Source organism: Populus alba, chromosome 19, assembly GCF_005239225.2.
Source record: "Populus alba chromosome 19, ASM523922v2, whole genome shotgun sequence".
Lineage (NCBI taxonomy): Eukaryota > Viridiplantae > Streptophyta > Magnoliopsida > Malpighiales > Salicaceae > Populus > Populus alba.
In genome coordinates, this window is record NC_133302.1 from 19,017,658 (window position 1) to 19,074,247 (window position 56,590).

Here is a 56,590-nt window from a genome sequence, read left to right on the forward strand (position 1 = left end):
TTAAACTTCTTTTATTTTTTATATTTTTTATGACCTTAAAAATGCCCTCTGGGATTTTGAGCTCTGGCACTTTTGGGATTGCCAAGGCGAATCCAAATTGTAAAGTGATGATGTGTGTGAAGTACAGCTCTTGTTCAAGAAAATACACACCAACAGCTGTATTGTTGAAAATGATGCAAAGGGAATCACCATTTCATTATTATACAACGAAGGTTCTCCAAATCTTGAGAAACTTTAAGTTCATTCTAGTTATGGGTTTGCTCTTCTTTAGTTCTTTAGCTCGGACATATGGGGCCGGGAAGCTTGTCTCGTGCTTGTCACTCAACCGAAAAAATAATTGGCAAACACTAGTTCATGGACCCTCCTATGGCTGGATGACAGCTTAAAAAGTAGATCAAGACAAAAGCAGAACACATTAGCAAAAATAGATCAGATACACAAAAAGATTCGGAGAAATTTTCCACTCGTAAAATGTGAAGGCGGTGCAGGCAGGATAGACTTGCTTTATGCCGGCCACTCCGAGAATCCCAAAACTGAGCCTTGACATAAATCTACTAGACTTCAAAAGCAAGAACTTACAAAAATTTACTTGATTTTCTTGATAAGAAAAGCTTCACATACAGAGATTATAACAGTAGTGGAAGATGATTCCTGGAACCTACAAAACCAATACTATGCTAAGGATGGATATTGAATGTCCTCAACTTCCCAGCAAAAAAAGCCTTTGTTTTTGCTCCAACTATTTCAGTTCTCGCTTAATCAAACTCAGCAAACTAATGTCATTGAATTAGCCATGTAAATGCAACGAGCAAATAACTGAGCCTTGACATAAATCTAGTAGACTTCAAAAGCAAGAACTTACAAAAATTTACTTGATTTTCTTGATAAGAAAAGCTTCACATACAGAGATTATAACAGTAGTGGAAGATGATTCCTGGAACCTACAAAACCAATACTATGCTAAGGATGGATATTGAATGTCCTCAACTTCCCAGCAAAAAAAGCCTTTGTTTTTGCTCCAACTATTTCAGTTCTCGCTTAATCAAACTCAGCAAACTAATGTCATTGAATTAGCCATGTAAATGCAACGAGCAAATAACTGAGCCTTGACATAAATCTAGTAGACTTCAAAAGCAAGAACTTCAATTTACTTGATTTTCTTGACAAGAAAAGCTTCACATACAGAGATAATAACAGTAGTGGAAGATGATTCCTGGAACCTACAAAACCAATACTATGCGAAGGATGGATATTAAATGCCCTCAACTTCCCAGCAAAAAAGGCCTTTGTTTTTGCTCCAACTATTTCAGTTCTCGCTTAATCAAACTCAGCAAACTAATGTCATTGAACTAGCCATGTAAACGCAACGAGCAAATAACTGGTGACCAAAGGCAGAAACCATGTGCCAACAACCCTATTGCTGCTGCTCAAATCTGCACTATCTGGTCTCATCTGTATTGTTCCTGTTGACGAAGAAACGCTTCCATTATTCACCGATAAGCTGCATTACAAAATCCACATGTATCAATGTCTGTTCTTATAAAAAAGATTTGAATAAGTAGCAAAATGTTAAGCAATATTGTGCATGTTATTTTCAGTCCAACAGTTTTGGCCAGAAATAATCCATTATGCTGCCAAGCAACACGGGTTGTTTAAAACTTTTCTCAGCATATAATCTTGTTTCCCAAGAGACATTACATATTCTGGATTTCTATTTGATCATCTCAGTAGCAAAATCCAGCTCCATAGAAACAAACAGAACCTAAACAAAAGCGAGTATCTTAGTCTTGTGTTTAAAAGGAGGTTTCCCAAGAAACATTACATTTTCTGTCATTCAATTTGATCATCTCAGTAGAAAAAATCAGTTCCATAGAATACTTTCCATATAAACAAACAGAACCTACACATAAAGCAAGTAACTTGGTCTTGTGTATAAAAGGAGAACTTGACTCCATTAATGCCATTTATAGATTCTATTTTCCCAAAAGCTAAAACAAAACTGTATTCACAAAACAAAATCAAACACCATGCTTCCAGTTTTAGTCCATTACCTGGAAGGAAATTTGCATTTATCAAAACCTGAAACCGAAAAATAAAACATATAATTAACTCATATCCAAATGATTAACATGATTAACATATTAAACAATAATCAACTAAATAGATTCAACATTTCCACGCTAAAACACATTGGTAAACCCATGTTTAATCAAGAATTAGCGATGGAATAACAAAAACGTAAAAACTGCAACAAAAAATTAATCAAGATTCAAAGTTACATATCCAAAACCGCAGAAATTAACCAGAGAAGAAACAAAAGCCAAAATTCTATTTAATAAAAAAGATAAAAAGTAACTAATTACTCGGATTCAAAGAAGTGAGAGCAGCAGTGTTGCTGAAGTAACAAGCATCATCAGTCAATCCATTCTTTAAGTAATAATCATTAAAAGCCCAAGAAGCTGTTCTCTGAATATCACTAGAATCATAGCACGGCCCTCCTTGTTGTATTGGTCCACAATTAGCCCCGCCTGGTCCGCATGCCCAATCAATAGATTCTTGCAGTGCCTGATCAGCCGCGTTGTTCTTGGCTACACACCATAGATCCCTTGGCGCTATACCCTTCTGGGCCCTCAAACACTCTGGCAGTGACAAAGCCACTAGAAGTGGCAATACACAGAGAAAAGAAGAATAGATTTTAGACATGTTTCTGGGCAGAGAAAATCAGAACTCTCAGTGGATAATTTAAAGGTGGTGATTTTGGAGCATATTTAAAGAGGGGAGTAGAGAGGAAATGAAAGGGAAATAGTAACTGTTTCGAAGAGGGAATTACTGAAAGAGGAAAATGAAAGGAGAGGATTAAAGTAACTGCTTTTAAGTGGGAATTCGAAGAGAAAAGAAATGAAAGGAAAGTAACCGTTTTGAGATGGGATTTGGAGGGTTTTTATTCAAGTGGAAGATGGAAATGTTACCGTTGGAGGGTCGAGGAGAGATCCAAGAACCAGACAGAGAGAGAGAGGAGGGAGGGAGGGAGGGATGGCGATAGCGAGTGTTGAAGGGTACTTCTTTAGTGATAAATGATGGATGTGTTCGTGTCTTGGAATCTTTAATATTATTACAAAAAGCCTCTGGTGACTGCTGTCTTTGGGGATAATCAACTATTAATATACTAATTTTATACCCTTTTCACAATTAAATATATAAGCTTTATTTTATTTTTTTAGAATATTGATTTTTTTTAAAAAAAATTCAATTGAAGTATCAATTTTTTTGTTTTTTTGATCACCTCATTCACCCTTGAATTAATGGTATTACTTTAACTTATATTTTGTAAAAATCGAGTACATGAATGTTAATATTTTTTATTATATTCCATCAAAGTTTTTTATTGTTTCATTCAAGGACTTTTATAATTAACTAGGTTCCTTTAATTAAGTAATTTCTTAATATGATATCTCTATCATGATCTCATCAACTTTTTATTTATATTGCAATCATATGTTAATCGTTTATCTTTTTTTTGTTCTTTTTTTTTAAATCGTTTTTCATGTTAGAATAATCTATTGCTATCATATGATATCCGCAAATGCTAGCAAGAATTTTGGGTACACTACGAAACTTTTTTTTCCCTACCCTAAGAAACTTGAAAAGGAGAAACAAATTAGCCTACTAAAGCCATATATATTAAAAAATAAAAATTCTACTTAAACGTTTAAGTTAATTAAAATAATTTTTTAATAAAATATAATAACTTTGATAATTAAACGACCATAAGTTTAATTATATCAGAACTAACATAGCTCATACAATTCAGACATTATTAACTTTTGTTTATAAAAATATTTTTATCTAAAAAATATTAAACTGATATTTTTAAAATATTTTTTATGATTTTAACTTGTTAATATAAAAAAAATATTTAAAAATATCATTTTTAATATATTTTTAATTAATAATTAGTTTTATATATATATATATATATATATTTTTTTTTTTTTTTTTTTTTTTTTTTTGGATCCCGACTAATCCAGTTCCTGCACCCTTAGGAGGTGACTCTTTTCCAGAATACCAATTTGGACCTATGGATTCTGTGCTCACAACAATTGCAGATGAATTCCTGTATGTCTTGAACAATTGCTTGACTAAATCAACCGCTACCACAACACTTGCACTGCACTCCATTCGAGAGAGATTGAATGCCTTGATGTCCTTCCTCATCTTGTAACGGTTTATTACTCGAGCTGTTAGAGAGGGAGCTGGGGAGAACAGAGAGACTGAAGCGACAATAATATCAATCTCTGATGGAGAAACTCCTGTCTTAGCAAGGAGCTCGTCAAGAGTATCAAAAATGGCATCATCCATGTCCAAAAGTGCATCCATAAGAGATGCAGATTCCTCTCTTCCTTCTATGACATTCCTCGGGCAATAAGTTTCTTCTCCAACGCCAGAACTAACCATAGTTTTAAAAGAAACCTGTATTCTTCTATTCCCAGACTATCGTTTCGTAAAACAATTTTAGCACAAGATCCAGTATCAAGCTTTCGGTCCCCAGCGGCTTTATGGCACTGATAGCTTAGCAGAGAACAACGTTGGTCTCTCTTTAGGTACGCCAACTTACAAAGCTTGGAGATAGCATGGTATAATAGTAGCTTGCCAAGAACAACTCCATAATAACAAAAAGGAAAAGGCTGTGGATTGCGTTTCAAGAGATACAAAGGTTTTCTTCAATTTTTCAAGATAATATCTACTTAGAAATTTCAAAATAGTTGAGACATTATACATAAACGTAAGTGTAGAACAGGTGACGATAGACCATGATCTACTTATACTGTTTCATAATACGATTCACATGATGAGCTCAGAGTTCATCAGAAAAGTTAGGGCATAATTAAGTGTTTTACACCCAAGAAATCCATTTTTAAGCATTTTGTTTTAAAAAAAAAAAAACAAGTTAGGCCCCAGTTTATAAACTAGGTTTATTCCTCTATTTTTTTTAAAAACTCAACTAAAGCCTGAAAAACTAAAATAACTTAAAAATCTAAAAAATCAACCTGAAATACCCAAAAACTTTTCAAAATCCAAATATGATATTTTCAAGCAATTTTAAAGATGAAATAATACACCTTATTGGTAAATTCATCTCATTTATTGGAACTCATGGATACTAACAATCGACTATTGTAGTGATTAAAAAAGTTGTCAATCGATATTTTCTCTTTCTATAACTATAAACTAATGATTTTCTTTCTCCTATCATAAGCCAAATGATCAAAAAAAAAAGAAATGAAATTTTAGATCAAAAGTGAAACTTTGAGATAATTAAAATGAATGGAAAATGGATATGTTGAAAACTTAAAAGGATCCAAGTAAATTTTTTTAGTCAATTTTAAAAAGATTACCAATTTCCTATGTGTTTTTTATATTGGTCCTCTATTTTTAATTTATCCCTCTTTAATAAAATAGAAGCACTTTGTCATCAATTTGGCATAGATAGATGCAATTGATGAGAAACAAAGTTTGAGATAAAAAAAAAAAAAAATCCAATGTGGCAGAGTCATTAATGTGAATTGTCAGGGAAGCTTATGAATGGCACGGGGAACAATAATTTCTCTTCAGGCCTTTTAATGTTTGTTTTAATAAGATGTGGATTTTCCAAACCAAAGTTATTAAAGTAGGTTAGGTTCATAACTCGGATCAATTTTTTTTATATATAACTAAAAATCAAACCAAATTTTCAAGTTTTTTTAAAAAAGTTAACACCATCTTTATATATATAAATCAAACATTTAATTTAATTTAAAATTCAACCTATCGGGCTAAGGTTAGGTCAACTTACGAGTCTAATTTGATGAGCCTATCAAGTTGGATCGGGACAAGTTTAATAAGTTCAATTACTTTCAAACAAAGGATTATACTAAAGTCATTTAGATATTTGTAGCCAAAGAAATCGTTATATAACTATCTTATCTATCCAATTATCTATAATTAAGGGAAAATTAGTTATAATTTAATTGATTTTACACTTTTTTAAAAAATTATAATTTATATCTTAGATCAATAAATTTTTAAATTAAATAAAAATACCTAACAATTCCTTTTTATAATATATTAAAAACTCAAACAGAAGACAGATAAAAAAATTTCTCTCTTCTCAAAATACAATTTCTCTTTCTTCAAGTATCATTTTTTTTTTTTTTCATAACAATCTAAACCGAAATTAAAATCTAGTGTTTTAATCGAATTTTTCTCTTCTTGCACTATTGGGAATCTCTCTTTTTTTTTGAAAAAAAGAAGAACAATTAGCTATGTTTTTTCAAAAGCCTTGAAAAAACCTCAAATTAAAGCTTAAGAAAAAACCTTAATTTTTTTAATCTTTTCGATTTGTTGGTTAAAGGAAATTGATTCCAAGCAAAACCATAAATACTCATTCTTTGAGAAAGTCCAAACATTTTTGTGGAAAATATTTCAATCATCTCTTTAATTCTTCGTAAATCCATCTCTTATTCATTACTTCAAGAGAAATTCAAACATCTAGTTATGGTGAGTTCATTTCTTGCTTGTAATTGTTGTTCGTTCATTATGTTTCAAAGGAGAAATGGGTTTTTAGCAAGCAATGGGTATAAATACTCATATTTTGAAGGTGCTAGTTTAGGGCTTCTTTATTCGCTGGACTTGGGTCGCTTGGTGGTGGGCGTGCACCTAGTTTATTTGGAGTTCAGTGACAATGGAGTTTAGTATCTTGTTTTGGTAGCGTGTGGTTATTTATTTTTTAAATAATTTTTCATGTTAAAATACATATTAGTGATATTTTTTTATTTTTTAAAAATTATTTTTGACATTAACACATTAAAATGATTTGAAAATACTAAAAACATATTAATTTGAAGTTAATAAAAAAAAATAAAAAAAAATTTTAAATTTTTTTTAAAAATTATTTTTGAAACGCAGAAATAAACAGGTAAGTCCGACTAGATTGTGGGTTTGTGAAGTTATGGGTTTATTAAAACGTTAAAAAAATATTTAAAAAAATAAATTAAATAATAAAAAAAATAATTTTTTTTTAAAGTATTATTTTGAAAAAAGAAGAACATGGACGAATTGGACGAACATAACATCAAATTAATGTATCCTGAATGTTAAGAAAAGCCACAATTTTCACATTCCAGCAGCGTGTGTCGTACAAGAATTACTCGCTCTATAATCTAAAGAGAGATCTCTCTATCTCTTTTCTGTAAGGACACTGGCCTTTCTGTCAACGATTCCTTCTTTAGAAGGGCAGTGGCGCACGGGGAGGAGGACCAAGCGTTGGTTCTTAAGGATGTGGAGCCTTCTTGTCTTTTTCTAGAGTGTTGCTGGGGTTGGTTGGTCTGTCAAGTGGAGGTCATAAGTGGCTTAGATGACTCTGGCCCGTTTAGAAGGTGTTCGGTCCCTTCGTGGTCTGAAAAAACGAATCTAGATTTTAGATTTTAAGTAGTGTTTTAAAAATATTTTAAAAAAAAAATTAAAATTTTTTATTTTTTATTTTAAATTAATAATTTTTTAATGTTTTTTAAATTATTTTGATATGTTAATGTTAAAAATAATTTTTTAAAAAAATATTATTTTAATATATTTTTAAATAAAAATTACTTTAAAAAATAATCATTTGATAAATTATTCACATGACTGTTTCAAAACATGTAAGAATGAGGGGATTTTGAATTTTTTAAACTTGGGGGAATATGGTGGTGCATGGAGGAAGATGGGTTACCTCTTACCTGCCCTCGTTCTCATGCCACTTTTGAGACCTCCTTGTTGTGCCGGTAGTAACAATGGTCGTTAAGGGGTTGCATGACAAGGGTCCGGCGAGGTCATAAGCTTCCCGTCCCGGGAGAGACCAAATTGGTTGTAGGTGACTGCTTTAGAAGGACAATGAACGAAGAGGGTTGATCGTCGTCAAGATCCAACCTGAGTATATTGCAAATATCCGATTGCCTATATCAGACTCTGCCAATATTGTCATGCGATCAATGACTCGAAATAGTCCACATGATCCAACCTTCTTGGCCACTTGATGAAAATGCGATGACAAAGTTGTTCATAAACAGTGGGTGTCATAAATACCAGCACAGGAGCAGTCTCTGGTATGGCTGTGAAGCAGATGATGTAATCTTGACATGACTGTACATCAATGCTCGTCAACTTGCATTGATAATTTCTATATAAAAATTAAAAAAAAAAAGTACTTGTTCCCTGTAGATGCCAAGAGGAGAAACGAGAAATCCCAGCAGCTGGTCTTTTGAAAGTTTTGCAACAGGAAGCACCCAACAGTACACATACAATGCAGCACAGGACAGTCCAGAAACCAGGAGATTCTGCAAAACAGGACAGTCCAGAAACCAGGAGATTCTGCAAAACAGGACAGTCCAGAAACCAGGAGATTCTGCAAAACAAAGAGACATCAAGAACTCAGAATCCAGTCATTCACATGCAAATCAGTGACCAAAATTCAATCTCATAATTCTTCTTGACAGCTCTGTGGCTGAGTTATTGAGAACCAAACCTAGAATTCAAAAAACAGAGAGAAAAGATTGGCATGGAGAATTCATTATATTCATTGTAACAGTATAATTATTATCTTTGACATTATAACAAGAAATCAATGAACTTGTTACTGAGAGCAATATGTTTGTTTTCTCGTAGACTATTAGTTGAAAATGATTTGAAACTGTTTTTTTTTTTTTTATCTTTTAAATGCTTAGATATTACTCTTTAAAGTAATTTTTTTAAAAAAGGTATAATTCGTATTTGAATCTCAAGAACACAACAGCCTTGAACAGTGAACTTAAGACCCAAAAGGAGTTCAAAACATTTCTTGGTCATCAAGAACTCTTTTGTTTGCCTTTTGCACACAGTCTTTCCGTTTCTTGTTCTGGGGTTCAAGCAATAGCAGTTTGGGCTGTGCCTAAATCTGCCCTACTTTTTCCAGACATGTTTGGGTTGAACAAACAGAGCTTAGGATTCATGTCCGCTATAAATCGCCCCCAGCCGCCACCACGATAAAGTTCTACCACGTCCCACCACTGCTGTAATAAACTACTATAAATCTCAATAGCTTAAGAAATTAAATAATTTAATCTTGTATGTTTTAAACGATGTAACTTTTTTTATTATTATTAATATAGGTGTTTGGGTCAACTTGCGCACACTTCAATTAATCATATAGATCTTAAAGTTAATGACTATATAAACCTTCAGTAATCATGAGAGTATCAAAGAACTATCTCAATCTAATAACTTAAGCTGTTAAATAAAATTTCAAGATATAATTTATATTATTCTTTAACACATCATTTCAGGTGAAAGCTCTTTGAGCTTGAAACTTACACAGACACACATTATATTGTGCTTAGTTTTTATCAAATAAATAGGAATTGTTAAATTATCTCGAACTTATGACCCTTTAGTTATTAAGGCTCTGATACTATGTCAAAGAACCATCTCACCCCAATAGTTTAAGCTATTAGATAAGGTCTCATAATATGATTTATATTATTTTCTAATAGATGAGACTCGAACTTGTTATTATTAGGGAGCCAACTTAAAATCTAACTAGTTGATACCCTTAAGGTTTTAAAGGATGTATCTTTAATCTTTATGTTGTTAGACTCATTTATAGCATAGTCCTTCCATTTCATTAATTTTTTATAATGTCTTGCTTTATATTTTTACTATTTGAAAAATACTAAAAATAAAAAGGGAGGAATATAATATAATAAGAAAATTACCTAGGAAAGAAGCGTTTTTTTGTTGGAAAAGAATTGATTGAGATGGTCAACTCTAGCTAAGAGTTTATTTAATTATTTATGTTTCTATAAGAATTAATTAATTAATTTCAATAAACTATAGGATTAAGTTATAATTTACTCACAATGCTGCATGTTTTTTTTCTTTTTTTTTTTTTTTAAGATTGGGCGAAAAAGCTCGAGGATTCCTCAACTGTCCACCACATCTAAAGAGGGTGACTGATGATAGAAAAGAAGTTTGTTCTTTTCCTTTTGAATTTTATAGCCACGCTTTAAGATATTATTCCTTTATGAAAAGGACATAATGATTACGTAAAAGTTGGTCTCAGTATAAAGATTCTCAAAATAAATAAATAAAATAAAAGGAAGAAGAAATGACAGGAAATAACAAATAAATGTTGTGTCTTTAGCAAGGTGTTGCATGAAAAATAATTTTTTATTTAAAATATATTAAAATAATATTTTTTAGTTTTTTTTTTATTTTTAATATTAGTACATTAAAATCATCTAAAAATATCAAAAAAATAATAATTTATTTTTTATATAAAAAACAATTTAAAAAATATGCTGCAACATAAAAAGATTTGACCTTGAAATAAAAAAATTTGATCAGTTGTATTTACTATAATTTTAGACTTAAATTCACCATGAAATACTTGTGTTGTGTGACATAAAAACTTTGTACAGATGATTGTTGTAATTGGATTTTTTATTATTATTATTTGAACAATAAAATTATGAAAATACTCTGAAAAAAATATAATGTGTTACATATAAGGGTATTTTTACTTTCTCAACTTTAAATACACAGTTAAATTAATGAAATGCCCTTGAAGTAAAAAAAAAACTGTTAGCTTTGGTCAGGCGTCATTTTCATCATTATAGCTTTGGGTTATTTTTTTTTTTTTTAGGTGGGATCACCGGTAAATTTATACTTTAATGTTAAAAAATATATAAAAAAAATGGTTGATGTTACACACATCAACGTATAGGCGTTGATTGGCGACCAAACAGCAGCTTCTAGGATGGCTTTCAATTCCTATCAGTGGCTTTTACGTGACTGGTTGACACATGTTCTAAATAAACCTTCGGCGTTGCACCCGTAACTTCTTTTTTCTTTTTCTTTTTTCTCAATTTTTATATCTATTCCTTCAATTTTTTAGAGTTACCCTCGATTTGTTTGATTCTTTTTTTTTTTTTTTTAATTTTTGGTTTTTTATAAAATTTTATTTTTTTTAATTTCATTATTTGATTTAAATTTTCTATATATTAGTTTTTTCTACTTGGCTCTTATTTTTTTATTTTTATTTTTTTTAATTTTTTTGTGCAATCATTATTGGTTTTCAATTTTCAATTTAAACTTATAGTATATATTATTTTTTTAGTTGAGACCTTTGATTTTTTTTCTCTTTATTAATTTTTTATTATTTTTGATTTCTCCATTCAATCAAAAAAAAAAATCACTAGCCTCTAATTTGATTTTTACGTTTATTCTTTTCATTGTTATTTTTTTTTATTTTTTTTGTATAACTGATTTTTTTTAAATTTTATCTTTTAAAGTTTGATTTGCTAAATATTGTGTTTTCATGATTTTTTTTATATACGGTGCTTTCAATCAAATGATCCAGGTTGCAGATTTGAAAAGATAATATAGATCGACTTTTTTGTTTTGGCTTATTTTATTTTTTTGATTTTATCATTCAACAATATTTTTTTTAAAAAAATAATTTTATAATTTTTTTTAATTTATGTTTTATTTGGTTATCTTGAACTCATGGCATGGGCCATGAGTTTTAAAATTTAGTTTAGGTTGGCCTACCTTGTATTCCCTCGGTTACATGCCTATCATAGTATCTTGGGTTGAATCGAGTTGGTTTTTTTTTTTTAGTTTTTTCTTATCCAATTTATATTTTCAAATATTGTTTTTTAAATTCTTGAAAAATCCTTAGACTTGACACCCTCGAATAACGCATAACAGGCCCACCCCATTGGCCTAGTTGAGTCTGGCATGCACCAGACTCAGGTTATGTCTTGACAACCTATTGGGTCTAACACGTGTCAAATCTAAACGTGTTTGGGCTTAACGTACTGTCAAGTACTAGGCTAGTAGCGTCTACTAGACTTAATAACTTTTGGGTTTGGAGTTGACTAAGGGTCCGTTTGGGTATGCGGCTGCGGCTGCGTTTTAAATAAAACGCAGCGCGCAGCCGTTTGGTTAAAAAAAAAAGCATTTTACTATTCATGGGCCCCACTTAAAATCTGCGTTTCTAACGCGAGGAATGAGAAGCAGCTAATTCATGTTTTTTTTCTACTGTTCATGTAATTACACTGTTCAATGAACAATGTAATTACATGAACAATATTTTTCGTATATAGTTGACATGAACAATGCTGGGAGTTGCACTGTTCACTCAAGAAATAGTGAACAGTGCAATTCTCTTGCACTGTTCACTGCCTGCGTTTTTTTTTTTTTTTTTTAGTTTTTTAATATATTTTTTTAAAAATTAGTTTAGAGTTAATTTTATACCTGATAATATTTTATTTAATTTTATTACATACTAAAAATATTATGAAAACTGTAGTTTTTGTTGGATGAATCTCGTATGTAATGGAATTATAAATGGTTTCATGGAATAATAAAAATTATATTTATATAAAGTATGATTTATTTCATGATATAATAGCAATAGTTAAATCCACAATATTTAAATTAAAAATCATAAGTACTAATATATAGTTTAAAAATTATTTTATAACCTCAATTTTAAAAATATTCTTAACCAAACACATTAAAAATTACTTTTTTTTCAACTTCAATTTCAACCACAGTTTTAACCAAACACCAATTTTCTCAAACCAAACTCAACTAAAAGCACTTTTTATAAAACAACTTTTTTTTAAACCACAACCACAACAGCTACCACAATACCAAACACACTCTAAATCTAGTGTGTTTTCATGATAATATGTTTGATGATGATATGTGTTAGCCAAACACATTTAAGAATATGATAAAAGTATATCCATATATGAATTTTATAAAGAATTTTTTAGAAGTACAGTAACTTTTGTTTTTAGAAGTTTTTTAAAAGTATATTTGTTTTGAAAAAATATTAAACTAATATTTTTTTAATATTTCTGATGTGTTAATGTAAGACAAAAACCATCTAAAAAATTATTTTAATATATATTTAAAAAAACTGATGTGAAATCAAAATAATTTTTGCTTTGAAAGGTAAAAAAAAAAAAGCATAAAAATATCTTGAATATTAAAATGAAAACATTATCGTAAAATCTATTTCTTGAATTAAACTTGAAATATTTGAGAGGCAACTTCAAAATTCAAATCAACCAATGTCGTAAAAGTAATAGCAGAGGTACTATTCTTTCAAAATGTGTTACACATAGTCACAATACCCCATACAGGATTCAACCTTAATATAATGTATTTAGTTTATGTCCTAAAACGAACAGTTCTGTCGCACAACACACTCCTCTTCCATGGCCTCGTCTCCTTCTCTCCCTCAAGATCCAAACCCACACTCAAACTCTCTCTCTCAAAACCCTAGCATCCCTAACCCAGATCAAATTCAAGAAATTTTACCTGATGATGATGCCCAATTTCCCAAAACCCTTAGCTTAGAAATCCCAAACCCTAACCCACAAGAAGATGACCCAACAAACCAAAACCACGACGACTTTGAAGACCTCTCGACTTTTTCTCCCGCCACCACCGCCGCCTCCCGTCGTGGTGTTGGTGGCCGGAAAGGCAGAAAGGCTAACAAAAAACGACGCGTGCAGGTTAAAAAGTCAGAAAAAAAGCTTGAAACTTTAAGCCAATCCCTAAAACCAATCCCCTTTGTGCCCAACAAAGCCCTTGACTTTGCTTCCCATGAAACCCTTTTGAAAAAATTGGGTTTGTGGGATTTTGTGCACTTGCAATTTGATACTCTTCTTCGTGCTGATTTGCTTGCTCAATTGATTGCTGGTTATAACCCTGCGATGCGGGGTAGTTATGTTAATGAGGTTAAAATTATGGTGAATCGGGCTGATTTAGGGCGTGCTTTGAAGTTGCCCGTGAAGAAAGATAAGGGGAATGTAGGAGATGGGGCATCTGAGGTGAAGGAGAGTGCGGAGTCAATTGGGTTTATAGAGGAGTTGGTTTCGAATTGGATTTTGTTACATGAGGATACTTGGATGATGCCGCCAGATATATTGAACTGGATTAAATTGATTAAAGAAGGGAACTTTGAGAAGTTGGATTGGGCTGGAATGGTTTGGTATATGGTGGAGAAAGAGTTGAATGCAGTGCCTAGTTTAGAGAATTGTTATTATGCCTCGCATTTGCAATGTTTGATAAAATGCCAGAGAGAGGAGTTGTTGAAGGAGGAGAGTGTTAAAATAGAGATTGATGCTAAGGAAGGCGAGGAGGAGGAGGGTTTGAAGATGGAGGAAGGTTTTAAGACGGAGGAGGTTGTGAAGATGGATGATGATGTGAAGATGGATGATGATGTGAAGATAGATGATGACTTTAGAGGTGAATCCTCTGTGTTAGAGGAACATAAAATTGAGTTAAGTCTTGGAGGGATGGATAATGCAGGGAAGGAAGAGGGTGAGAAAGAGGGAGAGGGGAAGGAGAATGTTGGTGATGAGGACGTGATGGGTTTTGAACAGAGGAAAGAGGAAGAAGATCAGGGTCAGTGGAGAAAGATCAGCATGGATGGACATTTTCTGCAGCCGTGTAGTCTTAGTCAAGTTGGGGGAATGGAATGTGAGGAAGAGAGGAAACAGCAGGTTGAGGTGGACGGAGAGGAAGAGGGAAAGGGAGGGGAGGAAGGAGAAGAAGAGGAGGCAGAGGAGGAGGCAGGGGAGGAGGTAGAGGAGGAGGAGTTGGAGGAGGAGGAGGAGGAAGAAGAGGATGATGATGATGTTGGCTTTCATATTTCATCCAAAAGTAGTATTTTGGAGGGTGTAAGCTCTGAGAATCTTCTAGAGGCAATGGGAGCAGCTCAAGTTCCTTTTAGTTCAGGGGTCCAAATTCATGATAATGTATCATCAGGGGGGTTTCTTGTTTCTAGGGTTAATACAGAGACAATTCCTGGTGGTTCTTCACTTTTTGGTAATGTTGGCGGGAGCAAGAGGGTGATTGACCATCTTGAGAGTGATATTCCTCATCACTCACTTGGTAGTGGTAGTAAAAGGATAAGAAGTGATGGGCATTGGGATACAAAGCCGTACTCGGACTTTGATATGTTTGAGGAGGAGATGCAGCATATGATGGGAAAAGCTAGGATGATGATGGAGCAGAAGGAACAGTCATGTCAGCATATGAGTATGAATCAACAGGTGTTGTTTGATGAGTTGCAGCAGCGTGATAACTTCATTCAGCAATTGCAGAAGGCCAAGATGGAAGAGCAGCGGAAAAGCCAGTTGGAGGTTTATAGGCTTGAACGTGAACTATATATGATGGGAAATCTCTTAGAGGGCTATAGAAAGGCTTTAAAGGAGACGCACAAGGCATTTGCTGAGTACAGAGTAAAATGCCGACTACCTGAAGAACCGATTTACAAGGATACTGGGTCTGGAGGTCTTGTGTTGAGTACCACAGAATTGGAGAAGCAACGCCTGAAGCAAGAGGAAGAAGAAAGGCTAAACTGTTTATTTATTGAGAAGATGGTTAAGGAATTTGAAGTAGAGTGCATTCCTAAGTTTGAAGGATATGAGGACACCGTTAAGTTACTGGGTGACAAGTTGCTGGTTGTTGAGAAGAAATTCAACCTCCTGAAGGAAATGTTTGGAGAGCGAAAGGCATTAGATATGTCGGAATGTGTTGCCACTGAGGACTGTATTCCAGCTAAAGAATCTGTTCCAGCTGACGAATCTGTTCCAGCTGACGAAGCTGACGAATCTGTTCCAGCTGACGAATCTGTTCCATCTGAAGAAACTGTTCCAGCTGAAGAATCTGTTCCAGCTGAAGAATCTGTTCCAGTTGTAGAAGGTGCTCCAATGGAAGAATGTGTTCCAACAGAAGGATGATGGCTTGCAGGTCTGTTTTGACCTTGTTATGTTGTAGGTAAAGAAGATGTCTTATATGTAAGATAGCTGATCCAGGTTTTGACATGTTACATATGGTAATCTAATATATGTGCTGATATATGTTATGAAAGATTTCTGTTAAGTACGTTCAGAATTGAGGCTTCATGTCACATAAGTAGCTGACCTTTTCCTTTTAACTTCAAAATGTTGTATGCGTTTGAGTAGTGCTGTGTGTTGATGCAAAAATCATCACTGATATGTTAATTTCATCCTCCGGTTAATGCTTATCGTTCGCGATAAACAATTTACAATTGGATTAATCTTTGTGACACAATAGTAGTCTGGTGTGGGAAAATGGTCTCTTTGGGATAATTCCCCCCTCCCTAAACGTAGCTCTTCTGGTTAATTCCTCCAAGCCTTTTCTTCAGTGTAGTTTTGTTATCCATATGGTCCTTGTGGTATTGTATCTGTAAGAGCATAGCTTTTGGGGTTAGAGCCTAGAAACATAGTAACAGATAGAATGCCCCTAAGTTGTGAAGCATTGAAGTTACAGACTGAGTAAAAGAGGGGGGAAATGGTTAATTCCTCCAAGCCTTCATCATCTGCTCTCACTGCGGGGCAGAAACAATCGGGCATTGCAAGTTTATGTCGAATTAATGGCTTTTCTTTGATTGATTTGCAAACTGATGGTAACACTGTTCATTGAGTTGTACATGCTAAGAATCCCTGATTTTGGTTCCTACTCTGCATGTAAACATGCCGTTGAAGATTCTTTGATGCTTTATCCATTATTTTTTGCACGGTGCCAAGACCTAAATCCCCTCTTTGCTAACTCATATTTATTTGTCTAGAAATCCTGTAGATTTCATTTAATGATCGATGAGACCAAGAATTGAGAAGTTGCTAGTAATGCATTTTGGAACTTGATTTGGATCAACATAAATTTCAAGGGAAGGAATGCTTGTACCTTTCACCTTGTTAGGTGGGGTGTGGGATTTAGAAAAAAGAAACTAATACCCAGAAGAAGATTTCATCCGTGGGGATTTTTTTCTCTCCTTGTTCATATCTATGCTTTCCTAAGACTGCTATTTCACTCCAAACTTTACAGGACTCAATCTGTAACTATTAGATAAAAAACTAAAATGCTTTGGCTGTCTACTGTGGAGCCGACATTGTTTACTCAATCTGATCTGGAATGATGTAAGGAGATAAAATATCTTGATTTATATTTATATTTTTAATTTTATTTTTAGTTATCATTGATGATTTATTTATTTATAAAAGCATATAGTTAATTTATTTAATTACATGTATGAGTTAATTTTTTGATTTACATTTAGAATTTTTTTAACTATAGAAATGCGTTAAAAAACTTATATATAATTTATTTTGAAAAAAAATAATATTTAACTTACAGTGCAACGTGGATATGCTATAAAACAAAAAGGTCAACACAAAATAAATTTTTTTTTCATATTCGAGCTCACTAAATGTGATAATATTACTTTTATTTATTCAACAAATATTTTTTTCTATTTCTCTCTCTTTTCTCATCTATCTTATTGAATAAACATCGTATTGTACGATAAGTACAAGTTAAAAATACCATAAAATTTCTCCTATTTCACTGGAATTTTGTTCAGTTATTAGTAAAAACGCTCGCAAAGAGAGAGAAAAAAATAATCTGTTATGAACAAATCCAATCTTCCAAGATCTAGAACGAGTAAAAGTCGGCATCTTTTATGAACCAAGCATGAGTAATGAGAAAAGAATATCAATTACATAAAAGAATTCTAAAAAAATAAAAATCAAAATAAAAGGAATAAAAATCAAAATTAAAATTAAAATATATATTTTTAATTAGTGGATGAAATTGAAAATAAAAATCAATTCAATAATGGGCCTAAAATAATTAAAAAATAATAACCAAAAAAAAAAAAAAAAAAAAAAATATATATATATATATATATATATATATAGAAAATTGGGTCATGTCTAGCTATCATTATATTGGCTTGTCGATCTTATCATGCTATTTTTATTAATAAAACATAATATTATTTTTATAAAATACACCCTTATTTTTAAAATATATTTTATTTAAAAATATATTAAAATAATATTTTTTTTTATTTTTAAAATCAACGCATTAAAATAATCTAACACTAAAACAAATATTAATTTAAAATAAAAAATATAATTATTAAAAAAAAAGAAATAGAAAAGTGAGAATTGCCGCCAAGCTCCAGATGGCAATCGTGAAAATCCAAGTCTGATGGATTGAAAAAATCAATTGTACTATTCTTATTATTTAAGTGTTCTTGCTGTGTGTATCAATGTTGATAAGTAAATCATGAGAAAATGATTCCATCTGGAAAACCGCGAGTCCTCTTGATTCTCTTTCTATCATCTTCTTTGTCGAATGGAATGTCTACAGTAGACAGTACTGTTGATCCTTTTGCCATGGGAAACAAACCTCGCAAATTCAGTTTAGGTGGTATTGTAGATCGCACAACTCGTGCCGGCCGGGGAAGAAGAGAGAGTGGCCATGGAGATCTCCATACATTCCTTCATTGGACCATTTCTGGTTACTATAGGAACATCCTCAATTGCTCTTTTTCTTTTTTACCTTCCTTCTATTTGCCAAATCTGGAGAGAGCACCGGCCCTTTAATAATGATGAACAAGAGCCTCAACAGGAACTAGAACTACAACGGTCATGGCGGCATGATCGCAGGTTTTATGAACAAATTCTATTTGCATCTGAAATGGAAAATCGAGGTGCCTGGCAATAACTGTACATTTGAATGATTTTATACTCTTTTTTTTGTATATTAAAATAGAAACTACAGGGCTTTTTTTACAAATTTATTTATTTCCCTGATGAAACTACTCTGGATTAGCATGTGTTCTAGATTTCAACCAGCTATTCTGCTTTAATTCTGAGTTGCTTGTCTGAACATTTTGTATCAATGCTTGAATTGTGCTATTGGTTTTCTGGGGCTTCTTTCTCATCACGAGTCAATTAAGAGGACTCTGAACAAGAGTTAATAAGATAAAGACTCCACATAACGGGAATCAATTCAACACTAGCATTAATTATAGTCAGAAAGCAGCTTAGTCTTAAATGAAAAGCTATCAGAAGAAACTTCAATAATACAATATGGACAACTGATATGCTAAATGCAAACAGTAACAGGTTCCTATTATTTGGTAAGCTATGAATCTAAAGCACATATAGTTGCCCGTGCTAAGGAAATTAGTGCTAGGAGTACAAGCTACAGAGTCTAAACTTGAAATTTCTTGGTAGAGTGGTCACTATTCACGACAACAGCAAAGGTTGGCTGCGATGGAGGCTCCTTTGTGGTAGCATATTTGAGAAATTTATTATCGACAACCACAATTTCTCTTTTGCTCCTTTTTATTTATTATCCTCTCAATGAAACAAGAGTAGCCCCGGAAGAAGCAGCGGCGGCGGAACTACCAGCAGCGACAACCGAACTACCAGCCAGGGAAACAGCATCTGCATCACATCTTCAACTGGAGCTGGAGAACCAGAACCAGAAGCATCAGCCACAGGTACAGCAGATTGATTCTGGACAACAATAAGAAAGGCAGCAAGATCTAGCTACATATGAACAAGGGTCCTATGGTTGGAAAATGGAAAATGAAGGCAGAAGACAGGGTTTTCTAGGCATGTTTTTCTATCATCAACGGAAAGAACACTAATACTTGCATGTATTTCCTAATGTAATAAAAGAAAAAGATATGCGAACAAGGTCTCCCTTAACATATAAAGTCTGGAAACCCCAATTGAGAAGATAATAGAAAACTTATTTAAAATATACAAGCCAATTAAAACTTGAAAAAGTATTTCCAAGAAGGATTCATCTCAAGTCATTTTGTGATACATTTAATCTGAATCATCTATCTTCTGTCCTGATCATTTTGTGATACAGCAACACCTAACTATTGCTTAATCTCAGCTGCAAACAGGGGAGGGGTAGCAAAAGTACCCAGATTCAAGATCTAGACTTCTGCTATTGATGGCTTGAGGGAAGATTGATGGAAAATCATTGCTAAGCATTTATAGTTCAAGAGCTCCTGCATGGAAGCCAACAATTACAAATGCTTCGTTGAGAATGGAAAATGCTTTTGCCTGCTCATTTTGTTGCAGGATTCTGATCGTTATTTTTCATGTTTGCTAAATTGATGTGAACTTAATGATCTTGTGGTCACACAACCCACAGCAAGATTAACAATGAATTTGGAGAAGCTGAAACAGATCTAACAGAAGTGTGATAAATAAAAACTTGTTTGACTTGTTTCAATACACTAACACAAGCTAACAAGTAGATGTAAACTTCGGAATAAATCCTTGATCAACCATCCATCGAAGAACATACAACACAACCCAAATTTTATAAATTTTACTATGTACAATTGAAATAAATATGCAAATCTGTTTTTTTTCTCCTGTTTTTCAGTAATAATTAGACAAAAAAAATTACAGAAAAAAACAGAAATTCTGACATCAAAGTATCAAAAACACCACTTCCCTGACAGTCACCCTTCCTTACATATCCTTAAACCATCATCTTCTGCCTTCCTGACATGACTTATAAAAAGAGTAGACAACATTAAATAAATCATTAAGGATGACCGTTAAGTATGCAAAAGAATTATCATCACCAGCCATAGCAGCCCTCCTCCTAATTTAAAGCAAGAAAATGTTATTTTTTTTTAATAAAATAATCAGCAGCTTCTTTTTCCTTTTTGTTTTGGGCTCTTTCATATCACAGATGCACATGATTTTCTCCGCTATCCATCCAATCATGTAATCCTGAGTGGGCCCTGTAAGACGTGAACATTGCACGTGAATGCACAGCTTAGCAGCAGCACAGAGAGAGCACCAAAATTTTAGCCACAGCTCTTCAACATCTTTGTGGCTTTATTTTTTCCAGTGAATTTTCCAAGCATGGTCAAGTGAGTAACGAGCTCTAGCTAGCTTTGCTCTCGAACACCAAAATATTCCAAACCCACTTAATTAAGCAACCGAGAATAACTTTTGGATCCTTCAAGATGTTCCAATATTTTCTTCATTATTTTGTAAGAACTAGTATGATAATGAAATCATATGTCACTTTGTACCACTTTCCTGCTGTCCAATGATAAAGAGAATTTACTTTTCACTGTACCATTTCTTGAGAAAATCACTGGATAGACCTAAACTTGAAATAGCTGCTGTTCTTTATCGGTTGAAGGAGTTGTGGGGCCATTGGAAGGGGTTGATGATGGTGATGGTGGTGAAGTATTTTCCATCTTGAGGTTCTGTTGATGATACACTTGCCTTAGCCTCTCTATTTCCCTCTTCAATGCTTCTTGATGAGCTGCATTTGTTCGAATCAGCTAGTTAGACAAATCCAATATTAACCAAGCACTGTGATCACTAAGCTTGATTCCAAATTTCACCATTCAATACATTTGAGCACAGCAAGCAAGAAAAACTATTGCAGATGAAGACCAAACCAATCATATCAGCTCCCACCTCAGTTCATGAATTTTGGTCCCCTCCCCCTCAGAGAAAATTGAGAAAAACTTAAAACCAGGATTGATCATATGTTAAAATCTGACTCCTTAATAGTATATAGAACAAAATGGGATCAATTCACGTGTTATGTATTAAATAATGGAGTTGAATAATATTTGTGGGCTAACAAAGAACATGCATTAACAGTCTTTGCTTTAATCATGAAGTGGATTATTATAGCTAAAGAAACCCTACCCCTATAACTTATCTAGGACTGAAGCTCGTGCTAAGTATTATATATATCGTGATTAAGATGAGATTACGGGTTTATGAACTCGCCATCTTTGAAAATCTTATCTTGAGCCAGTGCAGCGATTCTTTGCTTAAGAGCACTGTTGTCAACATTTAGAAGCAACCTTCGATGGTCTAGATATGCAACCCTTGGTGACAACCCTGAAACTTCTCCCTTCATTAAGCACAAAATTAGACAGAATTAAAAACTTATTATTACATTTCAAACCATGCAAGATTAGCATAATTATGATGCTTGTAAGAGAATTAGTTAAGGTTAATTGGAAATTACTTACTTGCAATGATGTTACACAGCGTTCAAGCTCAGATATGTACTGCAGCTTTCTCACCCGTGATCTTTGAGCAGATTGTCTGTTTGCCAAGATCCTAATAATGCAAAAACAAAAAATTAATAATGAAAACCATATGATCACTCAAATTAAGTTAGTAACTAGAATATGATTCTTTCTCGTTGCATTTGCAATTGTACGTGCGTATAGGTCCTAAATTAATCATATTTATTATCTATTATATAAATATAAGGGCTAAATTACCTAAAATCATACCGAACTCTGGTCAAACTGAATTTAGCTCTTGAGATATTTTTTTATTTATTTGAGTACCATGAACTATCTTTTAATAAAAAAAAAAAGAAAAAAAATTAGGCTCTACATATCCACGTTTTCGTCTCTCCATTAATTTTATATTTTTTTCAAATCACTTATTTTCACAATATATATTGTGTTTATAAATATCATTTGTAATTAGAATAAACAAAAATACCTATTTTTTTTTTATCAAAAATAAAATAAAATTTAAAGCACTCAGATTAAAAAAATAAAATAAAAATTAGAAACTAAGTTTAATTTAACTCGAAATTCAGTGTAATTTTTTATAATTTAGCATTCATATAAACTAATTTTTGCCTTTTCTAATCTAAGACCATGGAGTGGTTGAATCAATAAATTTTTTTCTCAAGCTAAGTATCCTTGAGTTAATTTCTCCTATCCCATCTTGACTTCTTCTTTTCATGTTAACGATACCTAAACTAACTGATATCCACATAAATTAATGAAACAACATTTATGGCTTCACATTCTTTCTATAGAACCTACAAAAATTAAAAGAAAAAAAAAGAAAAAAGGTTAAAATTGCAAATCAGAAGAAGGATCAGAACCAATCTCATTTGAATTTTACCTTTTGCTAATTTAATTAATTTATCCACAAAAAAGTTATGCTTCGAAGATGAAAAAATTTAAATGGTGTTATGTGGATGCTTACCTCTTAACTCTCTTGGGATCGATTTTCCGTTCATTAGAAGTAGCAGCAGGATCGGTGGCGGTTGAGACAGTAGCCGGTGTCTCCCATTCAGATGGACTTTGCCCTTCATCATTCTCATTCCTCACCTTCTGCTGCTGCTTATGCTTAGACGCCACTCCTATAGCTTCTTTCTCATCATTAATGCTGTTGTGATCAGACGGCGAAGAAGGTGTGGAGCTAGAATTAGGAGCTGCCACAGCATTGGAGATATCATCGTTAAACATGGACATAAGCTGCTCATAGTCAAACTTGTCAAAGTCACTGCTGCTGTTATGTCCCGACCCTAATCCCGGTGCACCCGTGGGACGACATTTCTCTAACATCATTGGTGCTTCTTCCCGGAATGCAATGGAGTCACTCACCGACCTCCTATGTGTCCCACGTCTCGTCGACGAGAAGTCGAGAAATTCGTCAACCCACGAAGGGTTTGTAACAATGGCGGTGATGATATTAGCATCACGGGGTGGCGATGTCTCCATAATGCCAATTATTGGTAATTTTTTATGAGAAAAATCGGGCCAACTCGGTGTCACGTTCGGTATTTTTGGAGGTAATTGTGCCATTACCAAATGCTATAATGTAACAGCAATAATGCAACAATCCCAAATGACACAAAAAAGAAGAAGAAGAAGGTATAATTCAAGGAAATCAAGAACAGAAATTTATAAAACAATCTCTTACAAAACCATTATATAACATATGTTAATGTAAATATCAGAAAATGGATTGATAATGTGATGTTGGAGAGAGTGCAAGAAGAGGGAGGGAAGAAAGACACAAGAACATCAAGAAGAAGAACATGAACACCATCATCATTAAAAGGGCAATCTTTCTTTCTTTTGATCTCATGGCTGCCACTGACAATATTATAAGGAAAATTCTTAACAATCTTGAAAATGTCCTTTCTCTCTCCCATCAATTGGAGAGGGGAGGGGAGGCATGCAGTGGGGTCACATGGGGAAATATTGGACAGCTATCAACAGCTGTGAGGAGGTCTTGTCTGAAAGGCAATCCTGCAAGGTCGCTAGTTGTTTAATAAATAGAGGAATCAGTGACCACGTGCCCTTAGTGACCGTCCTTTTAGGGGGTACCTTGCCTTATAATAGTCTCATTATCTCTATCATCTTCTAAATAGACATTCCTATGTACCCAGCAATACCATGCCCTTTCTCTGCATCACTGTTTATCATACTTTTCAGACCAGGTTCAAGTCCCCTAGATGGATGCATTCGTCCGAGTTTATCGTGAAATAATATTATTTTTGAGTTTTTTTTTAAATAAAATAATATGAATTTGGATAAAAATAAAAAAATATTTTTAATTGACTCTATCCATTTCATGGTGACGAATAATCCCTCGGTACAACTCTGTCCATCTCACACACATAATTGCATGAAGTAACCGTGTGTGATCAAAAATTGAAAAGGTTAGGGTTAATATAACGTCCAAAGTAAAGTAAAAGGTCTGATTTTACCAATTTTCAGAATTTGATGTAATTTATGATTTTCCAAACTCGACTCAAAGATTAACGGGAAAAGGATTTGAGTTACTGGTTATTAGGTAAATCACTTTTATTTAAATAATAATTTTGTTTTTTTTTAAAAAAATTATTTGGTGTTCCTCAACAAATTTAACAGTGTCAATTGGATTATAAAAATCCGGTAAAGTTAACTAGGTTTTACGAAAGCTATTTTATGATCGGGTTGAATTAAAAACATGGCCTATATGACCTAATTAGATTGAAGTTCCAACCTTTTTAAGTCAATTCATGAAACCAGACTAGGTTTAACTATCATTATAGGGTTAAATTCAATTTGAGGATTGATTTGAAAAATAATCGAGGTTATTAGATTATGAGATCATCCCACAGATTTCATTTGGTTTATCATTTTTTTGGGAATAATTTTCTCTGTTCTTTTTAAAAATCATATGTATTGTTGATGTAGGAACTTAATTATAACAAATTAAAGCAAGTGATTATTACGAGTAAAAGGTGATGCTAAAAGAACTTGGAATCATATTATAAGTTGAGTCATCCATTAATTAATTAATACGTTGCTTGGGTGCAACCTTCATTCGTGGAGTATAAGGATTTATTTATGAGTTATATTATTTTTTAAAGTATTTTTATTTAGAAATACATTAAAATACATCAAAATAATTTTAAAAAATTAAAAATTAAAATAATTTAAAGCTAAACAAAACCTAAATTCATGGGGGGTGGTCTGATCTGTCATTAACTATATCAAACAAAAAAGTAAATAAAGAAATCAGTAGCTATTAATAAAGAGTAGGGAAATGGTGGGGATCGTGGAAGAGTTATTAGCAAAGGGGATCGTGGAGACCATGTGATTTGTTTGCACGCTCAAAGCTTTCTTTGCTTTCTCCCCAAACCATACCCACATGTAGAGCACTGTGTCCCTAATTCTATTTCCATACATTAATAATAATTTGGCTAGCCACAGCTTCTAGGCACCTTCCATGTCAAACTAGAATTTATGTTGGTTTTTATTAATTCAAGTTTAATCATCATATCCACAAGTGATTGATCCGGTCTAACATCAGGGTCACAAATTTTAATTGAACCAATCCTAATTTTTTATATATATAAATTAAAATGATATTATTTTAATTAAAAAATAAATAGTCAACGAATTTTGATCGAGTCTTGATAGGTTAACCGTGTCAATTTACCGGGTCACCCGAGTTTTTGAATTCTTTTATTTTTTTTTAAACTCAGTTCGATTTCTGTCCTAAGTCAGTCGGGTTTTTGGTTGACTTGTCGTGCCGGATTTTAAAACTATAATTATTAGTTTATTTGGTATTATGATGATTTTTATGTTTGTAGTGTGGAAAAAAAGTTTCAAAAAAAAATAATAAATTTGGTTACTTGTGTTGTTGAATAAAAATTTATTTGAAAGATGCTAGAAAAAAGAAATAAAATTACAAGTATTGGAAAGATTATTTATATTTTAATGGTTCCAGCGAAGAAATGCAGAAAATAACCTAGCTAGTATATATTAAGTCTAAGTTGGCCTTACAAGTTGCAATGAAACCAAAAATTAATACCCTTTACGTCTCACAGATGCAGATGTCAGGATGCCACAAGTTCTGCATCAGATAGACAACAGATCTGGAAAGCAGAACGCTTTAAACAACTCCAACTTGCCCTTTCATCATGAACGTCATAACCTTGACGAGTTTGGCTCCTATGCTAAGTGAGTTTGCTCCTATGCTAGGTGAGTTTGGCTCCTCTGCTACGTGAGTTGGCTCCTATGCTAGGCGAGTTTGCTCCTATGCTAGGCGAGTTTGCTCCTGACAACCATACTGTGAGAAATAAACTTTCTAGTAAATGTGGACGAACTTGGCTGAAACTGCTCGATTCTTCAACTGTCAAAAAAAAAAAAAGGAAAAACGAAGATGGGAAAATTGTGCAAGAATATCGAACGATCAATGGAGTCCATGCGTAAGGAAGAGGGTGGAGGAAAGGCAGCAAAGTCTTTCCGGTCCTCAACCCCTCCTTTGTCACTTTCAATGCTCCATATTTCACTTCTTCACTTGGAAACTGTGGTGTTGTTCTCATCTCTCCGCTGTTTTTTCTATATTAGATTGATACCTCAAACAATTCCAGGATTCTTATCAGCAGAATTTTTTACTTGAACAGCATCTTGTTGTCAGAAGAATAAGATTGAATCTGAGAAGATCAAAATGGTTAACATCATCTGGTCATAGCAAGCAAGAGTAGCTAAACTTGACATCAACAATTAAATGATAAGGAATCATCCAGGAGGAGAATACATTATTAGTTCAAATCCTATTACTTGCATTTTTCAATCAACATGTAAATATACGATCGATTAAGAATCTTGAGTTAATGGGTTTTTTTTTTCTCTTCATAATTTAGCTCTTAAGATTAAGAATGATTGAGTGATCAACTAGAAAAAGAATACAATATTCCTAACTCGAATCTTATTATTTGCATTTCTCAACTCACATATAAGTATACGATTGATTGAGAATCTCAAGTTAACAATTTATTTTTTATAATTTAACTTTTAAAAATCATCCACCCATGAGTCGAACCTAGAAAAATGTTCAATATATAAAAGAATTCATTTCGTCATTTCAAGTAACTTAAGCACCCAAAATTATAACGGAAGAAGCATAAAAAGAAGAGGATAAAATATTAGGGCAAGATTTTTCTTTCTCCATGTTCTTTGGTAATTGATTCCATGTTTTTTCAACTACTTCCCTTTCATGGGCAATGCTATGTAATTTTCAAGAATATCTTTCGTACGATTATCATAATGCATAAGCAAGCAACATGCTACCAAAAAAGAAAAAAAAACAAGGCTGGATGCATAATTGATGCATACAGCTACCTAATTACAAAGCCAGGTTCTTACTTCTTATCAGGTGGCAGGCTCAATTGAGTAGTGATGTCCCAAAAAGAACATGGTAGGGGACACAGTGACACTGACTGCTCAATGCAACCATCAACCTACAGCAGTAAATATAAATGAGAGATAGCTGTAACTGGTTTCACCATCAAAGATGGGACTCAATCACAGAAATTGGCCAAACAAAACCTAGACATGTTCAGATGACATTCAACACCATTTGTGAAACTTCCTCATCTCGATTTTATCAGTTCATCCTTAGCATTTCTCCACAACAATAATGAGATCGAACTCCATATATCCATGGACACTGACGTAGAACAAAACCTACGAATTCTACAAACCATTTCTTAATGAAAAGAAAAACTTAGTGAATTTCCAACATATAGTGGGTGTAGCAATGAGTTATTTTTGGTTAAGATTTTTATTTATAACAATCATTTTAAATAAAATGGGTCTGGTAAATATACCAGATTCAAAGAACTTAAACTTGATAATTAATTAAGTCTAAGATAACATGGACTTGACGAATATACTAGATTCAAAGAACTTGGATTTAATAATCAGCTAAATCCAAGAAAACATGTGTCTAGTGAATATGTTGAATCTAAAAAACTTGGAAATGTTCAAGTTTTAAGGATATATGCCTGATCCTAAACAATTCTTTACAATATAAGTATTAAAGATATGATAAACCACCATATCTCTCCATCAAGAATAATTCTTTATATTAAGGTAATAATTTCGCTATACTTATAGGTGTATGTGTACAAGGTTTCTTATATCTCTTGAATCATCTAAGTAAATGGTTCATAACTTTTCATCTCTTGAGATAGAGATATATAAATTTCAAAGCATTAATCAACTTAAAACTCAAGAAGAAATATCTTTATTCCTTGAATTTAAAGCTCTTTTAAATCATTTATTATATTTCCCATAAATATATTGATTTTATTATCGGATAGTCTTTAAGTCTCCTGATTGAGATTGTTTTTTGAAAGTATTCAAGTTTTTACTATAAGTTTGGAGTACTTTAGATTAAGAAGAAAAAATCAAAACACTTGAATATATTGATTAACCACCATCTTAAACACTAAACAACATTTTAATTACATATCTTGAATTTTGAAATATCATCAGGTAAATTTGAGTTGTAACTCTTTTAAGTAAAACTTTGAATAAAACATTATTATTCATATTTGAATTTGAATCATGAGAATAACTATAAAAAAAACATTCACTCACTTTGATCATTCTAAAAGAACATCAATTAAATTTATAGATAATTATCATATTTTTATGCATAAAAATATACGGGCATGAAAAAAAAATATAAAAACTAAATTTCTTAATTGTTGTTGACACAATATTAGTAAAAATCTCATAATGGGTAAAGTGTGATATGTCCTGGGTTGGTATCATGCTCTACTCATCAAAAGAAGGGGTAAATAACATTACCACAATCTAATCTAATAATTAAGGACTAAATTGCTTAATTGTTAACTTTAAGCACTTAAATGAAACCATGTGTAGTTTGAGAATTGATTTATAGTTTCCCTATAATTAAAATCCCTCATGGGACAAAGCCCATGGAAAACTAGCTACAAATCAAAAGAAAGCCCAACCCAGTATCTCATATTAGATTCTACAGCCTCCCTCCCCAGCAGAGCTGCCAAAGACAACAGCAGAGCAGCCATGGCCACGGAGCTTGAAGAACTGGTGTCTTTCCTCTCCTTCCCCACCTGTAAGTTTCACTCTGCTCTTTTCTTTTCTTTCTTTCATGGGTTGTTTTTTCTTTTCCTTTTCTTTTTCTCTTAATGTAAATTAATTAGTGGAATAATGATGTTTTTAGGTGAAGAAGGCAGCTGTTGAAATAGTTCGAGACTTAACTGGATCCGAGGATGGGTCACTGTCTCTTTCCAAGCATGCCAGTACTGTGCTTCCTTCATTATCTCAGCTTCTTAAGGATAAAAAGGTTGTTAATATCAATTATCATTTGTAAATCACAAAAGTTATATAATTTGTTAATTTTCCTGTATGTCAACTTTCCTGTTAATAATTTAGTGTTTTTTGGTTAAGGACTTACTTGAGTTGTGTGGTTTAGGTGCATGTTTTGCAACTTTCCGCTTAGGTACATTCTTTTACATGTTGGAAGATGCTACGTGCAGTCGCAAAAGGGAAACTGCATTCATCCCCACGCTACAATGCATGGCTGGCCTTGCATGTGGGAATTGTGCGGATGATTGCGCGACTGCAGTCTTGCAAAGTTTTGCATTAGTAGGGTTATCATAGGTTTGGGTTTGTTTATTGGCCTTAGAAATGAAGAAGCTTTGGATTAATGGAATTTGATCTAATATTTTTCAGGACGTTTCTGAACCTGCAGCAGAAGCTCTTATTAATCTTTCACTCAACTCGAATTTAGCTTCCAAGATGGTTGAAATGGGGATGATTAAAACAGCCATGGATGTATTGTATAAACCAGATAGTAGCGTTACTCGGTTGCTGGTAATGCTACTAGTAATTAACCTTACTCAATTGGATACTGGTATTGTGTCCTTGCTTCAGGTACATTTTAGGCGATTTATTTTAGATTATATTCCTTGATATTGAAAATTAATGGTTGTTGATATGTTTCTACATTACACTTTCTTGAGGAGTGAGTGTAATGGTTTTGTTTCCCATGATTCACCATATCAAAAATAGTAACAAGAAATGGTTGTATTGTCACTTGCTTGTTAGATTGAGGATGAGAAGATGCAAGGCCTATTTGTTATGAAGCTGGTGAGATCATTTTGTAGATCCTCTGACGAAACTAGAGATTTGTTTTGCTTCATATCTACTTAAATTTATTATACGGTTCAGAATATGTACCCAAATTTAAAATCATATATTCATATGTTTCCGACTTATCAAATTAAGTTCTAGTAGTACATCTAATTGATGCATATCAGACTTAAAAATGGAGAGTATCAGAAGCTCACCTGTTTGCTTCATGAAAATTACTTGAAGGCAGCTTGAGAGTGCTAAAAAGGAAAGAAAAAAAAAAACTAACAAGAGCTATTTTGTAATGCTCCCTTTGTGAGAGAGTTAAAGCCAACTCATGTTAAAAGTTATTCCACCCTGAATTTCAAACATTTGCTTCGCTTTTGGGAGCCTTGAAATTTGTCTTTTCTTTAGCTTATCCATCTACTATGTGGCTTTATGTCTTGTATATTATGCATATTTTTGTATGCTACCTTTTTTTTGGGCACTTAATGCCATGCGTATGGCACATGATCCGTTTAATCATGTTGGTTCCATTCTTGTGAACATTTCGAAGAAAGAAGCTGGAAGGAAGATGTTACTAAACTCTGAGAGAGGGTTGCTGAAGCAGATTCTCCGACAATTTGATTCAACAGGTCCATTACGGAAGGAAGGGGTATACATAAATTATTAACTCTTAAGTACAAAGATTTATTCTAGAGTACTCTTCAACAATTAGGTTTTGTTTGGTTTTGTTCTTTCATAACTAGTGGCTGTTTATACAAGAGAAATCCAGGGAATGAATTTTGCAAGCAATATATGAGATGTGGATGTTTTTTGGTCCCATTCCTCCATTGCTTTGTGCCTCTATTGGTGATGAATTGCCCAAACTTTAATTTTTTTCGGACCACAATTTTCTAGGAATTTGTTGAATTGACATGATATTATATGTCTGCGAATTCATGTGCTCTGTAGGACCCATGTTTAGGAGAAACGCCACCACTTAGACCCTCATTTTCTTTAGATATATATCAACCTTTTCTTCTTTTTGCATTTATAAATATTTTCTTTTGTTCAAGAACTTCCACATCTAGATGTGTTAACCAATCATTTCCTTTAAGACATAAGATTGCTAGAAAATTGTTCCATACTTGCAGTCATCCTTTTTTATTGTGGTTCTCTGTTGCTGTTCCTATTACTGTGTTTAGGACGTAAGAAAAATTCTAAATGGCTCAGGATAGGTTTGAGATTGTTAATACTTAAAGCCCTTAAATTCAAGTTCCAATAGATTTGGTACCCTACCTGTTACCTTCCTAGTTCAGGCTGACCTTAAACAGCCAAACGCCACCAAGATAAATAGAGTTAAACTGCATTATATTTGCTTACAGGTTTTTGGAACACTCCGCAACTGTTGTTTTGAAGCTGAGAATCAACTTCAGAATTTGCTTTTGATATCTGAGTTTCTTTGGCCAGCTCTACTTCTTCCTGTTGCTGGTAAAAAGGTACCAATGTTACCTCTCTCTTGAACTCGTATACCGTTTATCCCTCATTTTAAGGAGTCATATACTTCAATTAAACACTAATGTGTGTTGTGAGATGTATGCTTTTTCATAAGTAATTAAGTTTTATTTCATGTTTCAACTATAGGATAGAATGGGAGAAATTGAAAAAAGAAGGTAATGAATTTTACTTTTTTTCATGTTTCAACCGTTGTGTAGGGAGAGTGTGCAAGGAGACCCAGAACATAGTTGCTAGTTGAAGCACGCAACCTGCAAGATTCTTCACTCTCTTATCATAACCTGGGATATAAGGCATCCGGAGCAGCAACTTCATGTGATCCACACCAGCTCTGAATTAAAATTTTTATTTACCTAGGAACAAACATGGCTGGATGACGTAAAACTACCCTAAACTTTGTGTCAAAGTAAACTTAGCCCCTAAACTTTTTTTTTGTTTTGTTTATTAGAGTACTACCTTGACTACTTTTTGGTAAAAAAAGGCCCCTCCGTCCAGGTTTCTGGCCCTCTGTTATTATTATTATTATTATTTCAAATCATGTGTTTTCACGACACGTCTTGTTTCTAGACCATTACCTGTGGTCAAAATTAATGAAACGGTCTATTTTTTACAAAAAAATAGGTCGAGTTACTCAAATAAATAAAAAAGTTCGTTACTGTTTTGGGTCATTTAGCCAACAAACATTTGACAGCAACTAATCAGAAACTTCCCCTTTCAACCATGGGCCATCCTTCCAAGCCTCCATTTTGAGCTCTGAAACAATTTCATTACTGTTTTAAGCTATTGCCCATTCAGTTTGAAATTATGTTTAAGCACACGCCCATAATTAAATAGCTATAAGTTGCATTACAACAGTTTATTTATATTCTCTGCATCATATGCACACATGCAAACCTAGTTGACAGTTTTGAATCCCTGTTGATATTGATTTTTCTATTAGCTATCCATCTTAAATCATCTCTTCTTTTGGATGCTAATATGCCAAATATTTTTTTCCCAGAGATAGTTAGTTTCCTGGCAACACAAGTAGACAAGTCTTTTATGACTTGATTTTCTGTTTGCTTTTAAGTTGATATCTTTGTCGGGTAAATTACCAAGACTTGTCGCTGAGGTTTAGTAACTTTTAGGCACCACCATCCAAGTAATGTAACACCCCCCCCCCCCTCCCGAGTGTCCTGTTAAAATTACAACATGAGTGTACTAAAATGTGTATCCTTTTTTATTTCTTTTGAATCAGAGATTTTGGTTTTTGCAGGAGGCAGGTCTAAGAGCCTTTTGGTCTGTGAATGGACCACGTATATTACAAGTTGGGTACGAAGACGAGGAAGATCCTAAAGTAATGGAAGCATATGAGCGAGTTGGCTCGTTGGTATGTCAATTCTCGTTAGTGTTCTTTTCACTGCAATGTTTTCCTCTATTTGTTTGTTTCGCACTGTATCTGACTCACTTCATTTGACAGCTGGTTCATGGCAGTGAGACAGGGGAACCCTCCAGTGAGACATCAAAATGATGGTCCATTTATGTATGATCCAAATCAAATTGGAATCAAACTGATTGTCGCTGTCAGCTGCTAGAGGAAAGAATATTGTACCTGTAAAGTTCATTGAACTCGAACCATTTTTGGTGATGTAGCCTGTTAGGGAACAGTTCCTAGGGTTTGCGAATATATAGGATAAACCAGAGAGGAAAAAAACAGCATTACTCAGTTTTGAATTTTACACAGGTGTCCTGTCTATATTAGTGTTCTATATTTGGAACTGCGGTACTCGAGGCCCGCTTTTAGTGTAATGTAAACATTTTTTAAAACAAATATGCCAACATTGTTTTGAGTCATATAATATTATACCAGATTTATTTTGTTCGCAGACTCCTGATGTATGAAGGCGAGGATGATATCTTTGGCTCACTATTATTAGCTCACAGGGACCATCCTGTACAGATTTTTTTTGTTTGTTTTCTTCTGTGGGTTTCGTTCTTGCTGAGCAAACTACACCAGCCATCCAGCGGACCACGATTCCATGCCTCATCTAGGGTTCAGAAACTATTGAAATTGTAGCATAGCAGCGAAATAGTATCTTCAGAAATCAGTGGTAATTCATTGCCGATAAAAGTGAAAAATGGGAAAGTCGGGGCAACCAAATCCGGCATGCCTCTGCATTGATGCTCAAGTCCATTCATTAACCGATGAAACGTTCAGGGAGTAACAACAGAGGCATGAGAAAGCATAGTAACCAGAACTAGAAATATGCGCTGCTAAAAGAAATATCTTGTATAGGTAAGAACACAACTCTGAAGCAATTATTTTCCAGGTGTAATATTCTCTCAATCACAGTAAGCTGTATCGTGTTGCTATGTGTTGGCTGACCTATTAACTTGTCCATTTTAAAGTACATAAAACTCAATAGATTGCTTGACACACCCAGTTACTTCTTCAGTACCATAGGCTCTTGTACACTTTAGTATAATTTACACATCAACCTCCATATCATGTTCAAATCTTCTCAAGCTCGACTGATGACTGTACTCGTATAAAGAAAAAAATGCCCATGGGCAAAGGCTGGCCTTGCAATAACGACTTGAACAAATCTATGGAACCTGCAATTGGTGATATGGAAACAAAAACAAATGCATAAAACATGATATGGAAATTCAGAATTTTGAGTTACCAAGCAGAACAGAACAAAAAGTGCATGATAGGGAACTTTACCGGAGATAGTTTGTGAGGCATGGTGGTGGTTTTCTTCAACGGTAGCGTCTTCTTTTGAACTTGATCCGATGATAATATATTCTGTAAATCACTACACAGGCTAGGATAACCACCTGTAGGATGATTATCACCTTCAATCCTGGTAAGAACAAGTACAAGCTCATTTGTTACATTATTCTCACTACACCTTGGTATGATTTTAAGTGTCTCATTGCTGAAAATACCTCTAGCCTTCTGGAATAATTCCTCCAAAATAAGTCCCCTTTTCGATTCTTTCATATCAATATGTGAGATATAATTTCCAGCTTTGTACTCCAAATCTCCACCCATGACGCAGGTGTTGGGGCAATTGATGCCGCTACCATATTCATCACTTCCATCACAGCAATCTACAGATTATTAATTTGATATTCTTAGACATGAGAACAAATCTAAGTTCCATTTAAATAGATGGAAAGGTAACCTTCATGTGGCATATATTAATGGGTAGAGATGAACTTAGCAGTGCTACTCTTATCTTGATAACTTGAATGCAAGCCAGGCCATTTGAGCCAAAACCAATTGTTAGCAAGAGGAGAACAAAAAAGAAAAGGAATCTGAGAACAGTTCCTCCACCATGAGAGTCACGCCATCACTATTCCATAACTCTAGTTAATCCTTTAATAGACCATGAAAATATGATGCGATTCTAGCTAACAAGTCATACAATTGCAGAAACTGGCAATCATAATCATGCCTAGTGTATTGACAAGGCAAGTAGACCATCAAAAGAAGTGATTCGCTAGAATGCCTCACAAAGTGGTAACTAGACAATCACAAATCAATGCAAGATGCTTAAATCTTTAGCGTGTGGTGAAAAAATCTAGCCCAGAAGCCTTAACTAAATACTTAGACTGGGAACGGAAACCAAAGAAAGCAGTTCCACTACTTTTCTTACCACAAATTTGATCATTTACACGGGATGAAAAAATAAACTTGGGTGTACTTCCTGCATTCCTGCAATAAAATTTTCCGCTTGGACAGGCTGAAGTTCCTGCGGTACAAATCAAAGTCACAACCGAAACATCTCAGTGAGAAGTAAATGGCATGGAATACCAACCCCTAATCATTAAACAAAACTTGGTGGCTCGTGAATGATAAAGATGGAAGAATCACTCATTCAACTGGGAAAATCTATATAATCATCTATAAAGTTGAAATAACAAAGATATTGCCCTGAGCAAAGTCCCAAACTTCACTGCCCAACATGAAAGAGCACACATTATTAAAATAACCACAAGAAATGACGAAATGCGAACAAAAACATGACTGAATGCTCCTTGCTTATAAAGGAACTTCTAAGGAAAGACTTCAGTCCAGTGGTTGCAAACACAAAAGTTACAATTCATATGCAAGGTAAACCATCATGAATCTACTTAAAGAATGACTTGATGCCCCTCTGGTTTTGAACGATAGGAATTCAGAGTTATCAATTGGGAAATCACATATTCCCAAATCACTAGCTCAATCTATTGTCGAAAATGTTTATCAAGGACACATCTTTCCCACATCACTGCAGCTTCAACTTCATTATGTCATAGTTTCCATCAACAATGACGCATTCAGTGCCAGAAACGAATTTAGTGGAGTTGTGTCAAGTTTTTAAGAATCGCTTCTTGAATTCCCAAAGTAAAATATGCAATATCAAGGTCTCGACCCATCTGCTGAAGGATCAAACTTTATCATTCTACAGTCATATGTCACACTACCATACTGACAAAATCAAATCATATTTTCAAATTCTCACATATCAATTATGAGTCAGTAAGTCAAGCCCCATGCCAAATCAAGTCTTCTTAACAAAATTGGACAAATGGAATATAGAGTAGTAATCTATTACCAGGCTCATCAGTCCCATCAAGACAATCACAGAAATTATCATTAAGACGGTCTCTACTGAATGACTTTGAACCATCCTTGCACTTTATCACCTGTGAACCAAAGTACTTCTCATCTGCACAAGCCACAAACATCAAACTTAGTCTAAACAACAATAAAAATCAAGACTTTACATGAAATTAACAACAACAAGAAAATTGAAGATTGGGTTTTGATGAGAAACGCGAAAGGATAGGCATATATACACAGAAAGAGAGGGGGAGCCGGGGGAGGAACCTAAAGGGTGGATGCCCAGTAGAGGTGAAAGTGACTGAACAGAGGATCCAAGGAAATGCAGGGAGATGATAAAAGGAATCAAATTGTTGAAATTAGTACATTGGGGAGTTATCTCCATGATTCTTGGGAGAATTTGAAGTTCAATTCGGGTTGCATTACACTACACAACCCACCATGTTTCATAGAAAATTGTTAGTTGTCCTTTCTCTGGTTGTAGTCTTGTAGACTTGGGCTTTGAACTTGTGGCTTTCTTTTAAGTCAAGCTTCCATGTTTTCTTTGTCATTTTATTTATTTTTTGTTCAAGACCTAATTAGTATTTATTTATTTAAAGATTTATTGAGATTTCAATAGTAAAAATAAAAATAGTTTCCTTTTCCATCTCTAAATTTGTTTAAATTTATCAAAAATAAAATAAAAAGCTATTTTCTGTTTATTTTTGTATGAACATGTTTTTACCTTGCCATTTGTTTAGTTTAACAGATCATATTCATGTAAAAATTTCTAAAACAATTATAGATTATTTTTTTCTTTTTCGCAAATTCAAAAGCCACTAGGTTCCAATCCGAAATCAATAACTATGATATTCTTGAACTTTTGGTCAATGCAAGGAGCTCAAAATGAAATGAGATCATCCTCCTTGTATTAGGAAAGTAAAAAATAAAAATAAAAAATCTTATATATAAATATCAATTAACAATAATTGAGGAGGGAAACTATTCATTAAGCAATAATTTTTTTTTCTATAATTTTATAATTTTTTTAATTTTATCATTTAATATTATATTTATTAGGGATTAAATTTTATAGTTTATTTCGATTTGCTTTTTATACAATTATCAATCTTATAACCCGAGTCATAAATTTTAGGAGTTAACCCAGTTAACTCGAAGTTTTTTTTTCTGTTTTTTTTTTTTTTTAATTGGATTTTTTTTTGTAATTTCATTTTTTCATCATTTGAGTTGATTGAGAATTGATTTTTATAATTTTTTTTTATGAGGTTATCACGGTCTCATAACTCGAGTCAAAGGTTTGATGACTAAAATCGAATTGGCTAGTCCTTTTTTTTTTTTTTTTTAATTTTATTATTCAATATTGGATTGATTGAGAATTAAGCTTTATAATTTATTTTAATTTATTTTTTTGTTAGGTTATCTCAGTCTCATGATCCAGGTTTGACAAGTTAACTCGAGTTGACTTCATGATTTAAATTTTTTTTTTTAATTTTTTTTTTTAATATTGAGTTATCTTAGTCTCATTATCCAGGTTTAACATATTAACTCGAGTTGACTCATGTTTTTTTTTTAATTATTTTTTTTTAATTTTATTTTTTCTACATTAAGTTGATTAAAGATTGACCTTCAATATGTTTTTGTTATTTGTTTTCTATGGGTTTATCATGATCTTATAACTCGGGTTATGAATTTTACATGTTAGCCTGGGTTGACCTAGATTAATCCAATATATTTTTGTCAAATTATGGTTTTTTTTTTTTTTTTTATATAGTTTTTCAGGTTGTCTTTTGTTAGTGAAAAAATGTTAGCAATACTTGAAAAAAACAAATTAACTTAAAAAATTAATCAAATTTACAACATAGCGTAAATAAATTATCTAGTTATGTTTAATCATGAAGAGATTAGTCTTAAAACCGTGGCTCGAGAGGTAGCATAAAATTGGTTTTTACATTTTCGTTTCATTGAATAATCTAAAGTTGGAATACCTTTGTTGGTTGCTAATATGTGTTTATCTCGCATGTTGACCAGTTAACCCAACTCCTAGCTCATATTGGGTTTCAAAGAAATTCATGCTAAGGAAGAGTTGAGTTGATATAATTAATGAAAGAGGCCAATTTGTAGCTTGGTTGATGAGAATAAAAGAATATATTTTTAATTATTTTTTTTTTAAAAGTAAAAGGATATTATTTTAACTCATTCAAGTCAACCTATATTATTATTTTTTAATTTATGACATGAGTTTTGAACCAAGTTATAACTAGGATTGGATTTAATGACTTTATTTTTATTAATATTTATGATTTGTAGCTTGGTTGATCAGATTAAAGTAATATATTTTTTTAATTATTTTTTTAAAAAATTAAAAAAAAATTATTTTTACTTAATCTGAGTTAAACTAGAATTAAATTTTTTAATTTATAACCCGGGTTTTGAACGAAATTATAACTATGATTAGGTTTAATTACTTTACTTTATTAATGTTTATGAGGTAACTTATCATCTGTGTTAACACACACTCACACACACAACAGAGACATATATATATTTTTTTGCTGATTACTTTAACAATAATATTATTTTAAAATACTAATAAAATGGAATATAGTTCAAACCCATCTCTTCATTCCTTCCAAAGAAAACACTTTCTACACAGTACCGCTGGTATTTGAATTATAAAGAAACCATGAAAACAAATCCATGTTCTTAAACATTAATTAAAATATTCAAACAACAGCACTGTTCCGAATTCCTAATTTATACATTCACACATGTATATTCACTCTTCTCTTCAAATAAAAATAAATATAAGATTGAGATACAGATCAGAACAATCAGGAAACCTGCCTAATTATGTCACGATGGAGAATGAAGGAGCTAAACTGTGATGCCTTGGATCCATTTTGTTCTGCCCTAGATTAGCTCCAAGGAACTATGGTCCATTTTCTTCTCCCATGAAGAGTGTGCTTTCCATTGAACCAAATTCGCCTAACAGCAAACACAGGTGATATAATATCCCATTAGGAATTAATAATGTAGACCAACAATTTATTGCAAGGAAAAAAAAAAATCATAATGCAATCATACAAGCAATAGGCCCAAAACTTGAGCATAATAGAGACTCAACAAATGCTTTTGAATTCCTTCGTAAGGTGATCATTTGCATCTAGCGTCTACTTGTTTTTGTGTTTTAAAAAATGTTTTTTTAAAAAATAATAATTGTTTTTTTATTTTTTTTTCTTTACTTTAAATTAATATTTTTTTGGTGTTTTCAGATTGTTTTGATATACTGATGTCAAAAATAAATTTTAAAAATGTATTATTTTAATATATTTTTATTTTTAAACGAAAAATATTTTAAAAAATAATAACTATCACAATACCAAACTAAGGCTACTAATCTCACAAGTGCTAGAAATGAGATTAATTTATATGTGTGTGTACGCATGTGGGAGTGCATATTAACGCGTGTTATGCACTGATGCACGTGTCTATGTAATTTGCATATAGGGAAATTAATTACCTGGAAGATAGTATTGTTGTTGATTAAATCCATTGATGGAATAGTGATGTGGCAACGGCGGTGGTGATGGAAGAAGAAGAGAATTAACGTCTCTTTCTTGCTTTGATTTATCTAGACTTTGCACATAATCCCAATGAAAATTATGCTGGATTGAGTCAGCAATCAAATTCTCATTATTATCATGGCCATAACTTACCATGTTATTGTTAGCTAATCCTCCTCCTCCTCCAATACCGTTCGCCCTATTATTTATCCCGTAAACCATCACCGGAGACTGTTTGTTATACGCTACGCCCCCTTGCTGCTGTCCATTTTGGTTTTGGTTTAGCGACGGATGTTGAGTTTTGTACAAGTCAAGTTCTTCCTTTAATCTCTTGAACTTCCCATAACAGCCTAAAACCGGATCATTTTGCCTACAAAGAGCCTCCCAAACCAATGATTCCGCCGTCTCTTTTCGCCTCTCTTCACTTACATCTTTCACTAGTTTAACAACATTGCTAACACCAAAAACTTTATGAACAACTTGAAATTCTTTGGTTTTCTCTGCTGGAAAATACGGTGCCAATGCACAATCCTTCGTGCATCTCTTTCGTTGATGCTTGCACGATGCGCATGCCGGATGAACCAGCATGCGATTGTTATTGTTGTTGTTGTTCTCACTTTGCATCCTTGTAAACCTAGCATTATATCAAGAAATAACATAAATACAATAGCAATTACAGTCATTAACTACTACCAAAACAAGTATAATTTTTGTTCATGAAATATAACATCAAAGAATCAACAAACTAGGTCAATCAACACATACCCTATTCACAAAAAAAAAAAAAAAAAAAAACCATTACGTGCCGCACGTAGCTAGTGCACTAATTAATAAAAATAAGGAAGGAAATCAAGTAAAACAACAAACCGTACATATGACGACGATGTGTCTTCTGGTGTGAAGTGAAAAGGAGGTGTTTGTATAAATAATATATACTACATGTTACACACAAGAAGATGAAGAACAAATGGTAGTCTTTGTCTAGTGCACATGTAAAGATGGCTGGCCACCGTAAAAGACACAAAGGGAGTCGTTTAGAGTGGTTGATTAGGGTTTAGGTAGCCCATATGAAGAATAAGAACTACAAGTATATACTAAACCTTTCGTAGAGGTATAGTTTTATAATAGGAAATAAATCTAAGCTATATTTGTTGGTTGTTTAAGATATTTGGATATTCAAGGTAAGTGCATTAATATGTCAAAACAACATATTAAAGTTATCATATCCAGCCCAAATCACCAGTAAAACAGATTAACATGCATCAATCAAGATGATATTTTTATTTTTATTACAATAGTTAAAACAACATAGTTTTAAAGAAAGAATCTAAAAAAATAAAATTGTGATTTAACCAAATCAAATTAAGTTGATTTTTATTTTTATTTTAAATTCAGTCTAATCTGGGTTGAGTTTTATAATGATGAAAAAAAATAAATAAAAGCAGACTACTAATTAGCTATGTTGGATCGTCTAATTAAGGGAGTAATTAATTCTATGAAAATAATCTCTTCCAGGATTGGGAATGTATTGAAGTGTGAGAAGTTGGTGTGGCGCAAGGTTAGTTTCTCTATTTTCTTAGTATTAATTTCTTATATATATAATACCACCTATGCCAATAAAAGTAAGATGTAATTAATGGGAAATTTTATATCACCAAAAATAGTTTATGTTTTTCTATTTATACTAACTGTGTTCAGTGTCATTTTTTTAGAAGAGAATCCCTTCAATGGAAAAAAAGAAAAAAGAAAAAAGAAAAAAGAAAAAGAAGCAAAAACTCTTCAGTTGTTCAGCTTAAATCCCAGTTCCTCCAGGATATATATAACATTGGGCAATATTTGAGGTACGTTGATTGTTATTCTTGCAATTTTTTTTTTGTTTATCAAGTGCTAAAAATATATAATTAATTATGCTATAATTTATTTTATATCACCAATATTTGAGGTATTGCATTTTTTGGTAAATTTATTGTTTACCTGTTTGAATCAAAATAAATATAAAATGCATAATTTATATAACAAGTTCAGTATCTAAATTAAATTAATTAAAAAAATTTTAAAGGTACAATATCATATTATAAATATAATTTTACACTGAATTGTTTTACAATTTAAAAATACTATAAAAATTGACTTATGTATATTTCATTTCAAGAATGGTATACAACAAGATAAAATATTCATTATGATTTATAAAAACAATTGCTAAAAAGTATGAACACATTTATGATAAAAAAAAATTAAATATATTCATTATTATTTAAAAGAGATTTTTATTCTAAAATGAAAAAAACAAAACAATTAAAAAAATTTGAAGGGTCATTAAAAAAAGCCAGACACGCACGTTTGGCCTAAAAAGAAAAAGATTAGGCATATTTGGTATTTAAAAAAGATATAGAATGAACATGTCGTCCGTATAGGCAAATAACTTGTCATTTATCGAAATATTTTTCAATGATCAAAAAATTAATATCTTAAGTTTTTGGACCACCAAAATCAAAATCTCAACTTATTTTATCCCAAAAAAACACCTTAAAAAAAATAGGAACCTCACCAACCTCATTTTCAATCCTAAAATACTATTTAATTAGTCTAAAAACTAAAAATAAAATTAAATAAAATTTTTTTCAATGATTCTTAATATATTTTTTTTCAACATAGTTAAAGAACAAAAACCGTCTATACATATTAAACTTCTCTTTTCAAAGCAAACTCATTCACACAGTAACTCCGTTTGTTTGCATGAAAATGAATTCTTTTTGGAAAGTGAATTCCGGAGAAAGTGAATTCCTGGAAAGTGAATTCCAGAAAAGTATTTTCCGATGTTTGGTAGTGTTATGGAAAATGAATTGGAAAACACTTTCCAGTGTTTGGTTGTATTATGGAAAATAAACTGGAAAATAATTTATCAATGAATTAATTTTTTTTTCAAATTTACCTAATATATATATAAAATATTTAATCACTTACAATAAAAAAAAATGAAATCTAAAATGTATAATGATGAATTTTTTTTTTATTATATTCTATATTCATACATAGCTTATTTTATAAAATATAACTATATATATCATATCATATTATAGAGAAATAAGCTTATGAAATTGTTTTTACTATTCCATGAAACTATTTATAATTCCATTACGTACGAAATACATCCGACAAAAACTATAGTTTTAATAATATTTTTAGCATGTAATAAAATTGGATAAAATATTAAGGTATAAAATTCACTTTAAACTATTTTTTTTTTAAATATTAAAAAAATAGCACACTTTAAAAAAAAAATCCCACAGGCAAGTGAACAGTGCAAGAGAACTGCACTGTTCACTATTTTTTAGTGAACAGTATACGCAATACACTGTTCATGTTAATTGCACTATTCATTGAACAGTGCAATTAACAGTTAATAAAAGGCATGAAAAAATGGCTGCTTTTCACCTCTGGCCATTGTCGGAAAGTGTTTTCCTTTATTTAAGAAAGGAAAACACTTTCCTTTGTTAACACTAATTCATTTTCCATTGACTGAATTTACTTTCCTTTGACTTTTTTCTTATTGTTTGCCAAACATTGGAAAAGCAGGAAAGTGAATTCCAGGAATTCACTTTCCTGCAATCAAACACAGCCATCTTTTTTTTTTTTTTCTGTTTGTTTGCAGGAAAGTAGTTTCCTTTTGGAAAGTGAATTCCGGGGAAAGTAAATTCCTGGAAAGTGAATTCCAGAAAAGTATTTTCCGATGTTTGGTAGTGTTATGGAAAATGAACTGAAAAATACTTTCCAGTGTTTGGTTGTGTTATGGAAAATGAACTGGAAAATAATTTATTAATGAATTAAATTTTTTTTCAAGTTTATCTAATATATATAAAAATATTTAATATAAAATATTTAATCACTTACAATTGTCATAACCCAATTTTTGATCTTTTTATTTTTATTATTTAAAAAAAAAGATGATGAAAAATAAAAATAAAATAAATGAAGGATTAATTAAAATTTGGGTTAAGGGCAACATGATTGGAAGTTTAAAGATTTAATTAAACTCTTGACTAGTTTAATTAATTAAATCAAGGGTTTAATTGGAGAATTGATTTAATTAAAATTTAGATTATTTTAATTAATGAAATCAAGAGTTTAATTGAAGAATTAATGAGTTTGAGGAATTAATTAAACTTTGATTTAATCAAAAACCCACCGCTTTGCATTTTAATTAACTGCTACAGTGTAAGCAAATTATAATTCACTTGCTACAGTGGCAAACGAATTATAATTCACTTGACACAGTGGCAAGTGAATTATATCACTTGCTATAGTGCAAGCGAATTATAATTCACTTGCTACAGTAGCAAGTAAATTATATCACTGGCTACTGTGGCAAGTGAATTATATCGCTTGTCACTGTAGCAAGTGAAGGCGTGCGCTACGCACGCCGAAAGGAAAGTGTTTTCCTTTTCTAATAGAAGGAAAACACTTTCCTTCGAGCACGTTATTAATTTTAGGTGGATGGAATTCAGTTTCCTTTCATTATTTTCTTTTATCGTCGCCAAACATAGGAAAAGCAGGAAAGTGAATTCCAGGAATTCACTTTCCTGCAATCAAACACGGCCTTAATTACTGGAATATGGTTAGCCAAAACCTGTCTCTCTCCTCATTATTTTTTTTTGATGATTTTATATTTATTCTTTCAATATCTAGGGGCTAAAGTTGTGATAAAATAAAAGTTTCAGGACTGAAAAAAATACCAAAATTTACAGGGATTAAATGTGCAAAAATAAAAAGTTCAACAACCAAATTGTACCTTGCTGTGGATTGGTTGGTGACTATATAGAAAAAAAATATAGCTAGGATCAAAACCAATTTGTTCTTTGCCGTGCTGCATATTGCCCTATGCTACATAAAAAAAATCTTAGTTTATAGTTTAATAATTGAATTGTCACATGCTATTAAACAACATTAAACATTATCTTACCCCAACTAAAGATATACCCATACCCATATTGAACTGCGTTGAGCTAGAAGCTTTTCACAATTTGTTTTGTTCACTGCACCAAGCCAATGTTATGAGTTTATCAAAACGTAAGCTTTGGTACAATGACAGTGACAAGCCCGTTGTCACGTTGCCTTGTTAATTTATCCACTAATCATGGTGACACCAGCGTAAAGTAGGCTTTCTCTTTTGGTTTCTGCCATTTTGACCCTCCTATGCATCGTTTTCTCCATGCAATTGAGCAGGAGTTCTTACACGTGAAATTCTTGTACCAATCATTCAATCAGGAGATGAATTGTCGAAGGATTGACTTGGATAGCATGGAGGTCTTCATGTCTCCATAAGTCAATGTAATCACTTGATTTTTCACTCGGGGTTTTATATCTTACTCTAATTCTTACATTCATGATACTAATTTGTCTAACTAAGCAACACGTATTTTTTTTAATATTTTTTTTCATTGTATTGATCATGATTCAATGGAACTCCCTTGTCCAGCACTTAACCAACTAACACTAGTACCAAACACTTCTGTTGTTGTATAGTGTCTTCGGCCTCTGTGCTTCCACTTGAAGAAACAGAAAGCCATTTGTGCAATCATGGTGAAGGCAAAGAAGGTCCAGCTGAGGTTGGGTACTGCTTAGTTGCTCAACCTTATTAAATGCCTGCCTTACACTCCCCTCTATCCCTATTCAAATTCTAAACACAGCGCACCCCTCTTATTCTCTCAAGTCTTTATGGATATTTGTGAAAGGAAGGTGAAAGAGACATAGTCCTTGTAGGCTTTTACGATCTTTACCTTCCTGTATCGATGGAATAATTAGAGGGTGAAGAAAACAAGGAGATCAGGTAGTTCAAGAAAATGAGCACAGCTAGGTTCATCAAGTGTGTCACTGTTGGGGATGGAGCTGTTGGCAAGACATGCATGCTCATCTCTTACACAAGCAACACTTTCCCTACTGTATGGATTAGACACTGTTATTGTGTCTCAAGGCTCAACCTTTATTTCTTTTTTTCATGAAAGGAACTAGCACTTGTAATTACAAGGTTTTTCTTTCCATGTTTCCTGTTGTAATACCCTTTTTTGTGTTGTTAATCTTTATAGGATTATGTACCTACAGTGTTTGACAACTTCAGTGCTAATGTGGTGGTCCATGGCAGCACAGTGAATCTTGGATTATGGGATACTGCAGGTTAGCATTCTTGCTTTCTTGGGTTTCTGATAGCAGATATTAATCCCTTTCAAACAGAGACTATTAAACTATTCTGAAGAACCCTAAGAACAGGTAGTACTAATTGTGTAGTCTGTGCATTCAGGACAGGAGGATTATAACAGGTTGAGGCCTCTGAGTTATAGAGGTGCAGATGTGTTCTTGCTGGCCTTTTCTCTAATCAGCAAAGCTAGCTATGAGAACATTGCCAAGAAGGTATGATTTACTATTTTCAATTCTATTTTACACGTTTGGATGATTGATTTTGATTCATCTGAGACTTTTTATAATCATCAAAGCTTGTCTGATTTTGCTTTCTTTTTGTATCAATATTTTGGCTCCAGTGGATTTCTGAACTGAGGCACTATGCCCCAGCTGTGCCGATTGTGCTTGTGGGAACCAAACTTGGTAAGATCACTTTTGGTACCTTCTATTTTTTTCATTTCAGGTTTTACTAATATCAGTAGGATGCAACGGGCTGCAGATTTACGGAACGATAGGCAATATCTGATAGATCATCCCGGTGCCGCACCAATCACGACTGCTCAGGCAAGTAGCTGATTTTCTTTCGTTCACACCAATTTGAACAAAATGAGCTTTTCCATTTCATTTATGAACCCAGCAACTTTCACATTGAGCAGGGGGAAGAACTAAAGAAGATGATCGGTGCTGCTGTTTACTTAGAGTGCAGCTCCAAGACTCAGCAGGTTTGGCCAATTATTATATTTTCTTGGTAAAAGGAAAACACTTTTTTTAACAAAAAATAGTATTTTTACAGATAACTTCATTGCAGAATGAGTTCCAAATGCTGTTAGAATCCTCCTGTTAGCCCTTTTTCTGGATAAAGTACAAACAGCAGACATTTCTCCAGCTAACATCATATATGAATTATGAATAGAGCCAACTCTTACTACACAATAATTGGTGAAAAAGCAGAGGAGCCGTCTATTATCCAAGAACTTAAGATTTTCCCAAATCACTTGTCCTCTTTCCTCTCAGCCATCAATTTGGTCTTAAAATCCAGTTAGAAGTCATTTTCTTTACTCTCACAGTCCCGACAGGCTCAATGAGTAATAGTTAAAGCCAATCGTTTGCTTTTCAGTCTAGGAGCAACACCCTTGCATAGATTCTTTTGCCAATATTTCCTAATTCTAGCAAGTAGCCTGTTGTAGTGCTTCTCATTGTTAAACCTGGTCGGCCGGCTAGTCAACCTGATGACTCGCTAACTTAAAAGGTTTAAAATTAAATCAAATAAAAATTGATATGTTCTAGTTAACTTGATGGATTAACCCGCGATCCAATCGACCGGATAATAACCTGTTTTGATTTGTTTATTTTTATAAATAATATTTTTTAACTTAAAAAAAAAATTGATAGCTTTTAACTAGTCTTCACTTCTGTATTGTAGCTTAACTTAATGCTGTAAATGTCTTATCCCCAGAATGTGAAAGGTGTCTTTGATGCTGCAATCAAGGTTGTTTTGCAGCCTCCGAAGCCAAAGAAAAGGAGACAGAAGCGTAGGGCTCCCTGTGTGTTTCTCTAAATCAATATTCAGCCATCAGTTTCTTCCATGAGAAATCTTGATGACCAGCCAAGTCAAGATCCTGTATGGCTCAGTAGAGTCATGATAGCATTTCTGTTTTCCAATCTCTCAGGGCCTCTAATTTTGTTTTTTTAATGTAATGTAATATGTTCATATGCTTCAGGAGGATTGTGGGGCAACTATGTGGTAAACTTGAATCTGTTATCATGTAATGATAGTAAAATTTGTGTATCAAAACCCTAATATTATGATCTCTGCCATGTGATTATCACACCAAACAAATACTGTGCCCTAGTGAATGTGAAGTAATCCTATCAAACTCAGCAAAACATGAGAGTTTTTTTTTTTTTTTTGTGTGTGTGTGTGTGTTGTTAAAAGGCACATATAGCAGGCATAAAGCTAGAATATTAATTTAGAAGGCATTTATTTTTGTATTGAAATAAGCTTCTTTGGGGATTTTACCAATTTTATTAATTTTTTGTTATTTATCTCAGCAGCTCCCTAAACATCTATATGAAGTTTACAACATGAGAAACATTTTTGTTTTTGTTTTGACAAAAGAATTAACGACGAATACATATAAATACAATCCATTAATTAATAAATTAATATGAAGAGGGAGAAAATGATAAAAAACAGTTTTACTACAACATTTGGAGATACAATCCACTAAGGAATATTATCTCATGTACCTCTAACAATTGAGATTAGATGCATTCATGTATCTTCTTCAATCTAACTGAGTATTTTTTTTCCCATTATCTACTAAGGATAGGATTTGGTAGTTTTCAAATTATGGAGTGATGTCCAAAAGAGAATCCAAGAGGTTATCCCCTCCCCTTTCCTGCCCTCAAACCTTTTCCCTCTCTTAAAATGTTAGTAGAAGAAACTCCATAATGTTACTAATGGCAGGGCAACTGTATCATTGTTATGTTGATTCCATATTGTTTTGCTTGGTATCAATTTAGGGCAAACATGATATTTATGTTTCAATGTTAGCCACTTGGAAATAATTGTGTACTTCCGATATGTTTTTAGCTGACCGGAGGGAAAATTGGTGATCGGTTATAGCTGAAGCTGAAACTAATCTTGCCAGAAATGCGCTTCCTGGCGTGGCAGAGACATATGAGGCGCAGGGGAGGGGAGGACTTCAACTTGGTTTGCTCTTCTTGACACTACACGTTGTCGAGCTCTTCTATTTCATGTTAAGCTTAAAAAACTCACAGTACTAAGGTTTACAGTGACATTAGTTTATTTCCCTGTATCTTAAATTTCTGATATGCTTCTGAACTTGAGACATGGATGACTTGAGCTGTCTGTCTCACCTCCTAGAGTCATGTGAGTTTGATTGCTGACTGGGTGGTGTCCATTTTCTTATTTTTTCTGGACAGCTATTTTGTTGAATCAGGTATAAAACTGAGAATAAGGAGAAGCTTGAACCGATTGAAGAAGTGACCATTGAGGCAAGAATTCAAGATTACAGAACTGATTTCTTTTCACAAGATTCGATTTTCACATATGATTTCGTTTCAGGTAAATGAAGAGCATGCGGGGTTTAAGTAATGGAAGCTTTATCTCACAGACGATCTGAGGTTCTCGATATGGGTCCTGTTCCTGGGCATGTTGGCAGGACTAGATTGTCTTTCACAGGTCAGTTATGAGTAAAAGGTCGAAGGAATCAAATCTATTTTTAACACAATTTTGTGATATATACCCTGTTATGAGGAGCACCAGAGCAGTAACCTGCTGTACTCATTCTCCCGTCTGCGTCACAATATTGTTAACGTTAGAAAAATACAAAAGAAAATATTCTGACAAACAAGACAGGGATCTAATATCAGTAGTGCACGTCGTCCTCACCTGCAACTGTTAAGTCATTTTGCTTTATTTCCTGTTATTACAGACTCTCTAGATTGTTATGCTGTAAGAGATGCTGGGTTTTGTAGCTTGTAATGACAATTTTTGTTGGTCGCACAGCTAAATTTCTCTCGAACTCCTCCATGATATTGTTCTGTCCTGTCTCGTCTTGTCCCATCACGCCAACCCCATCTGTTCATAGAACCCACAAAGAGCAGGGGAAATGCAGTAGCCATCAGCTGCTTTAGATGTTTCCATGCTTTGTTCATCAGATCTTAGTTTCCTACCAAATTCAACTATACAAAGACCAATCTTTGAAATCATTGCAAGGTTGCAAAGAAGAAAGGAAAAGAAAAAAAAAAAAAATTGAACGTTGCCTGTTCTTGTCTTTTTCCTTGAAGGAAAGGTGGGGTGATAATTTTTTATTTGGTTCTAGTTTTTATTAAAAAAAATTATCAAATCAGTTTTTTTTTTAATTAAAATTCGATTTAATTATTTTATATTAAAAACAAAAATTTATATTTTTTTGGGTTGTTTTTGTAATTTCTAATGGGTTTGATTTTAATTTGACTTGATTTTTTTTAATTTGGCTTTGTTTTTTTTGTTTGACTTGATTTTTTTTATTTGGATTTTGGTTGGTTTGTTTTTTTTTATTTTAGGCTTATAAAACTGATTAATTATTTATTTTCTATTTTTATATATTTAATTAATTTTTCATTTTTTTTATTATCCATTTAAAAAAAGTTTCTAAATAGTGGTGACAATGACAAACCAAAATGTTGTCAACATCCATCCCCCTTTGATGTTAACATTAAATTCTCATCTGGAAGTGTAAACACAAAGAAAATTTGAAAGTTGAATTGAACATGATTAAAAAAATTAGAAACCCTAGTGGAGATAACGATTGGAATTCAAGTAAATTATGAAGATCTTCTATTAATGGAAAAGTATCAACCTTTCTATGTACACATTTTTTTTTGAATGTTTTTGTGATTAAATAATTCATGTCCACATTGTGATTAATTCTGCCAATCCGCGTTATACCTTTTCAAATATCTAGAAGGCTATAAGCCAATATATATAATTTAGGGCAACTGTAAATTTGCTCAAGAACTTTAAAATAACTTTTAGAAAATCTAAATTAATTAATTAATTAATAACTAAAATGAATGAATGAATGAATGCAGAGAAAACAAAAACAATGTTCAAGACACAATTTTGTTTTAAAGTAATAAATATGATGAAAACAAATTAACACGTCATTCTTACCCCCCCCCTCCTTTTTTTTATTATTATTATTCTTATTATTATTATCGGTAATTTAATTGTTTTTTGTTTTATGAGTATCATAATGATTTTGAAAGAATCTCTTATCATTTAATTAATTATTTTAAAATTCACAAGTGAATTTTTTTTACTATCATAAAAAATTTGAATCTAAAAAATCAAATGGTTAAAGTACAATTATCAAGCCTACTCTCAAACAAAAATCAAAGAATGTTCAACACTTTAAAATTCAAAACCTCTACACAGATCCACATATAACCCCCCAAGTCCACAACACAGAAAGGCCAAACCTTTATCTCTCAACTTCATTTCCCATATAACAAAAACAAGAGAATTAGCAAAGCAAATGGGTGCTTACAGGGCAGATGATGACTATGATTATCTATTTAAGTTAGTGTTGATAGGTGATTCTGGTGTTGGAAAATCCAATCTTTTATCAAGATTTACAAGGAATGAATTCAGTTTGGAATCCAAATCCACTATTGGAGTTGAATTTGCCACGCGTAGTATCCATGTTGATGATAAAGTTGTCAAAGCTCAGATTTGGGACACTGCTGGCCAAGAAAGGTCAAATCTTCTTGATCTCTGTATCTTTCTAGTTTTCTAAGATGGGTTTCTTCTTGTTTTGTGACATTTGCATTGGGTTCTATCAGATCTATATGCCTTAAGTGATTGATGCTACAAAGTTTTGTTTTTTCCTTATTTTTTTATTTGGGTTTTTGATACTATAAGTTTTTTTTGCATATTTATGGTGGAAAAGGGGCTTAGTAGATTGCCATTATGGTAGTTGATGGACTTCTTCTTCTGTATTTGTTGACATGGATGGAAACCATACTACATGAAAATGGGCTTAGTAGATCTAGTCTCTCATGCCGAAAATGTTAGGTACAGAAATGCCTAAATGTTTTATTTGGAGATATAAAATTTGCTTGAGAAAGGATCAAAGTTTGCAGCTTTCTTTACAAAGTGGTTGATGTTTTGATAACAAATGGCTGTTTTTGAGTTGCTGCTAAACTCTGATTTGGATTTGTAAAAGACTGGAGAACAAGAAATATGATAGTCCAGTGTTTCCAATTGATCTCTGTTTTTGATTTTCTATCCTCATTTTGCATCCAGTCTTGGAAATAAAAACATCATTTTGAGAGAGATAGAGTATGACCCCATCTATTCCTCCTGTATGAATTGTTGTTGGCACTTGTAGAAAGAAGGAGAGTAGAAGAAAAATGGTTGCATTTTGCTTTGATTATTGTTTCACGTAATTGTGCAGAATGTAATAGCTTTGTGTGATCATAAGACCTTTTCTCTCTCTAGTGTCTAGAATATAACCACGTTTTCTGTGGTTACCAATTCTTTTTCTTGCTTTTCTTATTGAACAAACATACTTTCAAGCATGATATCTTTTGTTGAAACTGAATTATTTCGAATCCTTGTATCATAAGGGTGCCTATTTTCATCAGTGTTTCTATTCATTGATACAGATACCGTGCAATTACTAGTGCATATTATCGAGGAGCTGTTGGTGCCTTGCTTGTCTATGATGTCACTCGACATGTCACTTTTGAGAATGTGGAGAGATGGCTAAAGGAACTTCGTGATCACACTGATTCAAACATTGTGATTATGCTTGTGGGAAACAAAGCAGATTTGCGTCACTTGCGTGCAGTTACTACTGAGGATGCCACTGCATTTGCTGAGAGAGAAAATACTTTTTTCATGGAGACCTCTGCGCTAGAGTCCTTGAATGTTGAAAATGCTTTCACTGAAGTGCTCACTCAGATTCATCGTGTAGTCAGCCGGAAGGCTCTTGATGTTGGGGATGATCCTGCAGCCTTGCCCAAGGGACAGACTATTACTGTCGGCAAAGATGATGTATCAGCTGTGAAAAAGGTTGGATGCTGCTCCGCATAGATAGAATAGATGAAAGAAGTATTGGTGGTAATAGTTTCTCCTATTTCATAATTTGCCTTTTTGTTATTTGAAGACGCCTTTCAGACACATGAATGTTAAGATGGATAGTTGTAGTCCAATTGCTTGCCTAGAAACTACCAAACTTCTTGAAGTTGAGAGAAAGCTTAACTGCTTAAGGTTATGGATCCAAGAGGCATATGCATTTGATTGCCATTCCTTTTTCCTTCTTTCTTTTGATTGTTCTTTTGTAAGTTTGTTCCTTGGAGTGTTGTAATTTTTAGACAGTTTCAACCCTCTAGTTTAGATTCAATTTTATTGCTTGAATTTGGGAAATATTAAGGTAATCGCCCAACTTGATTGATTGCTCAATTCTTTTTTCACAATTTATTGTTTTCATCGTTGACGTCCACACCGACAAAGGTGTCATCAAGCTTGTCATTAACATCTAAGAAATTGATTTTATTTGTTGATGCTTAATGTGTGGGCAGAGAAGTTGCTCTTTTTGCCTTGCTATGCAGCGGCTATTGTCCAAATGAAAGATCGATGTTCTTTCATGACTTTGCTGGGTTGCTGCAAATACTTTCCTGAATATTAATGCTTGCTTGTTGGCAAACAACCCATGATTTCTCAATGTCATAACTCGTAAGTTAGCAAGCCAAAGCATGTCCTCTGTCGTGGCTTATTGGTCCTAAGCAATCACAGTTCTTCATACTTTGGACGTAGCTCTTCTCCAAACATGATATATGGTAGTGAACACCCAGCTGTCATAAATTTATCAAATCATCAACAAGAAGGATATCAATTTATCTGGGTGATAACACCAGTTTGAGTCGCATTTTATTTTGTAAAGGCATCAAATTCCCAAACAGAAGTGGAAGACCTTCATCGTTTCAATATTTGGTTACGAGAAATGAAGAAATTTGTTTGTTACATCAGCCAAAGACAACCTAGTTTAGTTCCTCCTCCAAGTAAGTGGAATGTTCACCTATGAAAGGTGGCTCGTAGGCTGTTTAAGTTGAAAGATCAGACGAGGTAATGCTAATTACGCTGCAACTTCATTTCAGCAAATACTTTTGGCATGAATACCAGTCCAATAATGTAACAATTTGGAAAAGTACAGTAACCTATCTCCTCTTGTACACGGTCCTCGTGGATTGAATATAAAGCATAGCCTAATTGGAGGTGGTTTTCTCATTCTGCTTAGCATAATAATGTCCTAAGTAATTAGCAGACGGTTAATGATTAAAAGCATGGATGACGATACTGAATTGAAGCTTAAATAATATTTGACTGCACCTGGTGTTGTCATTTTAAATCATATTTGCAAGAACACTCTTCCTCTCCATTTTCGAACTTGTGTTTCTCATCGAGCAATTCAACAACAAATACACCATAAAATTTAAGCTCATCATTCTCGAAAGCATACTAACTGTCTTACCTTGAACAATCTTGCTGTTACTCATCTTGTAAATATTGCACACTACTCGGCTGAAATACCATATCCCTCCACTGCTTCCATGGTCTTGAGCTTGTCAACCTGAAATGTTTCCATGTAAACGTCTGATAAATAAGCACGGTTCATCGCGAGTGTTTCCCCATCACAAACGAAATTTACATCATACCATGCATCATCGCCTGGATGCCGACATCCCATGCAAACACCTTTGTATACCGCTAAAAAAAATTGATCTTCAATTACTATTTTAAGGAAGAAACAATAAGGGTTCTTGTAATAACACAGAACGTGAAAAATTAATTAATGAAGAGACAAAAGAAAATGTAGAGATGGAAAACTCTCTATAGATCACGGTATATATGCTTGTTGTGACAAGAACATTGTTGGGAGGGATATGGCTAAGGAAGATTCTTACCTTATTGTTCTACAAGGAAGAAACCAATTTAAAATTGTCTTGAGTTGGGTTTGCCAAAACTGAATTCTTGAATTTCGGAGATTATCAAGGAAGATTTGATGTAGGAGGAGAATTGTTCAAAATAAATGATGGACAATAGAGAGTGAGAGAGTGAAAGAGTATAGAGCTGGCACTATTTAGGTTCCGTTCTCTGTAGTTAAAATTAAGAAGGAGATCGTAATAACGCGTTTTTTTTTTTATAAGAAAGCAAGTGAAAGGAAAAAAACACAATCTTGCTGCAGGGATTATGAGTAAGGAGGGAAGGTCGTGGACGGAGTTGAATGAGATTGAGGGTGTTCTTGTTCTGTATTTTAAAGACTTTTTTGCGGCTTCAGAGATTGATTCTGAACGCAAGGTCCCTGATTCTGTTGATTCTATGGTCACACCAGCTATGAGTTGAGAGTTCTTATGTCAGTGGTTCACTGTAGCGGAGATCCAACATGCTTTTGATTTTTTAAATGGTGAAAGAACTCAAGAGGGTGACGGATTATAGACTGATCTAGAAACCTTCGGCCAATCGGTTGAGGACTCCTTCGGAGGAAATTATTTTGCTTAATCCGAGAGCTCTCACACCGAGTAGGCTGATCTCGGATAATATTTTATTTGCTTTCAAGACTACACATTTTATCAAGAATGCTTCGACGGCTAGCATGGGGAAGATGACTGATCTTAAGAACTAACCCACTTTACTATCAAACTAACCCACAAAAACTACATCTTATGGAAAACACAGTTTGAGCCTTTGCTCAACTGTTACAATCTTCGAAGTTAAAAGAACTAAGAGAACCAGAGATTTGAGAGTTTTAAACTTCTTCTCTGTATATGTTTTACGTGTATAATGCTCTAGTAGAACTGATTTACATAAGAGACGAAGTGTTTGAATTTGAACAAGATATGAATCCCAGGAATCATGGCAGTAGAAGAGTTTGCTGAGTAGAGAATTCAGGTGCTTCAATTGCTGGCATGTCAGATTCATAGAAGGTACGTGTCTAGTCCCTCCCCTGTAAATTCCTAACAAGAAAAAGTCTCCGGTGGATATACCTAGTGGTTTCAGAAGGATCAAATACCATCATTGCTTCTGTCATCAATCTTTGAGGAGGTTTAATGCAGTGAATAGGATAAAGACATTAGGCACTCCTACATGTAAGTTGGTGGAAAATTAATTTTGAAACTGTTTCCATTAAATTTAGTGTACTTGATTTAATTATTTCAATTTAACTATACTTTAAAACCAAACCAATCAATTTAATTGAATGAACAGTTCAATTAAATTTTATTTTTATTTTTTTACTCAAAATCTTTCAAATATAATTGAGATTGCCATTTTGAGTCGATCAAGCTCATCTTGAGCTATAATGGACTTTATTTCTCTCATCTAAAATTGAAAAAATCAGAAAAATAAATTGAAATTCGAGAAGAATAATAAAGTCATATTAATTGTGGTGTCACATGAGGGGTCCCTCTCCCACATAAATATTCCAACAATCAACTCTATGTTATATTATTATAACACCATCTAAATGGTGTAGGAAATCATGTTCCCCACACACAAAGCACCGTGGATTACAACAGTAATCCACGATGCTTTCCTCTTTTTTTTTTTTTGTAACTTTTCCTTCTTTTTTTTTCCATTTCTTTTCTTCTTTTTTTTTTTCAATTTTTTTTTTCAACTTTCCTCTTTTTTTTTTTTTTCATTTTTTATTAATTTTTTTCAAAATTATTTTTGTTGATTTTACTTTTTAAATATTGACTTGGTTAAAATTTTTACTTTCTAATTTTTTTCTTTAAAAATACTGTGGAGTGCTACTATGTTTTTCCACATATTTTTTCTATTTTATTTATTTTTTATTTTTTAAAATTATATTTGTTGATTTTTTTTTAATATTGAGTTGATTGAAAGTTTAGTTTTGTAATTTTTTTTTTAAAACATTGTTGATTTCTACAATGTTTCTCCGCATGGTTTTTTTTTTTTCTCCGAAATTATCTTTTTTATTTTATTTTTTAATATGGAGCTGGTTAAAAGTTACAGTTATAATATGTGAGGAAAGCATTGTAAATTTCCTCAAAAATTACTGTTGATTGCTACAGTTTTTTTTCCTCACACGGTTTTTTCCTATT

At 32.9% G+C, this 56,590-nt stretch overlaps 7 protein-coding genes and 1 pseudogene across 9 annotated transcripts; 4 read left to right on the forward strand and 4 right to left on the reverse strand.

The window, feature by feature from the left end:
• Positions 1-446: 446 nt before the first annotated feature.
• On the reverse strand, positions 447-3,072 carry LOC118056624 (PLASMODESMATA CALLOSE-BINDING PROTEIN 5). Its single transcript, XM_035068882.2, has 3 exons — positions 2,364-3,072; positions 2,052-2,079; positions 447-1,501 (listed from the first exon to the last, which is right to left on the reverse strand). The coding sequence occupies exons 1-3, from the start codon at positions 2,701-2,703 to the stop codon at positions 1,342-1,344; spliced, it is 528 nt and encodes a 175-aa protein (XP_034924773.1). The 5' UTR covers positions 2,704-3,072; the 3' UTR covers positions 447-1,341.
• A 10,147-nt stretch (positions 3,073-13,219) lies between these two features.
• LOC118056651 (uncharacterized) lies at positions 13,220-16,015 on the forward strand. Its single transcript, XM_035068919.2, has one exon. It carries the CDS (start codon positions 13,284-13,286, stop codon positions 15,816-15,818), a length of 2,535 nt encoding a protein of 844 aa, XP_034924810.1. The 5' UTR covers positions 13,220-13,283; the 3' UTR covers positions 15,819-16,015.
• Positions 16,016-20,215: 4,200 nt separating this feature from the next.
• On the reverse strand, positions 20,216-23,950 carry LOC118056653 (basic leucine zipper 34). The gene is made up of 4 exons (XM_035068922.2): positions 22,920-23,950; positions 21,935-22,025; positions 21,687-21,813; positions 20,216-21,207 (listed from the first exon to the last, which is right to left on the reverse strand). The coding sequence occupies exons 1-4, from the start codon at positions 23,519-23,521 to the stop codon at positions 21,044-21,046; spliced, it is 984 nt and encodes a 327-aa protein (XP_034924813.1). The 5' UTR covers positions 23,522-23,950; the 3' UTR covers positions 20,216-21,043.
• Positions 23,951-29,053: 5,103 nt separating this feature from the next.
• On the forward strand, positions 29,054-33,476 carry LOC118056564 (uncharacterized; annotated as a pseudogene).
• A 388-nt stretch (positions 33,477-33,864) lies between these two features.
• Positions 33,865-36,718, reverse strand: LOC118056654 (glucosidase 2 subunit beta). Of its 3 annotated transcripts, none has more exons than XM_035068925.2 (6): positions 36,579-36,718; positions 36,205-36,318; positions 35,263-35,358; positions 34,550-34,714; positions 34,326-34,464; positions 33,865-34,213 (listed from the first exon to the last, which is right to left on the reverse strand). In XM_035068925.2, the coding sequence occupies exons 1-5, from the start codon at positions 36,595-36,597 to the stop codon at positions 34,361-34,363; spliced, it is 498 nt and encodes a 165-aa protein (XP_034924816.1). In that variant the 5' UTR covers positions 36,598-36,718; the 3' UTR covers positions 33,865-34,213; positions 34,326-34,360. The 3 variants fall into 3 exon arrangements, with proteins under 3 accessions (XP_034924816.1, XP_034924814.1, XP_034924817.1); XM_035068923.1 differs by having other exon boundaries at positions 36,480-36,708; XM_035068926.1 differs by having other exon boundaries at positions 36,653-36,677.
• Positions 36,719-39,141: 2,423 nt separating this feature from the next.
• LOC118056565 (LOB domain-containing protein 2) lies at positions 39,142-40,399 on the reverse strand. The gene is made up of 2 exons (XM_035068805.1): positions 39,733-40,399; positions 39,142-39,197 (listed from the first exon to the last, which is right to left on the reverse strand). The coding sequence occupies exons 1-2, from the start codon at positions 40,397-40,399 to the stop codon at positions 39,142-39,144; spliced, it is 723 nt and encodes a 240-aa protein (XP_034924696.1).
• A 4,853-nt stretch (positions 40,400-45,252) lies between these two features.
• LOC118056655 (rac-like GTP-binding protein RAC2) lies at positions 45,253-47,766 on the forward strand. Its single transcript, XM_035068927.2, has 7 exons — positions 45,253-45,717; positions 45,862-45,949; positions 46,074-46,183; positions 46,312-46,375; positions 46,452-46,516; positions 46,609-46,674; positions 47,409-47,766. Exons 1-7 carry the CDS (start codon positions 45,619-45,621, stop codon positions 47,508-47,510), a joined length of 594 nt encoding a protein of 197 aa, XP_034924818.1. The 5' UTR covers positions 45,253-45,618; the 3' UTR covers positions 47,511-47,766.
• Positions 47,767-50,831: 3,065 nt separating this feature from the next.
• On the forward strand, positions 50,832-52,931 carry LOC118056656 (ras-related protein RABA1f). Its single transcript, XM_035068928.2, has 2 exons — positions 50,832-51,221; positions 52,133-52,931. Exons 1-2 carry the CDS (start codon positions 51,001-51,003, stop codon positions 52,560-52,562), a joined length of 651 nt encoding a protein of 216 aa, XP_034924819.1. The 5' UTR covers positions 50,832-51,000; the 3' UTR covers positions 52,563-52,931.
• Positions 52,932-56,590: the final 3,659 nt, after the last annotated feature.

Coding starts and splice junctions, on each gene's coding strand:
- LOC118056651 (XM_035068919.2), top strand. CDS start 13,284: ATGGCCTCGTCTCCTTCTCTCCCTCAAGATCCAAACCCACACTCAAAC.
- LOC118056656 (XM_035068928.2), top strand. CDS start 51,001: ATGGGTGCTTACAGGGCAGATGATGACTATGATTATCTATTTAAGTTA. Junction 51,222..52,132: donor GACACTGCTGGCCAAGAAAG/GTCAAATCTTCT, acceptor TCATTGATACAG/ATACCGTGCAATTACTAGTG.
- LOC118056653 (XM_035068922.2), bottom strand. CDS start 23,521: ATGGCACAATTACCTCCAAAAATACCGAACGTGACACCGAGTTGGCCC. Junction 22,026..22,919: donor GATCCCAAGAGAGTTAAGAG/GTAAGCATCCAC, acceptor TTGCATTATTAG/GATCTTGGCAAACAGACAAT. Junction 21,208..21,686: donor AGATAAGATTTTCAAAGATG/GCGAGTTCATAA, acceptor GAACAAATGCAG/CTCATCAAGAAGCATTGAAG.
- LOC118056565 (XM_035068805.1), bottom strand. CDS start 40,399: ATGCAAAGTGAGAACAACAACAACAATAACAATCGCATGCTGGTTCAT. Junction 39,198..39,732: donor ACAACAATACTATCTTCCAG/GTAATTAATTTC, acceptor GTTTGCTGTTAG/GCGAATTTGGTTCAATGGAA.
- LOC118056654 (XM_035068923.1), bottom strand. CDS start 36,597: ATGGAGATAACTCCCCAATGTACTAATTTCAACAATTTGATTCCTTTT. Junction 35,359..36,204: donor TGATGGGACTGATGAGCCTG/GTAATAGATTAC, acceptor TTTGTACCGCAG/GAACTTCAGCCTGTCCAAGC. Junction 34,715..35,262: donor TGTAAATGATCAAATTTGTG/GTAAGAAAAGTA, acceptor AATAATCTGTAG/ATTGCTGTGATGGAAGTGAT.
- LOC118056624 (XM_035068882.2), bottom strand. CDS start 2,703: ATGTCTAAAATCTATTCTTCTTTTCTCTGTGTATTGCCACTTCTAGTG. Junction 2,080..2,363: donor TCTCACTTCTTTGAATCCGA/GTAATTAGTTAC, acceptor TTTCGGTTTCAG/GTTTTGATAAATGCAAATTT. Junction 1,502..2,051: donor AAATGCAAATTTCCTTCCAG/GTAATGGACTAA, acceptor TTTGTAATGCAG/CTTATCGGTGAATAATGGAA.
- LOC118056655 (XM_035068927.2), top strand. CDS start 45,619: ATGAGCACAGCTAGGTTCATCAAGTGTGTCACTGTTGGGGATGGAGCT. Junction 46,517..46,608: donor CACCAATCACGACTGCTCAG/GCAAGTAGCTGA, acceptor CACATTGAGCAG/GGGGAAGAACTAAAGAAGAT. Junction 46,675..47,408: donor GCAGCTCCAAGACTCAGCAG/GTTTGGCCAATT, acceptor TCTTATCCCCAG/AATGTGAAAGGTGTCTTTGA.